Source organism: Ursus arctos, unplaced genomic scaffold (assembly GCF_023065955.2).
Source record: "Ursus arctos isolate Adak ecotype North America unplaced genomic scaffold, UrsArc2.0 scaffold_14, whole genome shotgun sequence".
NCBI lineage: Eukaryota > Metazoa > Chordata > Mammalia > Carnivora > Ursidae > Ursus > Ursus arctos.
Window position 1 is genome coordinate 12,295,343 of NW_026622808.1, and position 56,314 is coordinate 12,351,656.

General features: G+C 58.7%; 3 protein-coding genes across 5 annotated transcripts; all 3 read right to left on the bottom strand.

The window, feature by feature from the left end:
* Window positions 1-1,323: 1,323 nt before the first annotated feature.
* On the bottom strand, window positions 1,324-2,586 carry C2CD4C (C2 calcium dependent domain containing 4C). The gene has a single exon (XM_026480757.2). The coding sequence runs from the start codon at window positions 2,584-2,586 to the stop codon at window positions 1,324-1,326; it is 1,263 nt and encodes a 420-aa protein (XP_026336542.1).
* Window positions 2,587-8,448: 5,862 nt separating this feature from the next.
* Window positions 8,449-38,098, bottom strand: SHC2 (SHC adaptor protein 2). Of its 3 annotated transcripts, XR_006408002.3 has the most exons (14): window positions 37,585-38,098; window positions 23,667-23,737; window positions 21,855-21,915; window positions 21,560-21,679; window positions 20,321-20,374; window positions 20,114-20,165; window positions 19,894-20,020; window positions 18,458-18,620; window positions 17,771-17,834; window positions 14,763-14,906; window positions 12,670-12,980; window positions 10,342-10,475; window positions 8,843-8,962; window positions 8,449-8,761 (listed from the first exon to the last, which is right to left on the bottom strand). XR_006408002.3 is itself a non-coding variant. In XM_026480823.4 (13 exons), the coding sequence occupies exons 1-12, from the start codon at window positions 38,047-38,049 to the stop codon at window positions 10,347-10,349; spliced, it is 1,755 nt and encodes a 584-aa protein (XP_026336608.3). In that variant the 5' UTR covers window positions 38,050-38,098; the 3' UTR covers window positions 8,449-8,761; window positions 10,342-10,346. The 3 variants fall into 3 exon arrangements, 2 of the variants coding, with proteins under 2 accessions (XP_026336608.3, XP_026336607.2); XM_026480823.4 differs by lacking the exon at window positions 8,843-8,962 and having other exon boundaries at window positions 17,777-17,834; XM_026480822.4 differs by lacking the exon at window positions 8,843-8,962.
* Window positions 38,099-40,739: 2,641 nt separating this feature from the next.
* Window positions 40,740-46,472, bottom strand: CIMAP1D (CIMAP1 family member D). The gene is made up of 4 exons (XM_026480781.2): window positions 46,346-46,472; window positions 44,683-44,790; window positions 42,900-43,013; window positions 40,740-41,224 (listed from the first exon to the last, which is right to left on the bottom strand). Exons 1-4 carry the CDS (start codon window positions 46,470-46,472, stop codon window positions 40,740-40,742), a joined length of 834 nt encoding a protein of 277 aa, XP_026336566.2.
* Window positions 46,473-56,314: the final 9,842 nt, after the last annotated feature.

Here is a 56,314-nt window from a genome sequence, read left to right on the forward strand (position 1 = left end):
CATCTCTCCCCTGCTGGGATTTGGAAACCTAGTCAGGAGGGACAATGTTCAGTTGGGGAGGGCTGCCCCCGGGATCCCCAGGAACTGCCCCAGTCCAACCATGCCCACCAGGCAGCCTGGCCTGGCCCCTACTTCGAACTGTACCATTTCTGTTGTGTGAAGCTGGGAAACGTCCATGAACATCATTCAAGGACCCACATACTGACAAACAATTAAACCCATGCAGCATGAATGGGCACAAGCAGGGTCCACCCTGCCCACCAGCTTCGTCCCTCTGTCCATGCGAACCAAAAGCTATTTACTGCGTGGAGTGCAAGTCCAGCCGTCATTCCCTGGCTATCACTTCCTGGCGCCCAGCGGCCAAGGGTGCTGCGCAGGGGGGAGGCAGCCCCCAGCCTCGGAGGGATGGGGGGAGTGGGGGCTGGGGGCCGTGCTCTGGGCCTGCTCTGAGCAGCCCCTCCGGGGGAGGGAGTCTCCTGAGGGTGAGGCGGGCTGGCCGGGCAGGGAAGGGGCTGGAGGAGAACAGCAGACAGGAGAGCTGTCCGGCTCCCAGGGGCAGGAGAAGAGCCCTAGCCTCCACTGTCCTCTCCTGGGCCTTCCTCACTTCCAGCCCCACAGCAACACCTGCCTCCCTTCTCTGTCTTCTGCCAGCTGGTGGCACCTGCCTCCCTGACCCACTCTGCTCTGGAGCCTAACGCAAGTGGGGTGTCTCCTGCAGCCCTGTGGGTACTGTTGGTAGATCCTGGGCCTGGTCCTGCTCTCTGGTGGGGGCAGAGGGAGCAGGGGTGTCTGGTGGGCCAGGCAGGAGGACTCTCATGCAACCAAGGAAAATATTAGGCTCAGCCTCAGAACTGGCCACCTCTAGGTCTGTGATCCATTTCTACGGCCTCCAGGCCCTCTGGGCCCCTGCAGGGTCACTAGGGAACTGGGAAGCCTTCGGTAAAGGGTTCCACAGTTTCCTGGCTACCCCCCTCCCCCGCAGAACCCCTTTCCAGCACTCTGAAAGGGGTGAGGCGGCATGGAACTTAGGGCATGGGGGGGAGGGGGGACACTTAGCCCTGCAAAGTGTCCCCTTCTCTTCCCTGGCAGCCCCCCGTCTTCCTCCTCTGAAAAAACAAATCCATGAAAAGTAATGTTCTGGTCACTGGTGGCAACCCAGTAACCCCCCAGCACTGACTGTGGCCCAGCCTGAGTTTAAACACCTCCCCCCCACCACCACTGGCCTGGCCAACCGGCCTCCTGCCCGCTGAGATCTGAGTGGGAGGGAGGTGGGGTCTTCTCTCTGCACCCTGGGGAGGGAGGCAGGGAGGCAGGGAGGGGCCTTTACAAGAAAGGGAGCAGGGAGGTCAGGGGCAGCTCCTTCTCCCCGAGCAGCGTGTCCCGCTTGAGGCTGCTGCCCTTGTTGACCACCTTGATCCTGAGGGCCAGTTTCCGGACACTAGCCGGCCCCAGGCCATCGAAAAAGAAGTCCTCATTGAAGACGGGGTGGCGGCTGTTCTTGACGATGGTGCTGCGCTGCTTCTGGAGCTTCCCGGGGACCAGGCAGAGGCCCACACAGCAGTTGATGCTGCGGGCGTCACACAGGCGGTCATAGAGGCCCTCGGCGGCCAGCAGGCGCACCCGCAGGCGGGCCTGGGCGGCCTCATACTCCGCCAGCAGCCGCACGCTGCCCCGCAGGCCCATCCGGATGGCGTGCTCCGCGCGGGGCGCCTGGCCGGTCTCAGGGCCCAGCTCTGGGGTGGCCCTGCGGGTCCCGCGACGCCGCGCCCCGGGGCTGGTGTCGGGTGCGCCGTCCTCGGCAGACAGGGAGCCGTGGCGGCCCGCCGAGTGCTTGAGCTGGCTCACTTTGGCCTGGCTGTCCTGGGCGAACCCTTTCAGCAGCGACACAGAGCGTGAGAGCAGAGGGGACCCGAAAGGGGAAGACTCCGCGGAGGACCCTGTGTCACTCTCCCCACCACTGAAGTAGCGGCTGGGGCTCATGAGGGCCCCACCAGCCTCCCTGGGCACCCCATCGCCCCCATTGGCCTTGGCGCCCCCCCGACGGCGACCGGCACCTGGGGAGCCCACCTGTGCCAGGGCTCCATGCTCGCTGTGGAACAGGGACTCCTTACGCCGTGTGTGGGGGCTCTCTGCCAGCGTGGCGAAGCCATAGGACGTCTGCGCCTTGGGCACGGAGGGCAGGGACATGGCCCCCAGGGCCTGGGGGTCAGCGCTGGTGGCGGCCTCCTCCCCCGGCCAGTCCTCCGCACTCTCGATCTGGATCACGTGCCGCGTGGCTGCCTTCAGCAGGTTCCTGCTCTCGGCCGCCAACTTGGCAGGCAGCCGGGGGCTCCGGGGGACTCGGCGGGGTGTCCCGGAGGCCAGGTTCTGCTCCGACGAGGCGGGGCCCAGCTCAGCCTGCCCCTCAGGATCTGTGGGGCCGGCGGGCAGCTTGGGGGGTATGAAGAAGTCGGGGATCTTGTCGGGTGTGAGCACATTGCTGTACAGGGGCCCCTTGGAAGCCTTGTCCCCGGCCTCGCTCCCCGCAGTGACGTTTTCCCCAGACCCCCGAAGACGCTCCAAGAACCACAGGTTGGTTTTCTTCATGGGGGCAGGCAGGAAGGAGGTCAGGAGGAGCGCAGCAGTCTGGGAAGAGAAGCAGGGGTCAGGAGCTGCGGGCTCCCAGGCTCCGGGGGACTGGAAGAGGGGGCTCCTGGCGCCTGTGTAGGGGGGCCACAAGGAGAAGGCCCTGGCCAGCAGGGAGCCAGCAGGGTCACTCAGGGCGTGTCGCGCCTCCCCTCCCCTCCCAAGAGAGGTCGGGCTTAACTTCCCAGACCCGAGCCGGAGCGAGGGAGGTGGGGGCGGCGCTCCGACTCTTGGGAAGCTCCCAGGGGACAGCGGCCCCTCTCCCGCCCCCACCCCGTTTTAAGGATCTCAAAGCGCTTTCTAAAGGGTCTGCGCTCAGTCCAAAAGGAAGACACCCACGGTGTGTGTGCGGACCCCCCGGATGTCCCAGCCCCGCGCCCCCCCCCCCAAGCTCCCGCCCACCTGTGGCTTTGCCCAGCGCTGAGGGCCCAGGCACAGGGGTGGGGGCAGGGAGAGGAGGTGAGTCGGGGGCTGACAGCGCAGCGAGCTGACCCCTCCCGCCAGTTCTCCGCCCCCCACCCCAGCCAGACTCAGCTCGGGGTGGGGGCGGGGGTCCTAGCAGACCCTGCGGACCGTGGCGGGGTCCCCGCACTCACCTGCCCCGCGGTGGTGGCGGGAGGCGGGAGGCTGTCCCGAGGGCACGCCGGGGTCTTGGCGCGAAGGTTCGGGGCCCGCGCGGGGGACGCGGCCACAGCTTCAGCACGGGCGGCGGCGGCAGCGCAGCAGGGACTCATTCACCAGCGGCGGCGGGAAACCGCCCAGCCCGGCCGCCGCGCCGCCGTATTCCTCCTAGTACGGCCGCGCAGGCGGCCCGCGCCCCCGCCCCCGCCTCGCCCCGCCCCCAGGCTGCAGGGGGTTGCCCCTCGGCCGGACCCCGGCGGCTGCTGGGGACGGGCGGGTGGGAAGCAGATGGGGCGCCCTGTTGATGGCCACCCCGAGCGCTTGTGCCTGCGGCCCCGCGAAGTCGGGGTCCCCCGGAAGCCCCTGGCCCCTGCCTCAGTCCACCCGGGCGGGGCCCAGACCCACACTTGCTGAGGGCCGGTTCTCTGGAGAGCCGCTTTCCCGTCTCCCGGCGAAGAATCAAAGAATGGGAGTAAGGGGCGCAACTAAATTTATCATTTACCATTGTCTGGGCCAGGCCCCTAAGGACTCACAGCCTCCCGGTGGGTAGGCCCCACGGCTCTCCCCAGTCAGTGCAGGACGAAGGGAAGCTTTCCTTCTAGAAATAAGGACCCATCCGCTTAAGGCGCGCTCCTCCCCAGGGAAAAGGGTAACGGGTGTCCACTCTGCAGCCGCCCAAGGAGCGACCTGCGTTTCAAGATGTTTATTGAGCGGCTGGTGGACGCTGGGCAGCGGATCCGCGTCCGGCCTTCTGATGATGCCCAGTGCGAGGGACGCCAGTGGACAGGTGCACGGTAAATTATAAGTGTCGGTTTGGTGGCTCCTGTGATGAACGTGTGGCGGGCAAACGTGATCCGAGGGGAGAAGCGGGAGCACCCCACCCTGCTGTTCACAGTTCAGAGACTGACCAGGGGCGGGACCAGGATGCAGCCCCAGGCCTGGCAGTTCCTGAAACCACAGGGTCCCCTGGGTCCCACTGCTCTTGCCTTGTGCCCTGTCCACCCCAACCTCTGCTTCCTCACCCCTTGCCCTCCCTCCCAGCCTCGATGTCCCCTTCAGGACCCTACAGCCAACCAGTCCCGGGTCGGGTCTTGGTCTGTGAGAAGCCAGCAAGTTAATGGATTGCCAGGACTGACCCAAGGCCTGGACTTTATTAAATTATGATTGTCCAGGAGCCGCCTGTGTTCCTCATCGTGGCCCCAGCTAGGATGGGGGCTGGTCTGGGGTGACCGCTGGTTCAGCAGAAGGGGGTACAGAGGGCCAGCTGGCAGCGGGATAGAACTCTCTTGGAGTGAGGTCGGGTTTGGAGTTCCACTGTCCAGATGGGAAAAGCTAGGCTCAAAGAGGTCCATGCTTCCCCCAAAACCTCTGTCTCAGCTTTGCTCTCCTAGCAAACACTGAGCCCCTTTTTGTGCTGGGGGGAACACTGGCATGGCCACAAAGTCTGACAGGAGAGCCCCATGCCAATGAATGCTTCACCTCACCTCTACCTCCAGGAAGCCTGCCCTGCCTGCCAGCCTGAGCTGGCCGGGCATCACAGCCTGACAGAGCCCACTGAACCCCAACTTTAGCTATCGTGAAAAACGCCCTGGAGCACATATTTGGTTGATGTCACTGCCCCTGTTGGGCCTGGAGCTGCTGGGACGGAGGCAGGAAGGCAGCCTTCTCCCTGCTGTGACCCCAAGACACTGGGGTCGTTCATGAATACCTGCCTGGCACCACAGTAAGAAGGGTGGCCCTGAAGCCGCAGGAGGGAGGGCCTCAGGGGCCGCAAGCCACCTTCCTCCGTTGCACGGACAGGGACGGCAGTGGTCACAAACGGGAAGGGACTGAATCACGTGTCTGGGGGGAACAGTGCCAGGTTTTCCGATGACAAGCCAGCCCGGGTACTGAGGGCTTCACTCCCCACTCCCCCTTACCCAGTTGGGGCAGGGTCTCCTCCCAGTTTGGTTGAGGGAGGAGGCCTTGAGCTTCTTCTGTGCAGATTCCCATCTGAGCAGCTGGGGACTCTTATCCGGAGGTGCTCCGCTGGGGTTGGAAGCCTGACGCCAACACTTGCTGCTGTGTGACTGCTGGCAGGTGTCCAGCCCTCTCTGCCTCTCTCCCCTGGGCAGTTTGCCCGCATAGAGGCTGCCCCTGCACCGCAGCCTCGGGGTGAAGGACTGCAGAGGGCTTGCAGCGGGGCCTAGGACGCTGTGATGGATATGCTGGTCATCATTTCTTGGACGCTGCTACTGGTGGGAAAGGGGGCTGGCCCGGCCTCGAAGGAGACCCCAGAACCTGATCCCCACCACAGACGGCTCAGCTGTAGCCCCCCCCCATGCCCCCACCCCATCACCTTCAGGGGCTGGGGGACTGAGGCCCAGAGAGACAAGGAACCCAGGGATAGGTCCCCAACATCTGCCTTCAGAGGGGCGGGGTCCGGGAGGCTGGCCCTTCCAGCTGGTGAGTTACCCTTGTGGTCCGAAACAGGAGCCTCTCCCAGTCAACAAACCTACTCGTCTGCAGAGCCCTGAGGGGGCTGGTGTGGCGAGGCACATTTCCAGGACTCCCCCCAGAGCCCAAGCTGCAGCCTTCCTGGGATCAGACATCGGGAGGCTGGGGAGGGGGCCCAAGTGGTATTGACCAGCCACTCCCACCCTGAGTCGCACCACCTCATGCTGCACGGCCTTGGTCCTCAACTCCCACCCCCCAGGGACCTAAGCTCATGGGAGAGAAGAGGGACAGGGTGCTTCCCAGGAGCCAGGCTGCCCCCGGTCTCCGAGGAAGCGCAGAGAAAAAGCTCCACCTTAGAGAGAGAAGCCACCTTATACCCATGCAGCTCTGGCCAACAGCTTCTCCTCCGAGCTCTGTCTCCTCCCCTGAAGAGGGACCCGAAGGCCTGTCCGCAAGCTCCCAGGAGAGACCTCAGCCCAACAAGGCACAGGTTAGCCCACTGTGGAGGAGGGCCACCACCCCGTTTCCAGATAGGGAAACTGAGGCACAGGGGAGTTGCCAATTCCACAGGGCACCCAGTTCAGGGAAGGGAAGCAAGCAGTCCAAGGCTGCGTGGTGGCCTCCCACCCCCAGGCTCCCTGAGGATGAGGCTGGCCCAAGGAGCATTTTTCAACTGAGTAACTGAGGGTTGACTGGGGCAGGAGACAAGTGTGGGGGACCCAGCGGCAGTCAGGCTCACAGCCCGCATCACTGCGTGGGCACCCCAGACCTGGCTTTCCCGGCTCAGAGAGCAGGACGGGGGAGGTGATGGTGTGGGATCCCAGCTCTGCCACCTCACCCTCTGAGCCTCTGCTCCCCCATCTGTAAAGTAGCCGGTGTGGTTCTGAGCACACGCATGAGCAGGGGGCTAGATACATAGAGGCTTTGAAGGAGGACGCAGGGGAATGAACGAACGAACAAAGTGCGTTAGGACCCCTCTCTAGCCTACGAGTCTCTGGAATCCTACCTTGTGAGACTCCCCTAGTCCAGAGCCCAGTGAATTCTCCCTACTGCCCCCATTCCTCTCCTGCCCCAACAGTATACTCCCACTTAGGAATCCTATCCTTTCTATGCTTAAAAGCTCCCCAGCAGCTCTCCCTGGCACCAAGCTTCCCCCAGCCATGTCCTCCACTCCACCACCCCTCTGATCTCACCGCCAGTCACACAGGCATCCTTCTGTTCCCTGAATGTCCTGCGAGCTGCACACCACAGGGCCTTTGCACATGCTATTCCTTCTGCCTAGAACCCTGTCCTTCTCCCCTGGGGCTCTCAACCTCCAGACCATAGCCCCTGTGTCATTCCCACAGAGAAACCCTCCTGGATTTCCTGGGTTAAGTTCCAGGACTCGCTCCTTTCATTTGTCATTACACACTTAGTGATTTGCTGCTTCATGTCACTGGACTATCAACTCCATGGGGACAGCTTGGTCTTGGTCACTGCTGCATCCTCGTTACCCACCAGAGGTCCTGGTAGATAAGAGGAACCCAGTGCAGGCATCCTAAAGGATACCAGGATGGGGCAAGGGGTGGATGGACCAATGAATGGAATGAATAACGGATAGATGGGTGAGTAGGGAGTAGATGATGGGTGGATGGACAGACTGGCCCCTCTGTCTTCATGCCTCTAATAAGAAACAAGGCATCAGAGCCCCCTCTGGCTCTGCCTTTTGATAGCACCCCCCGCCCCAGTTACAGACTAGAGTGGCTGTTGCTCCCCACGCCCTCACCAGGCTCCCCCAGGGCATGGGGGTGGGGCCTGCTGATGGCTGGAGCCAGACCCCAGGCACAGGTGTGGCCCTGGCAGGATGTGGTGAGGCTGGGAAGGGTTCTTCAGGCTTGTCAGAGGAGGGGCCCAGGGGAGAGATGAGGTCTCTGGGAGGGAGAGCCCGGAAATCATGTGAGGGAAGGTCTGGAGAGGCATCAGGGAAAAGCAGGGGTCCTAGGGGAACAGGAGTGGGGACACCTGAGAAGTCAGGCCACATTCAGGGCTAAGTTAGGAGCAGTCAGGAGGAGAAAATGAAGAGCTGTTCGCCAGATATTCAGGGCATCTTGAAAGACAGAGAAAGCCTGCAGCATGTCGGCGAGGAACTACGGTGTTTCCCAGGAGAGGATGGGGCTGTGTCTAATAGAGGAGTGGGGTGCTTTATCTGGCGGTGGAAATAGAGGGTGAGGGCGGTGTTTGGGTTCTGGGACAGTGCCCCCCCACAGGGAGACACCCCCAGGCCCGCATCCTCCTCTCCATCCCCCACACCCTCCAGCCAAGGGAGGACACATCTATGTCTCAGCTTTCCACCTGGAATACTGGACCCCCGACCCGAAGGCCCCTCAGTGTCAGGTGGGCCGGCTTCCTCATGGTCATCCCCATGGGTAACTACAAACAGACCTCAAACATCCAGTCCAGGCGGACAGCTGGGAGGGCAGAGCCCTCATGACCACCCCCCACTGGGGCGGGTTGCCCTGGCGCTGCCTGGATGCCCCCCACCGTCCCAGCAGAGCCCTGAGGCTCCCCCCCCTTCAGCATTAACAGGTGTCCTGGCCTTGAGGACCCCAGAGCACCTCAATTCTGCCCCATAAAAAACAACTGTGCACTGAGTTTTCAGGTGGAGAAACTGAGCCAGCAAGGACAGGAATCCATCTTTCCAGGGAGGTGAGCTGAAGGCCCTCTGGGAAAGAGACAGTGCGTCCTGGACCCGGCGGGGACCCTGGCCAGGGCTCGGAGAGAGAGGACTGCATTTCTGTAGTATATTTTCTTTAAAGGTGAGAAAAGTTTCTGTCTTTGGTATGGACACCCTCACCCCAGGCAGAGGGTGGAGGCAGGCAGGGGTCAGTGGGGCACAGGAGTCTTGGGCCCCCCATCTCTTGGCCTTGCTGAGCCAGCCCAGGGCCAGCTGGAGAAGGGAGATCCAGAGGCCCAGCCGGAGGAGGGAGAGACAGCGGCAGCTCCAGCCCGACCAGGGTCCAGAGAGAGGCTGAGGAGCCCGTAAGGCCACGACAGGGAGCATCTGCGGAGCAGGACAGGAGCGGGACCTGAGAACCATCACCTGGGGAAGAAAGAGGAGGAGAGGTCAAGGGTCAGCTGTGACAACAACCAGATACCTGGGTTCAAGTGCGCCCCTCCGAACCTCAGTTATGGGGCCCAGTGAGGTCCTCAGGCTGAGGGGCCAGGGTGAGGTCTCAGCTCCCCCGTGTTCTTGCAGTGTGACCTAGGCTAGTGCCTTCACTTCTCAGGGCTGTTCCTTCTTCTGCAAAACGAAAATGCTCAGAACCACCTGGGACTCAGGAGGGTCTGGGAGGTGGCGAGCGAGCGTGGTGCCTGGACACAGCCACTGCCGCCTTGCCAGCTACGTGACTGCCATCGGCATTGCTGCTCAGGTCACCACCCCTTTGGGGACGGAAGGGAAGCAGGTCGTGCCCTGACCCGTGCAAACACACAGCCCCAAAGGCCCTACAGCTCATGTCAGTGTTCCACGCGCCCGCTCCCAGCCCCTAAGGCCCGCCCCCAGACTGGAAATCCCTTCTGTGCTTGCAGCCTCAGGCCTGGCTAGGGACAGGGAGGAGGCAGGAGGGGGCCCCTGGTCATGGGGACAGGAGAGCAGCCCAACCTGGAAGGAAACTCCTCTCTGCTGAGCCCTGGGGGAAATCCCACAACCCCCTTCCCTCGCAGCCCTCCCTCCCCAGCTGAGCCCCCAGCTCTGGGCTTCCCACATCCCAGGTCCTATCTCCCCCTCCTCCAAGTCAGTCCATGCAGCCCAGCTCGGCTGCATCATCTCCTGCCTAAACCAACCCCACCGCCCCCAGAGGCCCCAGTTTCTCACCAGAAAGGTCCCGGAATCACCTAGAACTGCCTGTCCCTCCGCAAATCAAAACCCTCCCGTGGCTCCCCAGCACCAAAAGCCAAAGGCCAAGAGCGTCCCTTTCTATCTCACCCACCTCTCTTTGAACGCCCACCAGACCCAGGCCACCCTAGTCCCTCCTCCAGCATAGAGCCACCTCCTCCCAGAGATGTTTTATCACCAGTTAAATCCAGAGTTACCATGACAACTCAGCAATTCCACTCCGAGGTACAGACCCAGGAGCCACGAAAATACACATCCACACAAGAACCTGGACACATGTTCTGAGTGGCATTATTTCTAACAGCCAAAAAGCGGAAACACCCAAATGCCATTGGCAGCGAATAGATAAACATGCGTCCATCCACCCACGGGCACGTGACTTGTCCACGAGCAGGGACGCGGCACCCAACACGCTGCCCGGGGACGGACCCGAGCCCACGACGCTCAGGGAGGGAACCAGACACAGACGGCCCCACGGCATGTGAGTCCACGTGTGTGACACGTCCAGAACAGGCTCGTCCACGGACGGGAAGGGGGCTGGTGGGGGCTGGGGGCTGGGGAGGGGATGGTGGTGATGGCTGATGGGGACGGGGTGCCTTCGGGGTGATGGAATATTTTGGAATTAGGTAGGGAATGACTGCACAGCTCTAAACACACTAAAAACCACTGAGTTGCACACTTTAAATGGGTAAATTGTGTGGTTTGTGAGTTCTTAATTTTTAAAATAAGAAAAAAAACTGGGTTGAATGGGTAAATGCTGGGAGCCCACAGGGCAGACTACACACCTGGCTCAGGGCTCACGTTTGACCACACCGCGCAGATGCAGCTCGCTTTCGGCGGCCACGATGGGCTGCCCGTTCTGCAGGTGGTAGTCGATCAGATGGCTGATACTCTCAAAGAGCACGTCCTTGGTCCGCACCTGCAGGGCCAGAGGCCTCAGCGTGAGCACCGCCAGGGGCTTGCTGGGGAGTCCTGCTGAATGGGAGTCTGCATGCCCAGAAGCCCTCCCTGTGGGTCTGATGCACGTCCAAGTCTGAGGACCGCTGGCTCAGAAGCTTCTAGAACTTCAACCATAGAATCAGACTCAGAATTCCAGAGTTAGGTAGGGACACGGGCTCCGAAACCACAGGATTCTGGCGCCACAACTATGACGGGTGGAAAGGTGGCCCCAAAAAAGATGTGTCCATGTCCCCACCCCTGGAACCTGTGGATGGCACTTTATTTGGAAAAAGTGTCTTTGCAGATGTGATTAAGTGAAGGGTCTTAGGATGAACTCGTTCTGGTGGCCCCAAAGCCAATGAATGGTGTCTTTACAAGAGTAAAATTTGGGCAAGGAGAGCAGACAAGGCCACGACCAGAGGGATGTGTCAACAAGCCAGGGACACCAAGGGCCCCTGGCACCTCCAGGACCTGGGGGAGCCTGGACGGGATCCTCCCTCAGCAGGAGCCCGCCCCGCGACACCGGCAGCTCAGACTTGCAGCCTCGAGAGCCGGGGAAGACGACTCTTCCCTGTTTAAACCACTGCCCTGGTAGGGCAGCCCTAGGAAACCTTGGGAACACCTAATGGAAAACAATCTGTTGCTTCTTAGAATGAGAAAATCTGAGCATCACCACGTGCCGGGCTGGATGCACCACAGACCGTAACCCTGCGACCCTGCTGTCAGGTATTCCTTTGGCAAAGCAGGCTCACAGGACACAAGCAGGCTCAGAAGGCACATTCCCGGGCCCTACGGCAAAACCTTCTATTTCTTTGGAACTGGGGTTGGGACCTGGGAGTCTGCACTTCATTCAAGTGTTTTGAGGAAGTTCTGAACTTTCTGGAGCTTTAAGAGTTGCTGATCCTATCCGGTTGATCCACTTAGCAGAGAGGGATTGGGGCCCAGGAGGTTCTGACATTATAACCAAGGCCAGACACAGGGGGAACTGAGAACGGGCACCAGAGCCTCGGCCGCACCACGGGAGTGTGACCCATACAGAGTGACAGAGAGCAGATGGAGCTGCCCGGGAGCCGCGGTTCTGGGGCTCCGGATGGATGCAGTAAGAGCACCTGGTAAGACTCTAACACCCCTAAGCTCCTTCCCCTGGGAAATAACCTGTAAGCCCCAAGACCCCTGGACACTGGAAAATGCTTCATCAACATCCCAGAACTCCTCATAAATTGAAAAATGCTTTGTAAACCCCAAAATGCTTTAGGAACTGTAGAATACCAAAGCTCAGACTGACTCCAAGCAATGTTAAGATGCATCACTATTTCATGTTCCACAAGGAGAGGGAGGGGAAAACCTCCCAGCAAAATAATCATGCAGTTCAGAGACAGAGTTAAAAAACATGCAGGCTTCAAAGGTGTCAAAATGAGAGAAAAGTGTGCATCCAGGAACTGGCAGACCCTAGAACTCCTTGTAAACTGAAACATGCTTTGCAAGCTTTTAAAATACACTAGAAAAGAAAAAAAGTCATATCTATCACTCAAAGACATCATTATTTGTAAGCTACACAGTGCTGATGGAACGTGGGAGAAAAGTGCATCAAATATCGTGCTTTGTAAACCCTGAAAGGCCTTGAAATTGGAAAAACTTTTGTAACCCCCAAAATACTGCATGGACTTTGGAACTTAGGATTTTACAGATCCTAAAATTCTTGTTAAAGTGGAAAATACTTTGTAATTCTAAATTACCTGGTACAGAATCTGTAAACATAAAGGACTTTGTAATCCAGAAAATACTTCATTAAACCTAAAGGCTGCTGGGGTGGGCGCCCAGGGCCCTGTCCTCCCCAACCGCTCCCGCCCAGCGCAGCCCAGCGCAGCCCAGCCCAGCCCAGCCCAGCCCGGCCTGCGGACCCTCCCCCTCCGGGACGCGCCCCACCCCACTCCCGACCCGCCTCCAGCCTGCGGACCCGCCCCCGCCCCACCCCAGACCCGCCCCCAACCTGCCGACCCGCCCCGGACCCACCTCCAGCCTGTAGACCCGCCCCCGCCCCACCCCGGACCCGCCTCCAACCTGCGGACCCGCCCCCGCCCCACCCCGGACCCGCCTCCAGCCTGCGGACTCTTTCCCCCGCCCCGCCCCCGCCCCACTCCGGCCCCGCCTCCAGCCCCTGGGCCCCACCTTACCACGCCCTCGGGGTCCACGAGCAGCAGGTGCTTGGGCTGCCCGGCGTGCATGCCCGTGAGGACGTACTGCCCGGGGTTGGTTACGCTGTCGCGCACCAGGAAGTCCCCATCGGCTCGAAGCAGCTTCTCCGCCGCCCTTCGGCTCATCTGGCCATGGTACCAGGGCTCCTGCCGCAGCTGCTCCTCTGTAGGGGCGATGGGGGCCCGGCGGGTTGGGGGACTGGGCCACTGGTCCTCCAAGGGAAGGGGCGCTACCGCCGTGTCTGCCCCCACAGAACATTCGTGCAGCTTGAGAGCATCCTCGAAGGGTCCTGCAAACGAGGACGAAGTGCAGGAGGCAGGGGCGGGCAGCTGCCTCCGCTGGAAAGGGAGGGGTCTGGGCTGGGAAGAGACAGCTCCAGGCGGTCGTTCCACCCTGGGGGACTGAGCCCACCGTTCGTCCCTGGCTGTGTGCTGAGTGTGCACCGTGTGTGGTGTGTTCACACCGTGGACGGGTGTGTTCACGTGCTCTGCGCTCTGTGTGGTGCCGGCGGCTGCGTTCTAGGGTTACGCAGTATATTCTCTTGGATTTTTATGTACATGCAAGCAAAGCCCTTCTTTCTCTCCAATTTGTGCACATATTCTTTTTCTTGTCTTGTCACTCTGGCTTCCTTCCCAACACTATGCCTCCTGTGTCACTGACGGCCTGACCACACTGGCCAGCCCCTGGTACAACACTGCATCTCGGTGGCGGGCAGCAGGCCTGCCTTTCTCCTGCAGACCCCCCTAGACGAGCTTCCGACAGTCTGCATTGGCTTTCTGAGGCTCCCGGCCAGCACCAGTGTGACGCTGGACAGGTCACTCGCCCTCTCTGACCCTGTCTCCTTGTTGGAAAATGGGACGTGGTGCAGCACAGATCAGAACCCAGCCCTGACGCCGACCCTGGCACACCTGTGTTCTGTGCCCCACGCTCCTTCCACTTTCTGCTCCTAGGAATCCCTCCTGCCTGCCTCCTTCAGGGGTCCAGGTGTGGCTGACCCAGCCTCCAGCTAGCAGGACCCGCGACCAGGCCTGGCCAGTCAACATCTTCATTTCACCCTCCCCCCACTGACCTAGGCTGGACGAATCAGACACAGACCCAGAATTTTCAATGGAAGCCTGGCTGGGGTCGCTGGGCCATTTGGTCACCCCAAGGGGACAGCCGGCCTCAGGAGCTCACACTAGGGCACCTCCTCTCCCATCCGAGGATTGCCGTGAGGAGCCGGCAGGGGCCATGCCTTTAGTCCGCTGACCGGTGCACAGTGGGTGCTCAATGGACATTAGCTCATGTCCTAACAGATTGTGGGGGAGGGGGCTTGGCAGACTTTGTGAAGGAAGAAATTTCCAGCTGGCTTGGTTGGTTCTTGGGGATCTCCCACTAGGGAGGTAACCCAAGTAAGAGAAATGACCCTGCCTGGGCCAGCACGGAGCCAAGAGCCTCATGGTGCTTGTGGAAGAGGGTGGCACTGGTGTTGTGCATAGGCGATAAGGAGGGTTTTGGGACACAAGCCTCCTCCATTCGACCAAGTCCTCCCTCAGGCCAGGGTCTCCCAGAGGGAGGGAAGGAAAGGGCTCCCCCATCAGCGGTTCACTCCATCAGTATGTGGTTAGGCCTGCCTCATCAGCCTCCCCAAGGGTGCCTCCCCCATCAGGCTAGGATTCCCAGTGGAAAGGGTTGGGGCCCACTTCCTCAGACCATGGGGAGGGAGCTAAAATTCCCTCATCGGGGGGAGACCCAGAGGGAAAGAGCTAAACCTCCCCCAAGAGACTGAGGAGTCTCATAGTGAAGAGGGGCCTAAGCCTCTCCCCTCATACTAGCCCCTCTTTCAAGGTGTGAGCTAGGCCCTTCCCCCAGACTAGGGACCCCTATAGAGAGGAAACTGGGTTACCCCCAAGAGACTGAAGAGTCCCAGGGAGGGGGGCCCCAGAGCCTCCCCTATCAGGCTAGGGAGTTCCCCCATCCCACCCTCACCAGCTTGCAAAGTCCCAAGGGGAAGAAGGCCGGGCTGCCCCCAGCAGACCACGGGCTGCTAGTGCCATGGCCTCCCCCCTCAGGCTGGGCGGCCCCCACATACGCATGTCAAACAGATCCTTCTTGGGGCTGTCCTCCAGCTGCAGGGCCTCCGGGGCGTCCAGACCCTGTGTGTTGACATACAGGTGGTCCTCGTAGTCTCTGGGGCCCTTGGCGTCAGCCTGCACGTAGCCATCCCCCGGTGGGCCTGGGGAGTGCAGGGGGAGCAGGGGGTCAGCAGGGGGAGCCCAGGAGAGGGGAGCAGCAGGGACCCCACCTGGGAGCCCCACCCACACCTGTCACCCTCCAGGAAGGAAGCTGTAGCCTGGCTTGTGCAGCAGCATCTGGAGTGACCCCATAAATGTCCACCCAGGGGCTGCAGGGCATAGAGCGCCAGCCCCGGGGAGGGGCCGTGCCACCAGGCAGGACGGTGGCAGAAAGCCTCATGCTTGTGTTAAATGCCCACATCCAAACACAATCTCGATGAAACTGTTCTCCCTGTAAGTATGTTATCCACACGACACGTGGGTCACTTGATTCTGTTTCTGTTCTGTTTTAGGGTTTCCTCTCTTCTCTTCTTAATTGTGAGTGTGTGAAGCACTGCCATGGTTCAAAAGCCACAAAGACGGCAAAAGTTATCCTCGGAGGAATTTCTCACTTGGGTCCCTGAGGCGCCCCACTTGGATTCTGCCAGATCCTGACCAGTCCCCTGGCCTCGCCCATGGTGTCCTACCAGGTGCCAGGGGTTTGCTGGGCTGAGAGGCAAGAAACGGCATCTGCAGGACGTTAGTTTCCATTTCTCGTCTTTTGAACAAGGTTGAGCTTCCCTTCCCAGGTTCAAAGGGCATTCATGTGCATTTTTCTCAGAACTGTCTATTCATATCTATTTTTTTTTAAAGATTTTATTTACTTATTTGACAGAGAGACAGAGAGAGAGGGAACACAAGCAGGAGGAGTGGGAGAGGGAGAAGCAGGCTCCCTGCTAAGGAGGGAGCCCAATGCAGGACTCGACCCCAGGACCCTGGGATCATGACTTGAGCAGAAGGCAGACGCTAATGACCAAGCCACCAGGGGCCCCTGTCTATTCATTTCCAAACATCACCATTTTTAATCCTTGGTAGAGAAATAATGATGTCAGTACACTGCATGGCCATATCCAGCCCAAGGGCCCTACAGTTATGCCAACTACATCTTTCCCCTCGTGGACATGTGAACTCACATGTCAGCTCCAGTGGCCCTCCGTGGACACGGCCAAGTCTGCTAACCTCTCTGTGCCCCAGCCTCTTCCTCTGTGAAATGGGGAGAGAGGAGTAGCTCCTTTACAAGTCAGGCTGAGGATTAAAACCTTAGAACAGTATCTGGCAAAAGTTATGATTCAGGGGCGCCTGGGTGGCTCGGTCAGTGAAGCGTCTGCCTTCGGCTCAGGTCATGATCTCAGGGTCCTGGGATCGAGTCCCGCATCGGGCTCCTGCTCAGCGGGGAGCCTGCTTCTCCCTCTGCCTGCCTCTCCCCCCACTTGTGCTCGCTCTCTCTCTCTCTCTCTCTCTCTGAAATAAATAAATAAATAAATAAATAAATAAATAAATAAATAAATAAATATCTTTTTCTTTAAAGTTATGATTCAATATGAGTGCTGACAATGTGCCGGCCCCCGGTGGCTGATGTGGGCACAGAGGTCTCAGCCCAGGCTTCCCGGGACGGGACGCATGGAGGAGGCACAGATTCCCCAGCCTCTCACCGTCAGGGCCAGGGAAGAGGGAAGAAGCCGGGTTATAGGAATCCAGACTGAGAGAGAATTCCTGGCCATCGGAGCATGAACGGCCTGGTAGGCGCTCTCCGCTGGAAACCAGGGAAGGCATAACAAGGAGCGCTGGCAGCTCGTGCAGAGGACTGGGCTGGGAGACGCTGGGGAGCCCTGGGAGTCGGGTGACACAGGGCAGTCGGCCCGGGTGCCAGGGCCAGATCTTAGCTGGGCACCTGTTGGGTGCCCAACGACAAAAGTGGTCTTTAACCATCGTGCTGGCAGTCACGAAAATGCCCAGATTATTTGGGAAGATCTAAAAAAACCCCAAACCCAGCACAGATGTTCACGAGGCTGTGGGGGACAGGCAGGTGCAGTGGGGCTGGTGGGCGAACAGCCTCACAGCCGCCGGTAGTGCGACTAACAGGCTCGGCTCGTGGCTGTGCCCCAGCTCGGCCTCCGCGGGACAGACACACGGCTGAAAGACCCTCCGTGCAGGGCAAGAGAGGGGGGGAGCTCGCAGCCCTTCAGAAGGAGCTCACTGCGAGCAGGACCAGCACGCCTCGAGGGCCATCATCTCTGCTGCTTACCGATTCTGAAAGGAGACACAAATGTGCCGGGGGCGGGGCGGGGGGGGGAGCTCCTGGACTGGGGGCGGGGGCAGGTCCCCCGTAATTACGCCTAACGGAGTAAGATGCTCATGGGCAGAAACTCAATCATTTTGTTAAACAAAAGCCCACGGTACCTTGATGGGAGGGCAACTGCTATGTCAGAGCAAACACCTGGAGGTCCGCCCACACGTCCAGGAGTCAGTAGAGGCGAAATAGAAAAGATCCGTCACAGGGTGACAGGGTCCAACGTGCAAACAAGAATGAGGACGTCTGCGCGCACGGACGCAGAACGAGCTCCAGGACGGAGGGCGACCTGGAGAAAGCGAGGTGGATGTGTGCACAGCACGCCACCAGCTGCAAAAACGTGCAAAATGACACACGCGTTTGAATTGGCTTGAAGATACGTGGAAAATTCCAGGAAAATAATGAAAACTGGTAACTACTGACAGTGGCGGCCTACTGGGGAGTGACAGGCAGACAGGGACAGGGGTGCCCCAGCGACTTCTCACTGGATGCCTTCTTATGCTCTGGCATTTTGAACCATGAGAATGCAGTATCTCTCCCCAAAACACAATGAAACTAGTCTGTGCAGAATAAAAAGAGAATGATGTGGTCAGATCTCCTGAGGGCATGGGAAGTGAGCCCGGTCCCACAGGCGAAAGCGAAAAGACAGACAGCGTGGGGAGGGGTGGGGCACCCCCGAGCCCCCAGGGCACCTACCAGTACCTGACGGGCCCAGGTCCCATGGCAGGCTGTGCGTGTCCCTTTGAGCAGGAGATGCCCCCTGAAAAAGAGAGTAAGGGGTTCCCCGGCCATGTGCAAGCCGCCCTTCCCAGCCCAGCACCCAGGCTTCCCCAGCACCCCACCCTCCTGCATGGCTGGAGACATCAGCCAGAGGCGAAGGGAAGCCCCAGCCCCTGGCTCCGAAACGGCCCTCGTTCCCCCACCCACCTGTGCTGCAGCCTTCACTGCCCTCTCCTCTCCTTTCCTGCCCCCTGCCACATGCTGTTCCCTCCGCCTGGATGCCCTTCCCTGCACTGCTCTCCCAGGCAGCAACTCTTCTCCGACAGGGCCCAGCCCCAACACTGCTTCCTCCTGAAAGTCCCCTGAGCACGGAGTCAGTCTCCCTGTCACATACTCCTGTCACTGCCCCGGGATGCCCATTTCATGGCCCTGATGAAACTGCTGATACAATGATTTACTCAGTGCCCAAGCTTGGAGTAGGGCCAGACGCTCTGTGCGGTTTGGAGAAGGAGGGAGGGAAAGGGCGAAGGAAGGCACAAGACCCTCCACCAGGATCAAGGAGAAGAGAAGCAGAAGGAAAGCTACAGGAAGGCCCAAAGACTCAGCTCCTGGGGACAGCCCTGCCGCCCCCCACCCCCGCCCGCAAGGTCCACAGAGGCTGACCTGGCCGAGGGCTCCGAGGGCCCCGAGGGCACAGGGCTGAGTTAGGGTGAGCCTGGAGTCCACCAGCCCACCCAGGGGCGGCTCCTTCCCCGGGATGCTGTTGTAGTAATTGTGTTCCATTTCTTCCTCGTCCCCCCAGGCCGACTCCTCTGGCCTGGCCAGCCTGGGGACAGAGAGCAAGCGGGAGCACAGGCAGGAACCCCAGTACTTGGAGGCAGAGAGAATGGGGGGCCCCCCAAGAGTGTGCCAAGGCCTTGTGGCTTGAGCTTTGCCAGGTGCATGGGACGAGCCAGGCCTAGGGGACTCTGACCCTGGCTCCTCTCAGGCAGAGGGCAGGTGCCAGGAAACGCTGGCCGCAGGGGGACGTGGTGCGCTTCCCAGTGCTTCTGCTAATACAGCAGGTCCTCAAGACAGCTGGTCCGCACCCCCAGGGAGACCAGGGAGAGAGCACACCGGCCGAGCTGCACCCAGAGTCTGGTGCCGCGGGGCTAGGGTGGGGTGCCCTCAGCATTGCACCGTCCTTGCCCTCTGGCCCCGCAATGGCACCTATGGCTCCTGAAAGCAAAACAGGGGAAGCGGCTGGCACCAGGGGCCCCCCCACAGCCCGTGCGAGGTAGAGGTGGCTGCAGATGCCCTCACAGGGGATGGACGCCGGTGTGTATGTGTGTGACACGGAGGCCTAAACCCGTGGGGGAGGGGGCCCAGGCACGCGGTGCGGGGCAGTGCGGCAGACTCACACGGCTGTCTGTCCCTGCGTACTCTGCCTCTTCCTTCTCGGGCACATACCTGCATTTCTAACGCATCCGTGTACTCATTACCTCATCTAGCGAATTCTACCTAGTGTATGAACAGCTGAGTGCAGGGCCCACAGATCTGGCCGCTGCCTGTGCGCGTGCGGCCCAGGAGCTAAGAATGGCTGCTTCTCTTTTAGACCACAAAACTCTCAAATGATTCAGAGAGCATCCAAAGAACAATACTTGGTGACATGGGAAAGTTACATGAAATTCAAAATTTAGCGTCTATAAATACAGATTTGCTGGCCGGCGGCCCATTGATCCTTTTAAACATCCCCCACGGCTGCTCTTGCCGCCGGCTGAGACAGGTGGTCTGGCGCAAAGCCGAAAACACTGACTGTCTGGCCCTCTGCAGAAGTTTGGGCCACCCCCGCCCAGATGGGATGACAGCAGCCGCGGACGCCCCCGCCCCCCCCCCCCCCCCCCGCAGGCCTCGCCTAGGCCAGGGCAGCGCAGGGCGTGTTCATCCCGGGTTTGCAGACGAGGGAACGGGAACGAGGGAACGGAGACCAGCGGCTACGCCGTGAGTGCACAGGGGCGCACAGAGGAACGACAGGGCAAAGCGGGGCCTGGCGCCCAGGGCGGAGGCGGTGAGCACGGGCCTGCGCTATCTCCGGAAGACGGGCAAGCCGGGCCTGGTACCTCTCTGGCGGCACGACCGCCCTGGGGGGGCTGTGCAGGTACTGTTTGAAGCGCAGCTCGAAGGCTTGGCCCACGGTGCTGATGATCCTCTGGGCGAGGCCCTCACAGCACTCCAGGATGTGGCAGGCTGGGGAGGGTTTTCGTTACGTGGCATCCGCGCGGCCTCGGCTGGCTGGCACAGCGGCGCAGGACCCCGCCCGCCCCACCCCCCGGACCTCACCTCTCTGGTTGATGGGATCCTTGGCTACATAGGCCACGTAATCCGTCATGTCCTGCAGAGAGACGGCGGGGGAGGGGTCAGCTGGACCCGCCTGGGCCAACCCGGCCGGGACGCCGGCCCCCAGCTCTAGCAGTGCAGGGGACAGGGGCTCTCAGGGCTGCAGGGGACAGAGGGGACCAGAAATCCACCCCCAGCCCCTGGCCTTACCGTGTCACCACCCGACGCGAAGGAGATGGACTGCATGTGGTGGTTGGCAATGATCTGGCCGGAGAGAGACACGTGGTCACCGGGGAAGGCTCGGCCTGGTCACTAGGCCAGGGCCACAGGGAGGGGACCCGAAGTGCAGCTGGACGGGCAGCCCCCCGGGCCACACGCAGCCTCACACGTGCACACTTGCGATGCCCAACACAGACAGCGCGGCCACAGATGCAGACACTACAGTTACGCACAGACCCACGCCTCTGCGCAGATGCTCACGCAGGGACGGGTCCAAGGACACAACCACTCCCACACACACCAGACACACTCAAGCCCTCTTCACACCCTGACACATCACACTCGGGCCCGCGCAGCCACTCACGCAGACACCTAGGGGTGGCACACTCATCTGGCACACCCAGTGCAGCCCTGCAGGCAGGGAGAGATACAGATGGGACCTGCCGCTCCAGCCTCCACACCATCGCCTGTGTGCGCATTTGCATGCTCATTTACATGTTGGCTCATCTGCACGCTCACTTATGCACGCACCCCTCATTTGCATGCTTGTCTTGTGTGCACATTTGCACACTCATTTCCACGTTCCTCTGTGTGCTCACTTGCCACCATCCCTTGCTGTCCTGAGTGCTCACGTTCCTCCATGACCCAGGGAGCAGCCGATGCCTCCCCAGGTCCTCCACAGATGCCCTGGCTTGGGCTCCCTCCTTTGTGCCCCCACAGCCACAGATCACAGCACTTCCTGGGGTCACGGTGCTCTCTGGACAAATCCTAGAGCTGTGACTTCTCCAGCTCTGTCCCCCCACAGGGGAACATCTGCCTGGGATGTCCTCTGCTCACCTCCCCCTCCGAGCTAGTATCACTGCCTCCAGGAAGCCCTCCATGATCCCCCTGCTAGGTCACAGTGTCTGCTGCACACCTACAACACCCCTTGCCTGGCCCCACGTCCTTTTTGGAATTTGTAATTATTCTCTTATTTTGCTGGTTTGTTTCCACCAGAAGATTCCAAGCCAGGGCTCTCCCTCCGGGCACTGCAGACACCGGGTCTGGGTCAGTCTCTGCAGGGCGTCGTGGGGTCCAGCAGCATCGCCGACCCAGCCCCTCACGCGGACTGTGGCTGCCACGAGGGCAGCTCGGCTCCTGGCTCGGGTGGGGTGTCGCACAGCTCCAGGTGAGCACGCCCACACACAGACCTGCCCTGCGTGGGGCTGGAGACGCGGTGGTGACACTCACCTGGCGTGTGGCAGGCACAGAGAGGTTGAGGCCGTCCGTGGAGATGCTCACAGCGATACTCATGCCCGCGAAACGCAGGTTGCTCTTGCCCAGGATGGAGGCCAGCGCTTTGTTGGGGGCCTGGGGACGGGGCAGAGGGCAGTGCCAGGCCCGCAGGCCTGGGAGCCCGGGCACTGGGGCAGGAGGGGCTGCAGAGGGGCTCCGGCCGGGCAGGGTCCAAGGGTGGCCGTGGCGGTCCCCACGGCTCCAACCACGCCCACCGGCACCACTCGGGGACCACAAGCCCCTCACCCACCTTCCTCTTCCAGGAGCCCCGGACGCCGGGCACTGCCTCATGGAGCCGGTTGATGGCTTCCCTGTGTGGGGGAGGGAGGAGGGGCTTCATGAGCTTCGAGGCGGGGGGGTGCGTGGGGAGGAGGCAGGAGCTCAGAGAGTGTGGGGCTCACAGGAGGGAGGGAAGCTGGGCTGTCTGGAAAGAGGAGGAAGGGACAGAGCCACGGACCAGGGGCTATCCGCCCCCACCCCATTCGTACCTGCAGATACCCCCCCACACCGCCCCTGGCTCTGGCCCTCTGCTCCTCCTTCTCAGTGACAACGCATCCCTGGGCCACAGCCCAACCGCAAACCACAGGAGTCAGATTCAGGGGCACCAGCATAGCCCCTGAGCCTGGACCCCAAGTTCCGTGTGGCCACAGGCCAGTCAAGATCCCCTTCTGTGGCCTGAGAGGGTGACCTCTGCTCTGGGCTCCCCCAGACAGTAAGGAACAGACCACTGTGAAACTGCTAATCCCCCGGGGGGAATAGAATGTCACGGGACCCTGAAGGTCAGACCACATTGGGCCCCCAAAGATGCCGGAGACACGAGAAGGAGCTAGACCCTCACATCCAGCTGGCGGGAAGGCAAAACAGTGCCACACCAGGGAAATGGCCCAGCAGCTCTTCAAACAGCGAGACGTGGGGTCAGCACACAGCCCAGCACCCCCTCCCACCTCCCAGGAACACGCCCAGGAGAAACGAAAACACGTCCACACAAGACCTGTTCACAGAAGCACAAGTCATAACAATCGCCAACAGGTGGAAGCCAGCCAAGGGTCCACTGACCCGTGAACAGACACACACACACACCGTCCCCCACGCACGGGCATGTGATCGGCCGCAAGCAGGAGCGTGGCGCCCACCCACGCTGCCCCGGGGATGGACCCGAGCCCCCAACACTCAGGGAGGGAACCAGACACAGAAGGCCCCGTGGCGTGTGAGTCCACGTGTGTGACACGTCCAGAACAGGCTCCTCCACGGACGGGAAGGGGGCTCGCGGGGGCCGGGGGCTGGGGGGAAGGTGGGGAGTGACGGCTGTTGGATATGGGGTTTCCTTTTGGGCTGATGGAATGTGCTGGAATTAGGGAGGGAGTGGCTGCACAACTCTGTGAAGAAACCAAACACATCGAATTGTGCACTTTAAGTGGGTGAACTGTTTGGTGTGTGAATTACATCTCAGTAGAGTGTCACTATGTCTACAGTGAATGGACTAACTCCGTTTTCAGGTGCTAAAAGGTGTCGCTTCCTTCTGTCTCAGCCCTGGTTGTACCATGCCTCTTCGTGAGGGCTCCTGGCAGCTCAGCGCATCACGAGATCAATGTGCTTCCTCTGCGCCAGCAAAAGCAGGGAGGACACCAGAGATGCCATCCCTGTCCTGGACGGGCTCCCAGCCCCTTCCAGCCCTGACCTGAGTCCTAACCGGGAGCCCACCAGCGCCCGCGGGTCCCACGGCCTGCTGAGGCGTCTCTCAGCACCCCTGCAGGGGACCAGGTGTCTTCTCCCCTTAACAGAGAGAACCCAGGGTCTGGGGAGCAGGGGCAGCTGAAGGGCAGGACAGAGCTGGGACTCAGACCCCTGTGCCCCCCCCAAGGCCATTCTAAGTCCATGCCACACTGTTCCCCACTGTACGACAGGAGGGAAGGTCACTGCACCTGTCATCCTGGATCCCCAGCACAAACTGTCTGAGCCTGCCAGCACCACCTCTCCAGAGCCTCACATCTGCCCTCCCCCAGCTGCCCCGAGTCCTGGCCCCCGGCCCCCAGCCCCACAGCAGCCGGTCTCAAAATCTCACCTGGTCACCTGGGTGCGGGTGTTAAAATCCAGAGAGCGCATGGAGCGGAGGACTTCAATGCAGCCCATGTACTAAGGGAAGAGAGAGCGAGCGGTTAGCAGGCAGGCCCCAAGCACCAGCCCAGAAGAGCCCGGGGCGGGGTACACGTGAACCCAAGCCCTTCCTCCAGCAAGTGATTCACTCTCTTCTCTTGCCCCCACTGGGCTGAAGCCCTGTCCTCTGTGCTTGGCAACATCCAGCCTTGCTGCCCCAGGGCCTTTGCACTTGCTGTCTCCCTGCTGCTCCCTTTCCCTATCAACCTGCAGACTGGTTCCTTTCCCATCTGGAGGCTCAGCGTCACCTCCTCAGAGCCACCTTCCCTGACGCTAAGCGAGTGGTTTCTTGGAAGCCGGTTGATCCCTGCAGGCTCTGTCTGCTGTTGGTTCTCGCTTTCTGTTCCACTAGAGCGTGAAGAGCGCCAGGAGGACCAGGACGGTGAGGCTCTTGCTCGCTGCTGCGGCCCCGAAGCCCAGCACAGGGCCTGCAGGCAGACGGGCAGGGAACCACCTGGCCCATGAAACCCAACGCACTGACTATCTGACCCTTTCCAGGAAAAGTGTGCCAGCTCCTGCCTAGGCCGCCATCCCCACAGAAAGGTGCTGTAGTGTCTCCGAGAGACGGTACTGAGGGACAGCAGAGGCGGCAACAGCGTCAGAGCTCCAGGCTGCTTCGACGGCTGCCAAGGGCAAGGAGCAGGGAGCAGCTCCGGGCCGGAAGCCTCGCTCCAGCTGGCGTCCGTGTGCGGGGGCTGGCTGGCGCCAACAGCCTCATGACAGCACCTCTCCTGCTTGGAACGTGCACGTGCAACGTCCAGAACAGGCAAACCCAGACACAGAGAGGCGGCTGGCAGGCGCCAGCAGCTGGGGGAGGAGAGGGGATGGCGGCTAACGGGAACGCGTTTTTCTGGGACAATGGAATGTTCTGGAACTAGATAGTGGCGATGGTCGCACGACCTTGTGAATGCACTAAATACCACTAAGTTCTATGGACACTTTAAAATACGTAATGGTTGGGGCGCCGGGCCGGCTCGGTCGGTGGAACATGCCACTCTTGATCTCAGGGTCACGAGCTCAAGCCCCATGTTGGGCGGAGACCTTACCTAAAACAAAACAGAATGGAGTAGACTAGGATAGGATAGGGTAGATAAGATAAATAAAGTAAAACGGCTCATGGTTAACTTTGTCGTAAATGTTACCTCACTTTTTGAAAAATCATAAACACACACACTTTGACCTTGAAAGTCCACTTTGAGGACTTTGCCCCACAGACGCACCAGCCCCGGGGCTGCTGGTGTGCACCCAAGTCGCCGTGCGGGGTGGCCCACGTCCCGCCCTCCCCACAAGGCTCTGAGCCTGCAGGACCAGAAGGGGAACAGTGGGCAGGTGTCTGCTGCCCCAAACAGCCCCAGCGGGTCAGCGCCCGCGCACCCCCTTTGCCCCCAAGCTCCCCCTTGTGCTGGCCCCAGGGGCTGGCTCCCTACACCGGGCCCTCCGCTGTGAGTCCTGCCCCCCGCCCCCGTCTCCCTTCAGGTACACCCTTTCGCACACACCCTCCCTTCCCGCCAGGACCTGCAGCACTGAACAAATTAGCAAGAAACTAGAGACACCCTAAAACTCAACACATCCAGTCGTGTGAGATTGAATACACGACCCAGTTCAATTCCAATTGCCCCTAAACAATGAATATTGTCTTAGTATAAGTATGTCCCAAATAGTGCACCAAAAATTATTGGTGTTCATTGGAACTTTTCATTTAACTGTGTACCCTGTCTTCTTGCTAAATACAAGCAAATCACAGTTCTTGGAATGGAAGAGTATGCATTCGTAAAAAAGACAAGAATTGTTTTTATGTATTTGTATGAGATTATCTCCAAGCTCTATCATTAAGTAGCAAAAACATGGTCGCAAGTCATTCCTCCCCCCATCCAAGCCCTTGAGTTGGCCACGGGACTTTGTTTGGGCCAATGGGATGTCACCAAAGGTGACACAGTTAAGGTCCAAAGGACACTGGTGCCCTGCAGCTTGTCCCCTCACTGGTCTCAGGTCCCTGCGACCCTGCCAGGCCAGCCTGCTCTATGAGGACAGAAACGTGGCCCATCCCCATTATCCCAGCTGACACTGGCCAATGGCCATGTGAATAAAGAGACCGTCAGCCCCAGCTGACCCATAGAGCCAAAAGAAATAATAAACATTTGTTGTCCTGCACCAGACTGTGGGATGATTTGTACATGGTGACTCCTAACTGAGATAGTGACCAAAGGGAGAATAGGAGCAAGCCAAGCAAAGACCCAGGCAAAGGGAATGGCAAGTACAAGGCCCAGCAGTGAGAACAAGCATGGAGAGGCCACAGACTAACTCCAGTATAGCCAGAGCAGAGAATCAAGGAGCAGAGAAAGATGACAGGGCACAAGCAAGGAGACTGCAGGGTCCTAGGGCTGTGATGAGGGGCTGGGTTTCATGCTGGGTAAACTGGGGAGCCTTGGGAGACTTTTAAGTAAGGGAGTGAACAGATCTGTCTCAGCTCTTGAACGGATGATGGATGGATGGATGGATGGATGGATGGATGGATAATGGACGGATGATGGATGGATAGGTGGATAGATAGATAGATAGATAGATAGATAGATAGATAGATAGAAGATAGATAGATGATAGATGGATGGATGGATGGATGGACCATGGATGGATGGACCATGGATGGCTAGATGATTAATGGATGGATAAGAGAGATGGACTGATAGAAGGATAGAAGGATGGACCATGAATGGATGGATGAACAGGTAGATGGATGGGTGGACAAATGGATGATGGATGGATGAACAGGTGACAGATGGACAGATTGATGGGTAGGTGGACAGATGGTGGATGGGTAGATGAATGGGTGGATGGACAGATAGATGGATGGGTGGACAAATGGATGATGGATGGATGAATGATGGATGAATGGAAGGATGATGGATGGACGGATGAACAGGTGATGGATGGACGGATGGGTGGACAGATGGGTGGACAAATGGATGATGGTGGACAGATGGACAGATGGATGGGTGGACAAATGGATGATGGACAGATGGATGATGGATGGATGAACAGGTGATGGATGGACAGATGGATGGATGGGTGGATAGATACAAAGATAGATGATAGATAGATGCATAGATGGATGGGTGGATGGACGAAAGGATAGGTGGATGGATGGACAGATGGAGAGATGGATGGGCATGGCCTCCATGCCAGGCATGCGTTAGACATGTGGGACCTCAAAGGGAATTTGCTGTAGTCCCTGCTCCCAGGAGTGGATTTTCTCACTGAAAGGACAGCTTTGGTGGGACGCTGGCTGCCCAACAGCTGTCTTCCGTCCAGCTGAGCATGTGTCTGTGGAGTGGGTGTCAGTGTTCTAGGCCCAGGGTGAGGGGTTCTGATTCCCATACCACCCCGGGGCTCACCCTACTCAATGTCCAGTCCTTTCTAACTGTGCAGCCGGAATCCTCAGTGAGCCCCCAGCCCCTGCTTGGACAAAGGGTGGGGTGCACAACTTAACTGTGTTGGAGAGATGGGAGCTCACACAAGAGGGGATGCAATGGGGCCACCCCAGAGGGCTGGGAGCAGGGACCGCAAACTCAGGTGCCAACGGGGCAAGGCAGGGGAGGCTAGCAGACGGCCAGGGTGAGCTCCCACACACTGAGAGCATACTGCACACATTACCTCCTCTTAATGCACTGACCCACGTCCCCACGCCAGACTGACAATTATCACCTCTCAGGAAACACAGGTCCAAGGAGGTTCAATAAGAGTCACAAGCTTGTAGGTGGCAGATGCAGGATTTGAACCCATGCCCTCAGGTTCTGGAGTCCAACCACTGCACGACCAGAAGCGGGGGCGGGGGCATACACTGCATATTCCAAGCCAGAGGGGCCCACTGCTGCCAGACACCTGATTTTTTTAAAAAAGACACCAGAAATCCAGGGCTTTTGTGTGAAACCTCCTAATTTGTAAATATTGACTAGAAATTGAATTTTTACTTTTAAATAGACGGCAGGGGAAAAAGCTCAGAGGTCAGATTCAGCATTGGGTCTGCCAGCGAGCATGACCTCTGCCCGGGATGCACAACCCACTGGACACCAGCCATGGTGGGTTGGATGCTGCCTCGCTGAAGGGTTTGTCCACCTGCTCACCCCCAGAGCCTGCAGATGGGCCCTAAATCCAAGACGGGGGTCCCAGTAGGACGCAGGTGGAGCTCAGAGTGACCGATCTGCCAGCCGAGGGCTGCCGGCACCTCCAGGACCTGGGGGAGCCTGGACACAACCCTCCCTCACCAGGAGCCCACCCCGAGACACCTGCATCTCGGACCTGCAGCCTCCGGGAGCCAGGGAAGACAACTCTGCCATTGACTTAAGCTGTCCAGTGTGGGGGGATTTGTTACAGCCGCCCCAGGACACTAATACAGAACGTCAGGAGGAGACCCCAAATGGCTCTGTATCCCACCTTTGCACACGCAGAAACAGAGGCAGCCCAGAGCCCACCCTAGAATGCTACAGGGAAGGAGCTGATTTACCCGTGGGGAAACTGAGGCCTGCAGAGGGGAAGAATGGAGCCAAGCTCCCACACAAGCCAGGCCGGAGATCCAATGAGTGCTCAGCTCTCTGCACTCCCAGCCCGGGAGACCCTCCACCACCCACCGACCTCCTTACCTTGTGCCCTGTGGCCCAGACTATTATCTGCTCAACATTTTATTTCAGGTAGTCCCCACCAATGAACATAACTGGGTTTATTTTTTAAGGAGATGGAAGGAAATGACTCAAGTCTTCATCAATAGATGATCAGACCACATAATGGGTCCCCCACGCACGGGAGCGTCCCTCGGCCGCGAGCAGGACCGCGGCGCCCACACGCGCTGCCCCGGGGACGGACCCGAGCCCCCAACTCTCACGGAGGGAACCAGACACAGACGGCCCCGCGGCGTGTGAGTCCACGGGTGTGACACGTCCAGAACAGGCTCGTCCACGGGCGGGAAGGGGGCTCGTGGGGGCGGGGGGGGGGGAGGGGGAGAGGGGAGGGGGCTGAGGCTGACGGGGACGGGGCTTCTTTTTGGGGGAGATGGAACGCTCTGGGATTAGATCACGGTGAGGGTTTCACAACATTGCAAATATACTAAAAACCCCTGAACTGTACAATTTAGATGGGAAAATTTTATGGTATTAAATTCTATCTTAATTTTTTTTGTTTGAAGAAAAGAGGAAGCTGCCTATGGCATCCATGAGCCTGTGGTTGGAGGCCTAATGGTTTTCCTGATGAGACTAAACGTGCAGCGATCATCATGGGAAGTGTCCATCCAATCTCTGCTAAGGCAAGTCAGTGGAAGTTTGCTGGGAACCCGGATGTTTGCGCAGCCTCTCAGTCTCCCTCCCCAGAGAGGTTCCAGAGCAGACACCAGTCTATGGGAAGCAGGGGGGAGGCGGGAACGCTGCGGGCGCCTGGCGGGGGGCACGCGCACAGCTAGGTCTGCAGTGGCCGCACTCCTGGTGAGCAAAACCGCGTCCTGCCATGAATGTGAGACGTCTGTACACGCTTTACGTTTGTTATCCCTCAATTCTGAAGGTCTGACCCAAAATTAAAAAGTACCTCCCACGGAGACTTGCTACCTATAAAGAAAACATACATCACCCTGGCCCGCCTGTGGGTCTCCTCAATCGGGACCGCTGACGGCAACAGGACTTTACGCCCTCTCGGTTCTAGAGACTAAAGGTCCAAAATCAGGGTGTGGGCGCGGGCGCTGAAGGCTCCAGGGCAAGGCCCTCCCTCGAGTCCTCCAGCAGGGCGGTGGTGGCCCGAAACCCTCACAGGCACACACTCGTCTCCACCTCTGTCGTCACGTGCCTTCTCCTGTGTCTGTGTGTCCACATTTCTCTCTCTCTCTCTTTTTTAAGATTTTATTTATTTGACGGAGAGAGAGACAGCCAGCAAGAGAGGGAACACAAGCAGGGGGAGTGGGAGAGGAAGCAGCAGGCTCCCAGCAGAGGAGCCCGATGTGGGGCTCGACCCCAGAACGCCGGCATAACGCCCTGAGCCGAAGGCAGACGCTTAACGACTGAGCCACCCAGGCGCCCCAACACATTTCTCTCTTTTTAGGAGGATACCAGTCCTGTTAGATTTGCACAATCTGGGGCGCCTGGAGGGCTCCGTTGGCAAAGCACCCGACTCTTGATTTCGGCTCAGGTCGTGATCTCAGGGTTATGGGGTGGAGTCCTGCTTCTGGCTCCGCGCTCAGCAGGGAATCTGCTGGAGACTCTCTCCCTCTCCCTCTGCGTATCCACCTGCTTTCTCTCTCTCTAAAAAAACAGATTTATGGGGGCACCTGGGTGGCTCGGTCGTTAAGCGTCTGCCTTCAGCTCAGGGCATGATTCCCTGCGTTCTGGGATCGAGCCCCACGTCGGACTCCTCTGCTGGAAGCCTGCTTCTTCCTCTCCCACTCCCCCTGCTTGTGTTCCCTCTCTCGCTGGCTGTCTCTATCTCTGTCGAATAAATAAATAAAATCTTAAAAAAAAAAAAACAGATTTACGGCCCATCCTAACCTAGGATGGCCTCATTGTCACCAGATTACATCTGCAAAGACCCTATTTCCAAATAAAGTCACATTCTGAGGTTCCAGTGGACATGAATTTGGGGGAACACCATTCTTACCAATACGGCAAGTGACCCAAGTTTCCAGAACCTGTAACAGGCCTGGCATCCATCCCCGCCTCTCGCTTTGCTGAACGGGGAAGACAGCCTGCCCAGAATGCACAACCTGAACCCAATCGTGAGCTAACACCAGTCACACACAAGCCAAGAGACAGTACAAGAGCACAGCACACGCTCTCCCGAGAGCGGGGCGCCCCACTCTTAGCACCAGGAGTCTCACATGGATGCCAATGGTCCCAGGTCCCCAGGGACTTCAGAGCAACCTGCCAGGCACTCGTGTATGTGGGAAACCCTGTATGATCACCATGCCCCCAGCCTAACTCATTTCCCCCATAACACGGGGCAGTGGGGCAATTTTTGTTTACTTTCTAACTGTGGTAGAGTACACGAGATTCACCATCATAACCCTCGCATGAAGCACACTCACCCTGTCCTGCAGCCACCCCACCCTCCATCTCCAGAACGTTCCATCTCCCCACACAGAGACTCTGTCCCCAGGAAGCACGGACTCCGCACCCCCTGCCCCAGCCCTGGCTCCCACCAGCTCCTCTCTGTGTGGACGGGACGCCTCTGGGGGCCTCTGGGAGTGGGGTCCTGCGGGATGTGTCCTTCTCGGTCTGGCTGCTCTCACCTAGCCCGGCGTCCTCGGGGTCCGTCCACGTCATGGCCGGTGTCGGGGTCCGTCCACGTCATGGCCGGTGTCAGGGTCCATCCACGTCATGGCCGGTGTCAGGCTCCCTTCCGTTCTAGGGCCGGGGCATGTCCAGCGCATGGACGGACCCTGCCGTGTGTCCCCATCTGCAGGTGGACACCTGGGGTGCCTCCCCCCCCCTTGGCCGCTGTGACTCCTGCTGCCGTGAGCATGGCCCTGCAGGTGCCTGTTGGACTCCCTGCTTTCCCTTCTCTGGAGTGTGCCCCCAGGCGTGGATGACTGGGTCACAAGGCGAGTCTGTCTAACTTTTCGGGACGATCTTCACACACACTGAGTTCATGACACTCTCGTGCGTACTGACAGGAGACGTTACCCCGTGAGCTCAGACGTTACGGGAGCTGTGCGCTAGGTCGGAATATCACGCTGCCTACGGCATGGAGCTGTGGAGCGATGTCCTGTGTCTACAGCCGCAGTTCCGCCCTCGTCCCTTGTATCTGCAGGATCATGTCTACGCATCTAGGTACTGAAACAGCCTAACTCACTACGGGCTGCTGTCGCTGTGTGTCCCTTACTGCTGCTGTAAGGCACGGTATCAATTCTCCGGGGAAATCCATGTGCAGGGAGGCGCCATAGATGCGAAGTTCATTTCACGGCGGACGGTCACAAAATACCAGGTTTACACAAGTAGCGGTTAGTCCCCCAGGACTGCACGCAGTTGTCCTAAACCAGTGGTGCCCAACATTAATGGGTGTTGGAATCACCTGGAAATGTTGACTGCTGCCCCCCCCCCAGTCTCTGACTCAGCAGCTCTGCGGTGGAGCCCAAGAATGTGCATTTATAACAAGTTCCCAGATGTCTGGGCACCACACACCGTTCATCATTGGCTTAAGCCAATTTGGTAATCCCATCTCCCTTGCTATGAATGGATTTTGCCATTTGGGGCCAATGAGGTGGGGGGGGGAATGTTGAACAATCTCTTACAAAGAGAACTAAGGAAGGGATGGTCTTCTTTTCTTCCAGTGCCATGGTTGGATCACCATGTGATGCCTGGTACTGTGGCTGCCATTTTGTGACCATGAGGGCAGCTAAGCAAGCATGCTGAAGATGGCAGCACAAAAGGATGGAAAGACCTAGGTCTTTAGGGATGTTGTCAAGCCCCTGAATTAAGTCATCCTGGAGACATCCTACCCCTTGCCTTTGAGGAATAAGCTGCATTTCAGCTAAAAACATCTCTACTCAGTTAACCTCCCACAGTTCCCTTGCATATCACCAGCGTATGAAAACCACACTTCAGGAAAAACTGAGTGGCATGGAGTCCCAGTCATTTCAAGGACATGTGTCCAGGCTTGAGCTCCACTCCCTCCCCAGCCAGAGCCAGTCCACCTGGCCAGGGTCACTGTCTTTCTGTACCCCACGGCACCATGAGCAGAGCTGGGCACACAGTTAAAAACCTTCATTCATGGAGAGCTTGTCAGAGGGCGTGAGTGAGTGCACCTTAAAAAGCAGAGAGGTCTTGGGGCGCCTGGGTGGCTCCGTCGGTGACACGTCTGGCTTCAGCTCAGGTCATGATCCCAGGCTTCTGGGATTGAGACCCACATCGGGCTCCCTGCTCAGTGGGGAGCCTGCTTCTCCATCTGCCTCTGCCTGCTCCCTCTCTCTCACTCAACCTCTCAAATAGATAAATAAAATCTTTTTTAAAAATTTAAAAAGCAGAAAGTTCCTATCAGTGGAATTTTTGTAAAAGGAGAAGTCCAATGAGTCAAAATGGTATGAGTGGGAGGAAGATAGGATTGGTGTCCACAGAGCTTGATGCCAATTCTGTCTTGTCCACAGTGCGGGCTCCCTTCGTTAATAGCAAAATTTTGCTCAGACATCAACCCTTCAGAAAGGTCGGAAGATCAAGGACAGCTAGTGCTGAGCTGTCCCTAGGGCGAGCACGTGCCTCGGATGACCACCTGAATTTAATTCAAAATTAAGTAAAGTTGGGGCGCCTGGGTGGCTCACTCGTTAAGCGTCTGCCTTCAGCTCAGGTCATGATCCGGGTCATGATCCCAGGGTCCTGGGATCGAGTCCCACATTGGGCTCCCTGCTCAGTGGGGAGCCTGCTTCTCCCTCTCCCACTCCCCCCTGCTTGTGTTCCTCTCTCACCATCTCTCTCTCTCTGAAATCAATAAATAAAATCTTTAAAAAAAAGATTTCAAAAATTAAATTAAATTAACTAAAATTAAAATTTAGTTTTTTCATTGCACTAGCCACATTTCAAGGGCTCAGTGGCCCCATGGGGCTACCATAGTGGACAGCAGAGATCTAGAACATTCCACTGCCTCCGGAAGTTCTTCGGGCAGTGACGATCCTGGTTCACCACATAGCTGGTTTAGACAAAGTTCACGGGACACAAGTCTGGCCAGTGAGACATGAGAGGAAGCTGGCTGGGCATTTCTGGGAAAGATTCGCTTACTCAAGAAAGGACCACATGGGAACAAGGTTCTTTTCTGTAGGATGACGGGGCAGCCAGGAGAGGACCTGGTCTGAGAGGGAACTCACATCAAGGGTGGCATACTTGCCTCCTGGGGCAGCTGTCACCCCACAGACAGGGCAGCTTGGAACAACAGAAGCTTATTCTCTCACAGTCTAGAGATCGGAGGCCTGAGATCCAGGTGTTCAGGGTTTGACCACCCAGGGAAGGTCCTTCCTGCCTCCTCCAGCGCCTGGGGAAGCCCGCTGGCGGTCCTTGGTGTCCCTGGACGGGCAGCCAGGTCACTCCGTTCTCTGCCCCCCTCTTCACACAGCCCCCTTCTCCAGGCGTCCTCACGCAGCTTACAAGGACACGTTGGGTTTAGGGCCCACCCTACTCCCGCGTGACCTCGTCTCAATTAACTACATCCACAAAGACCCTGTTTCCAAACAAGATCACATTCACATCCAGGCGGATGTGAATTTGGGGGGACACTAGTCACCCCAACACAGATGAACAGAGCCCGGGTCCATGATGAGGTCACCGAGCTGCTGAGGTAAGCAGCCACAGAGCTGCCGTCCGGGGTCTCTTCTCATGTGAGACAATGGACATCCTTTACCTCAAAGCTCTGAGTTGGGTTTGGGGTGATGCAGCCAGAGGCACCCCGACCGCCACCAGCCTTACCAGGAGAGGTTCCGTGGGTTCCTGACTTGGCCGTGCCTCAGTGTCCTCATCTATACAATGGGTGGGCAACCTATTGTGAGGAGAATCCACACTGATCCACGCACAGTGCTGGACTGTGTGCCTAGAACTCAGACGCCACGTTCCCATCTCCGCTCGCCAGGGCTCTGTCTTCTCACCTCAAGCAGGGATCGTTCCGTGATGTCAGGAGGGAAGCCGGCCGACGTACCAGCTTCCTCTTGCTACTACAACTACCACAAATTGAACATAAATGTATTCCCCTATCGTTCGGGAGTCAGGAGCCTGACATGGGCCTCCCAGGGCTAAACCCAGGCGCGGGCAGGGCCGGTACCCCAGGGCCCAGGGAGACCCGGCTCCTGCCTCTTCCTGCCCCGTGGTGCCCCCTCCATCCTCACCGCCAGCAGCGCGGGGTCTGCCGTCTCTGGGACTCCCGCCCTCTGCCTCCCTCTCCTGAGGACCTCGTGAGGACGCTGGGCCCCCCGGGAGCCCAGGGTCACCCCCACCTCAGAGCCTTGACGAGGTCCCCTCTGCCGCGTGAGGGGACACGTCCCAGGTCCCGGGACCGGGACGGGGACGTCTCTGGGGTTGTCGGTCTGCCAGTCACCCTGGTATCTGGCAGATGGTGGTGAATTCTGGCTCTCTCTCGTGGGGGGAACTTTAGTTCCAGGCCTGGTGCTGGATTTCGACTCCGCATCTGTGGACACACTCTGCCTCTCTGTGCCACGGTTTCCCTAGCTTACAGAAATGGGGACAGTACAGCCCCTTTTGTAGTCCCAGGGTCCTAGTGTGAAAAGAGTCCTGCTCCGACCAGCTAATCCCGGTGTGACTGGGGTGTATCTGCCCCCTGCCCAACTTCATGCTGCCCTGCAAACCAGAGGGAGCTACCTGGCTCTCCCTATACCTGCCGCGACGTAGATGAGAGAGAGGCTTCCAGGCAGACACCGCAGAGGACTGAGACTGGTTCAGACCCGCAGGGCTCAGGTCAGGGCCCTTCATCTGTCAGAGACGCCCATGGGCTCCATCCCCACGGAAGTGTCCCTACTTCTCTCCACCCCCATGTTGCCCTGGTCCAGGTCATCTCTCCTTGCCCCCTCCTGGGTCTCTGTGTTGCCTTTCTGGCCCCACCCCCACCCCAGAAAGACCCTTTCAAAAACCCAAACTCCCCCCTTTGACCCCTGCTTAAAACCCTCTACACCCAAACTTGCCCACAAGTCTCTTATTTCTCTCCTTCTTCTCTCCATAAGCTCCAGGCACATGGCTCCCCTGCTGTTACCCAAACATGCCAAGCTCGTTCCCTGCCACTGGGCCTTTGCACCTGCTGCACCCCTGCCTGGAACTCTCTTTCCCCAGTTGTTTCGTGTCTGGGGCCTCAAGGCTTCAGGTCTCGGTCTAAATGTCACCTCCGGAGAGATGCCTTCCCCTACGACCCCTGCTGAAGTACCACCCAGTCTTACTCTGCCAACACTTTGTTGTGACCTGCCAAGATCTGCCATTTAGTTGTTCTCTTATTTACTGGCAGTGTCTCCCTCTAGAATCTAAGCCCTGGAGAAGCAGGGACCAGATCTTTCTCATTTCCCACCAGGTCGTCAGCGCCTGGCAGGATGGACGTGCATTCAGTATTGCCGCATTGACAAAAACGTCATGATCACGGGAATAACCCAACAGCCTGCACCCCACGGCGCAAGCATCTGAATTCTGAACAGTCTAACCCCCACCCCGCACCCACAGCCAAGGGGCAGACACGGCTTCCCCTGTGCTATGAAGTCCGTGGCACCATCCATGAAACACCCTTGCTACAAGGCCAATCCTGAACCCAGTCAACCCTGCAGACCCACTGCCAGGATTCAGGAAAAGAAAGGGCAAAGATCTAAGTTCAAAGACCCCACAAGAAAAGGGACAGATCCAGGATGTGGGGCAGCGTATGGCCCCGGCAAGTCCATGGTGGGGCCTGAGGCTCTAAACATCTCACAGGCTCCCCTGTGATCTGATGCTCAGACAGGTCTGAGGAACAGGGACACTCAAGGTGTGGACACTATTAGGGACACAGTACTTTCCTGGGGTCACCGTAAGAAAATACCACCAGCCAGACAGCTTACAAACACTGAAACGTATGCTCTCCCAGCTCTGGAGACCCAGGTGTAGGAAATCCAGCTGGAGGCAGGGCCACGTGCCCTCTGGAGGCTGTGGGGGAGGGTCCTTCCTGCCTCCTCCAGCTCCCGGGGCTGCAGAGCAGCAACCCTTGGGCCCCCAAGCCTGGGCCAGCATCCCTGCACCCTCTGCCTCTGTCCTCACATGGCTTCTCCCTGTGTGTCTGTGTCATTTCCCTCTTCTGACAGCCACACCAGCCTACTCCAGGACCACCTCATTTTAACTTGATTACGTCTACAAAGATCCTATTTCTAAAGACGACTGCATTTGTAGGTGCCCATGGACATGAATTTAGCAGGTGACACGACTCAACCCAGCCTGGGACAGGGGGGACAGGAGGTGTGGGGGACAGTGTAAAGGGAACAGACATGGAACCAAATGCAAACACATTAACTTGCAGGGTCCCGGTCCCAAAAAACCAGTTGAGGGGCGTGAATCCTGCCAGAGTTCGATGACATTTTGGAATCTCTGGTAATTTCTCCCAGGGAACAATGAGTTGCGGGTAAGAGCACGGCTATCCCGGAGCCGGGGCGGAAGCACTTAGCAGCGAGAGCGTCAGTCCGGAGAAACACCTTACTCCACTGCTTTACAGAGAACCCCACACAGGGACGGACATTCGAGCAGAGAAGGTAAAATGTTTACAGTCGTAGGTACAAGTACCCGGGTGCTCTATTCGTCCGACTCTTGCGTCTGTTTGAAAGGTTCACAATAAAGCACCAGGATAAAAGAAGGCCCCTCGCTTTACACCACATCCCCAGTCCCGCAGTCTCCCGTCCAATCCTGCGGTCTGGCTGGGCCCGTTTCCAGATACCCCTTCCCCGTGCCCCCCACCTTGGCCAAGGCCTCTGCAGGTTCCGACTCGGCGGTGCGCGAAGAAGCTTTAATGCGGGTCTGGGAAGTAGGATAGGCCCACCCACGTCCTCCCCCCACCGACGGCTCTCCCAACTCCAAAGGAGCCAGAGACTGTTTCACCTGCGCATGCGTGTCTCCCACCCACCTGCCGCCCTCTCCCCGCCCCTCCCCACGTGACGCCGTGAGAACCCTGACCCCAGCGCCTCCCGGTTGGGGGCCGCCAGCGCAGCGCAGGCTGAAGATGGGGGTCCGGGGTGGTGGGGAGAGAAGTAAGGATGGAGAAGAGACCCGGCTCTCAGAGTCCAGGCGGCTAAGAGAAGGGGGGAGGGGAGCCCCAAGCTGGGAGTCCGGGGAAGACGTGATCCCAGGGATCCCGGCCGGCGCACTCACCCGCACGATGTAGGAGACCCCGGGCCCCAGGACCCTGGCATCTGGGTGTAGCCAGCCGTGCGCCGGCTTGTGGATGAAGCTGCCTTTGCGGATCCACTCGTCGGCGGCGGCGTCCGGGGGCCCGGCCACCCCCCGCGCGCCCCGCGGTCCCCGGGCCCCGGCAGCCCGGCAGCGGCTGAGCGCGGGCAGCGGGCAAGGCACGGCGCAGCGCGGCTCGCAGGCGCCCAGCACCGCCGCCGCCAGCGCTGGGACGCCAGCCGGGCCGGCCGGCTCGGGCTGGGAGTCCGCGGCCCCCGCGCCCCCGGCTGTGCGCGCTGCCGCCGGGCCCCGGCCCAGGAAGCCCGCGGGGGCAGCGAACTTCCACTGCGGCATGCGCGGCAGCAGCGCGCAGAAGGTGGTGGGCGCCTCGGGCTCCGGGGGCGCAGGGGGTGCGGGGGGCGTGCGCCCGCCCGGACCCTGCGTCATGGCCGCGGTCGCCCGACCGAGCCCGACAGGGCGCTGCGCCTGGCGCGGAGGAGGCCCTCCCCTCGGTCCCTCTCCCTCCCGCTCCCTCCCCGCCCCCGGCCCGGTGATGTCATCCGCCCGGCCCAGCGCGCAGCCGCGGGGGGCTGCGCCCCTGGGACCCGGGCCCTGGGCGTACCGGCGCCTGCGGGGAGATTGGGGAAACTGAGGCCCACCGAGGGCATGCACGCTGCCTCGGATCCAGCAGCCAGGGAGGGAGCGACGTTTCCAACCCAAGATCGGGCAGCTACCCCAGCATCGCCCCCCAACAGTTGCCCAAATTCCTAGAAGGACAGAGGTGGGAGAGACAGAAATCACCTGCCTTCTCCCGTTTTTGACTGATGGGAAAACTGACGCCTGGAAAGGGGTGGGGACATGGTCAGGGAAGGAGAGAGCCCCAAACACTAAGGTCAGGCCCCTCCCTTCCCACTGTTAACAGCTGCAAGGTACTTGAAAATTATGTCCCGCTCGGTTTCCTAAGGAGGAAAGAGACCCAGAGAGAGGCTCTCTGCGGAGACTCGTGCCCAGGGGTGTGGGTTGGGCTGGCTGGGTCTGGGAGGGAGGAGCGAAGCCCAGTCCCCGTTCTGCTGTATTTTTTTTCCCCTGGGCTTCAGTTTCCCAGGCTGTAAGCCAGGGGCGCGAGCTGGAGGGTCTCGGGCTCCTCTTCCATTTCTGGGGAGCTCTGTCCGGCATCAACCCAACTGAACTCTTGAGCCTCGCCCTCCCCCAGCCTCTTTGTCCCCCACCCAGACCTCACAGGTTGATTCGTTCGGCACCGGGGGTCGAGAGGCCACGGTCACCCCAGGACCCAGGCTCCTGGCCTCAGTCTTGACCGAGCCTCCTTCCCCTCCCCCACCTGGGGTGGGGCTGACTGCCGGGAAACAAAAGGAGGGGGCCGGGGCGCGCGAGCAGGTGGGGAAGGAGGGGTGAGGCTGCCTGGAGCCGGATCGATAAATCAGAGAAATGAGATCACAGCCTGGCGGTCGCCCGCGAAGCCTGTGGAGGAGGCGGCGAAGCGGGGGAGGGACTCGCGGCGGATTGGCCGGCGTTGGGGTGGGGCGGGGGTCTGTGATGCTGCCGCAAGCCTGTCGCGCTGGGACGGCTCTGGCGCAACCGCAGGGTCGGGATGAGAGGGTATACAGCGGGCGTTGTCCTTTGGGTCTGCGGGGCGGGGGGCGGTGACGTTGTCGGGGTCTAGAGCCCCATCTGGATTTGTGTGTGTTGGGTGTCTCTACATACATGTGGACCGTATGAGAGTTGGCCTGTTTGCATATTGTGTGCAGATTCGAACATGGGTATGCATGTGAGGGGGGCATCTGGGTTCCCCTGAGGGGTGGGTGTGTGTATGTGTAGGGGCTCTGGTGTCTGTCCACCTAGTTGGGTAAAGGGGTGCGTGTTCGAGTTTGGCATTTCCAGGCTGGGGGAAAGGGATAGAGTAAGGGTCCTACACCTCAGGACCCCTCTGGGTCATGCCTGAGGCACCAGCCCTGGGCCATCTCTTGGTGGCAGTCGGTCCCTCCCAAGCTCCTGGGTTAGTGTCCTTCTGGGTCAGGGATTTATGAGGCCTGGGTTCATCACACGGGAGGCTCGGTCACATGACATCATCCATGCATTTCCCTCCTGTCCCTAGGAAAGAACGGCAGGAACAGAGCCAGAGCCCAATGGCCAAAATTCAAATCCTGGCATCAGAGGGACACAGGGGCGCATAGTGTGCCTTCAGGCAAGGGTCCAATCTCTCCAAAGCCCCATTTCCTCTCAGTACACATCAACTGCCCCCTGAGTTGCTGTGATGCTTGGATGGTCTTTACCAATACCTGAAACATGGTGGGCACCTACTAATGACGGAAAGTAGGACACATTAAACAAGGAATACATAATGCATCCCTCAAAACAGTTTCAACATTCCCTCTTCCAAGAAGCTTACCAGGCTTCTCCCATTCAAAGCCCTGGCTCTACCTCTGGCCTTACCCAGCCCTGGATCCCTCCTCTGGTCCCAGCCAGTCCCCCAGGGGCTGCAGAGTTGGGGGGTCTGGATCCTAAGAGCAGCATGTAAGTCTCCTTCCTTTGATGTGGACAGTGGATTAAATGAGCTCACGTGTGTGACGCTGACCGCTCTTGTGCCACAGGGAGATTTATTGGCAGGCAGCTAGGGGGAGGGCAGTCAGGTTCCTTCCAGCCTGATTTGTGGCTGGGACCAGGGCAGGTAGCTGTGCTTCCATGAGAAGCAGGGAAGAGCCCAAGTTTAGCAGAAACCCAAGCTGTGTTGGGGACCCAGGCCCTAGCACAGTGGACGCTGAGTTCTAGGACACAGGAAGCTCATCTCCAGCCAGCCGCTGGGGAGGGGTGGGGTTGTCCCTTTCTCTGCTTGGCCTGACTTGGCCTGGTGTGACCAGGAGGAAGAAACTGGGGCACTGGAAGGAAGCTCACCCTGCACAGGGCCACGGGGTCACAGCCTCCAGGGACCAAAGGAAGCAGGTGGCCTGGAAGGACCTCAGAGTTCAGAAAAAAGGAATGAAAGAGGCACCTGCCCCTTCTCCAAGCCCCCCCCCCCAGCCAAAGCCAGGCCCAGGAGGGGCCTGCTCACACCCCACTTGACAACATAGGTAAACTGAAGCTTGGTCCAGGGGCAGCTGGGGGTGCTGACCCCAAAGGTGTCAGGGCGCGGTGTCCACAGCCATGGTGGTAACCCGTTTGGAGTGGCGGATGCCCATGGTGAATGCCGGGGCCCTGGCTTTGGTCATGGTGACCTGCTCAGGTCTGTGGGTGCCAGGCCCAGGAGTCTCTTCCGGGGGGCGGGGGGCACGGGGCCGGCCCAGCATAGTGAAGGCAGGCCGGCGCTGACGGTAGGTGTTGGGGTCTGGGCTATCATACTGGCCAGGGCCTGGTATCTCAGCAGGGTCCTGAGGAGGGCGGGCGGGGGGTGTGCGGCCTGCCACCGTGTAGCTGGGGCTCCTCGGCTTAGTGAATATCTGGGAGCCCCAGAGGGAGGGCAGGGTATAGGTGTTAGGGGCAGGGGCTGAGGTGTCCTGGAGCTGTGGGCGCAGGCGGGAGCCCAGCGTGAAAGCCGGGGGCGTCCGCTGACGCACAGGGGCCACCTTCTCTGGGCTGTAGGCCCCGGGGCCTGGTGTCACCTCCAGACCTGTGAGAATGGGACAGGAGTGTTGGCAGGAGTCCTCACCAGCTCAAGGACCTTGCATGGCTCCCCATTGCCCCTATGTGTCCTGGAGCTCACAGCACTTCTCAAGCAGCCCTGAGTTATCTCTCCTGTTTCCCAGACCTCCCTATACAGTAGTCTCTTCCCTTTCTCTTTGTGGTTTTAGAGAGAGTGGGGCAGAGGGAGAGAGAGAATCTTAAGGAGTCTCCACACCCAGTTTGTGAGCCCGACGTAGGGCTCGATCTCAGGACCCTGAGATCATGGCCCGCGCCAAAATCAAGCGTCGGACCCTAACTGACTGCGCCACCCAGGCACCCCCACTCTGTTCTCTTTTAAGCCTCCGGGTCTTTGCCCACACTCGACCCTCTGCCACGTATACCTCCCATTTTCCCAACCCCACCTCCCAGGAGCTGCTTCTCATCCTTCCAGACAGTCCCAAAGCCCTCTCATTCCTGCTGCCTTTCCCACCCCCTCCTCCTAGGCAGAGCCCTCGCAGCCCTTCCAAGGACCTCCCCCCAGGCTTGGGTCTTCCCCTCCAGACATGGGCACAGTGAGGTGGGATGGTCTCCATCTGGACCTAACTCCACCACCAGACTGAGGTCTTATAAGAAGCAAGGGCATGTCAAATCTACTTCATCTCCTCAGCTTAATACGTGTTTGAATGAGTGAGTGAGTGGAAGGATGGGTGGTGAGTGGTTGGGTAAGGAGTGAATGAGTAGATGAATGGATCCATGGTTATGTAGATAGTTGGATCAATAGCTGAATTGTGGATGGATGGATAGATGGATGGATGGATGGATGGATGGATGGATGGAAGGATGGATCATGGAAGGATGGATAGATGGATCATTGAAGGATGGATAGATGGATCATGGAAGGATGGATGGATGGATGGGTGGCTGGATAGATGATGGGTGGCTGGATAAAATGGGTTGGTGGATTGTGGATGGATGAATGGATGGATGTGGATGGATGAATGTGGATGGATGGATCATGGGTGGGTGGAGGGATAGATGGATGGATAAATGGATTGATGGATGAATCAGTGGATTGATAAATGGATTGGATGATGAACAGGTGGATGGTTGAGTAGGTTGGTGAGTAGATAGGTGGGTGAATGGGTGGATAGATGAACTGATGGATCAGTGAGGGGATAAGCAAATGGGTGATATAGGTCAAAGATGAAAAGGTGGGTGGATAGGAGATGGAATCAGGTCATTAAATCAGGCACGTCAGGTGGAAGTGAGTTGTTTGGAGCCTGTGAAAGGGATTGCTGCATTTGCCACAGTCCCCACCGTGCCCTGTTGTCCCTGATGCCAAAGATGAGCCCCAGCTGCCTTCACAGCACCACATATGCACAGGGTCACTGTCGCCATGGCCCACTTCACACGGGTTCTCTCGGGCCCTCAGCCCTTCCTTGGAGCCCCTTGATTTTGTCATCCAAAGTCACTGAAGTTCCAGGAACTGGGTGATGGAAGGGGAAGGAGAGAGAGGACAGAGGCAGGACTCTGAAAGGGTAGGGTCCGTGAATCATGGAACATAACATCAAAAACTAAGGATATACTGTATGGTGACTAACATAATAAAATATTATTATTTAAAAAAATAAAATAAATGAAAGGGTAGGGTCCTTGTGGGGCAGCACTGATCAGATACTCACCCCGAGACTTGCCCCGACCCTGCATGGAGTAGGCAGGGGTGCAGCTTCGGCCAAACCGGGTGACTTTTGGGTCCAGGAAGTAGACAGGCCCAGGGCTGGTGTCCTGTGGAGATGCTGGGGGGAGCAGCCCAGGGTCCTAAGGGCCCCTCCAACGGCCCCCTCGACCCTGCTCAGTGCCCCTGGTCAATCCCAAGGCACTCCCACCCTCCAGACAGCCCCAGCCCCACCTGGGAGCACTGAGGTATGGCTGCCCTGACCGGGGAGCCCTGGGTCTCTGCCTCGACTTGGTCCTGACGAGCATTTCTGTGTCTTTGTGGTCACAGCTGTCCCACCCCTCAACCTCTCCTCTGCTGCAGACCAGGGAACCAGCTCGTGGGCTGGTTGGCACGGCAGTACGGCAAGACTAGCTAGACCCTGAGGAGGGCCCTCTGCGTGCTGCGCTCGTCCCTGGGTGGGACCTCGGGGGTCCCGGCACGGCCTCCGTGACCTGTCCTCAGCGGCGGGGCGAGAGGATGGAATGGCGCGGAGGTCCGTGGAGGGAGGCCCGGTGCGGGCACCTCACGGCTGGGACCAGTCGCTGTGACTGACGTCATCGCCAGGGCTGAGCCATAAACGCACAGGCCTCTGTGTGTTGCGGGTGGGACACGTGTTCACGGGGTGGTGTGCTGTGCGTTCCGCCGGCAGCCAAGCTGACGCACAAGCACGTCCCAGCTCAAGGGGTGTCCACCTCCAACAAGTCTTCCCCACTGGCCCCCCCATCCCTGGCTCCCCAGCCTGTCAGTCCCTCCACCCCAGGGCGTGTCCTGTGAGAACCCAGGTCGCCTGGGCCAGAGGCCAGAGGCGAAGCTCTTAACCCTGCTGGGGACAGACATGCTAATTCCCTCCTTTGCCTTCTGGGACCCCTTGGGGATTCTGGAGTTCTGTTTCAGCCTGGGCTGGGATTTTTGCTGATTCTGAAGGCTGAGGAGAAGCTGGGGCCTTGTGTGTCCGTCAGCCACCCCCCACCCCAGGGTATCATCCCTGTAAATCAAAGTCCTGGTGCGGGACCGCCCCAACCCTGGCGCAGTGGGGACCTCCACTGTAGAAAATGGGGCAATGGAGTCTGTGGGCGACCCTATGAATGGCACGGTGTTGCCAGAACAACAGCACTAACAGGGATGGGCCGCGAGCTGGGGCCATGGCCACCCACGTTAGCCACACTGACGGCACGGACCCTCGCTCACATCTTGACACAGCCGTTCAGGCCAGGGGAACGGTGAGTGACACTGAAGCGAGGACCCCGCTGACCGGGCCAGCCCCACCACCCGCTGCCTGTCCTCCGCATGGCAGAGATCATCACCCTGCCCTCTCCACAGCTGTCTGTGAGGAGCCCCGTCCTGCTGACAGAGAAACTGAAGCTAGGACCCCCGAGAAGCCCACTTCCGCTGAGCTGTCTAGACACCAGGCGCTAATCCTGGCTGGCTGACGTCTGCGGGCACCTGCCGGCTTCCCGCTGAGGACAGCTCTGTAAGGAGTAGCCATCACTGTTTGCAGAGGAGGACACGGCACGGAGCCGCGGAACTGCCCGTCCAGTGAGGCAGCAAGGAAGCCGTGAGGCCCAGAAGACACAGAAGACAGGCTCAGCAGCACGCTGCGTTCTGCCCTCCCTTCTCCTCCAAGGACACAGAGGAGACCGCCGCCTCCCCAGGGTCACTCCGCAAGCCAGGGGCGGGGCCACGGGGACACAGGAGGCTCCGAGGACCCCTCCACCACCCGCCCAGCCCCCACCCGCGCCAGATCTTACCAGGGCTGGGCCTCCAGAAGAGGGAGTAGGCCGGGCTGACGGCCCTGGTGCAGTCGTGGTTGAGGTAACCCACAGTGGACGGCAGGACGTACAAGCCTGGCCCCGAGCCTGCGACCAAAGCCCTCAGGTCACGGCCTGAGGCTCCGGATGCTGACACACTGGGGGAAACCCAGGGCCCAGCCCCTGAGCCCCCGCCTGGGCTGCCGGCCACCCTCCATGGCAGGAGCTGGGGGTGGGAGCCGCCCGCCCACAGGAGGCAAGTGAGTGAGGGGCATTGTGAGTCAAACCTGAGTCAAACGTAGGAGGGGCCACAGGGCCAGCAGTCTCTCCCTGCTTTAGGGCACACTGGGAGAACCGAGGCCCAGACACAGAGATGTGCTGTCACAGGTGGAGAAACCGAGGCCCAGACACAGAGATGTGCTGTCACAGGTGGGGAAACCGAGGCCCAGACACAGAGATGTGCTGTCACAGGTGGGGAAACCGAGGCCCAGACACAGAGATGCGCTGTCACAGGTGGGGAAATCGAGGCCCAGACACAGAGATGTGCTGTCGCAGGGGAAACCGAGGCCCAGACACAGAGATGTGTTGTCAGAGGTTGGGAAACCGAGGCCCAGACACAGAGATGTGCTGTCACAGGTGGGGAAACTGAGGCCCAGACACAGAGATGTGATGTCACAGGGGAAACCGAGGCCCAGACACAGAGATGCGCTGTCACAGGTGGGGAAACCGAGACTCAGACACAGAGATGTGCTGTCACAGGTGGGGAAACCGAGGCCCAGACACAGAGATGTGCTGTCACAGGTGGGGAAACCGAGGCCCAGACACAGAGATGCGCTGTCACAGGTGGGGAAACCGAGGCCCAGACACAGAGATGTGCTGTCACAGGTGGGGAAACCAAGGCCCAGACACAGAGACGCGCTGTCACAGGTGGGGAAACTGAGGCCCAGACACAGAGATTAGCTGTCACAGGTGGGGAAACCGAGGCTCAGACACAGAGATGTGCTGTCACAGGTGGGGAAACCGAGGCTCAGACACAGAGATGTGCTGTCACAGGTGGGGAAACCGAGGCCCAGACACAGAGATGTGCTGTCACTATTGCAGTGTTTGGTGGCCTCAGCAGGAAAGCTGGGGCCCCGGAGCCCAACTCCTGCTGTTTTGTTGCACACAGAGGGATGAGGCCGGGGCCCGGGGGCCCTCACCGAGAATGCACAGTCAGCGTCAGGGGTGGTGGGAACGGTCAGGCCCCTGAAGAACGTCCAGACTTTCAAGCTGCACACCCATCCCTTCTCTCCTTGCTGCTTTATGTTGTTCAAGGCACTCATCACTGACAGAGACACTACGGACTTATTTGTTTTGCCTCGCATCTGCCCCCCGCGAGCCTCTGCCACTGTCACCGCTGTAGCAGCAGCCCCTGCCAAGGCACCTGCCCATAAAATGCTCCGTTCTGTTGGGAGGAAGCACACACAAGGGCCGATGGAAATGCAACATTCACACCCATCCTACTGGGAGGAAAACTGAGGTTTGGGGAAGGGCAGGGACTTGTCAGAGCCTCCTACCTCCAGCTGGGCTCCCAGAACATTCCAGAAGCCACAGCGGAGCAAGGGAGAATAGAGCAGGACAAGCTCCCACCGCCACAGCCTCCCTCCTCCACAGGGAAGCCTACCATTCTCCAGGGTGGCCATCCCGCAGGACTTCCTCAAGCTGGTCTCCAGAACGTGGCACTCAGGGGCCCGCCAGCCCTGTGGTGCTGTGGTCAGCCGTGGGTCAGGGTTGCAGCTGAGGGTCCCCATGGTGAGCAGGTGAGGAGCTGCAAGGAGCACAGGGGCCAGGCAGCACCCGCGGCAGCTGCTCTGGGCCACAGGTCCTGGCACTGTCCTCAGTCCTTGCGGCTTGTGCTGGTGTTGGCAGAGGCCTGGCCTCACCACACCCACCCAGGGACCGCACAGACAATCCCTTGTCCCTCGGCAGAGAGTCTTGGGGCCCTGGCCCTAGCGGGCTGATCAGCGGACGCTGGCCTGGAAGTGGGGCCAGGATCAAGTGTCGGCCTGGTGGCTGGATGGTCCAGGAAAGAATCCGGTGTCAGCAGAGTGGGTCCCCAGGGAGCAGCCAACCTGGGCAGCCGGGGCGAGAGAAGGCTCCAGGGAGCCAAAGCCATAAACACGATATCTGCAGCCTTGTAGCAGAAGGGACTGGTGAAGTCTTGGGCAGTGTGGCCCCATTTCTACAGCTGGGGAAACTGAGGTGCAGCCCCAGGTCATACAGTGAGTTTGCCACTATACGGGAATTGCAAGTTCAGGCCAAGAAACTTGCCTATCTGCCTGCTTGCGTTCCTTCCCTCCTTCTTTCCTTCATCCAATAAGCACGTATTGAACACCTACTGCATACTAGGTTCTGTTTGGGTTGGCGGGGACACAAAGGAATAGACAGATAAAGATCTGATATTCTCAGGAGGGGACAAAGGAGGTAAATAGTGAATTAATAAATGAGCACATAAGGTGTTTAATGTGCTAGAAAACACAGAGCCAGGCCGGAAGCCCACAGTGGCAGTGCAGGTGCAGGCCAAGTGTTGGGGCAGGAGCACAGGTCATTGAATTGAGAAGGTGAAAGAAGAGCATGTCTTAGGGAATGGCTGTGCAAATGCCCTGGGGCAGAAGCAAGGATGGCAAGGAGGCAATAGTAGTCCTCCAGGATAACCCACTGCCTCCCAGAAGCCAACAGAGATTTACTCCCCAAATAGAGTTTATTTCTCTGCCTGCACTAAAGGCAACTGCTGTGTCAAGGGGCTCAGGGAAACCTGGCAGAGCAGAATTCAAACCCCTGTGTCTTCCACGTGTGGTGCTCTGTTTTCAGGCCGTTTTGCACTGCTATTTTTAACAGCTTTATTGAGTTAAAATTTACATACGATGCAATTCACTCCTCAATGTAATTTTAATACATTCTATAATTTTTTAACTTTTTAATCAAAATATTCATAAAATGAGTCTGAAATGTTTATATTTAAAAAGAAGGGGGGGAGAAGAAAGATCGTAAAACCAGTGACCTCAGTTTCCACCTTAAGAAACTAGAAAAAGAGGAGTAAGTGGAAGGAAGGAAATCAAAGACTTAACAGAATTGCATGAAATGGGAAACTGTATAAAGAATCAACAAAGCTTCACCCCTCAAAAGCTGGTTCTTTAAAACGATCAACAAATTTGATAACACTCAAGCTAGAATGACCAAAAAACAATGAGAAAGAACATAAATGACCAATATCAAGAATGGAAAAGAGACATCACTACAAACCCGCACACCTTAAAGGGACAGTACAGTCTATGTGAAGCTACCAACAGAAAAACCATCCTTTTTGAGCTCAGGCACTTTGTGCGCCTCACATCAGTTGATTATCTCAGCATCCCATTGAGGGAAATGCTGTTGCTAAACCTCATCTGTGGTCACAGATGGGGAAACTGAGGCTCAGAGAGGGGAGGTGACATGGGCAGGTCCCTGAGTAACTTAGCGGCAGAGCTACAAGTTGAATCCAGGACATTCCGACTCAGATCTTAGTTCAAAGCTTAGGGTCAAGGCTTCTCCCAGACTCTAATCCCAGCTCGCAGTCTGGGAGTGCTGAAAACCCACTGTGGACTCCTGCAGCCCCAAGGATAACATCCAAGCCCTCGCTGGCACACAAGGTCCTGCCAGGCACAGTCTTGTCCCTTTTTCCCTCTGCCCTCGGCTCCAGCCCTTCAATCCTCGTCACTCTACTCTAGTCACAGTAGCACTCCTACTCCTTGAAGCCACTCCGGCCGGTTCCCTCCTCAGGGTGCCTACCTCAGCTCCCTCCACCTGGGGTGCCTTGGCCAACAAACCAGCCCACAGTCAGCTCCATTGCCAGCCACCTGTGGGCCCCCCAAATTCTCTCCAAAAGCAGCACAAACTCCAGCACTGTGAACAGAACTGGGCATTGACAAGGGAGACAGGAGATAAATCCCCCCACGTCCTTCTCCTCCTGCCAATCAGTCTGTCCCACTGACCAAAACTGGCTGGAAGTGCAGGAGTCCATGGATACCACCACTGAGATCAGACTCCAGGACCCAGGACCAAGCAGAGAAAGGACCAGGGTCCTGGCTGGGGGGTGATCCTTCATCCAGGTTCTGGCCGGGACTCAGCCCTGACTGCCTCAGTTTCCCCACTGTGACATGAGAAGGAGCCAAGGGCTAATGCAGGGTGGGGAACAGACTGGAATGACTCCCTGAGCCTGAAGGGGAGGTCTTGGGGACCTCAAGATCCAGCAATATCGCCGGACCGAGCTTAGCCGCAGAGACCACCCCCCAGCCGGTCCTCCAACAGATCACACCAGCTTCTCTCTGTCAACTCCCTTTTGGCTCAGAGCTCCTCACCACTGCCAACTAACAGCATGTAAATGAGAAGCAATGAGCAAATGAGCCATGTTTTTAATCCAATCTGATTCATTGACAGAAGAGAGCAAATCAGCAAAATAGAACAAGGAAGCCTGGACTGGGATAGGGCACAAGGCTCCTGCCTCGGCAGTATGACACAGCCTGGGGCGGGGGGGGGGGGGGGCTTGTGAAGGACGGCAGGCTCTGGGCCTCAGTACCCCTGAAAGAGGCTGCGGGGACTGAGCTGATAGCATCCAATGCTCAGAATTATCAATCTGACCATCACTCATTTGTGTGCCCACTGTGTGCCCGGCACTGTTCAGGCACTGGGAACACAGGTGTGAACAAAGCACATTGACTCCCTTCTCACCCTTTTGTTGAGAGAGGCAAATGAGCGAGTGTGTTTTACATTACTTTAGAAGGCAAAGTAGTGTCATGGAGAAAAACCGAGGGCAAGGAGGGCTTGGACATGTGGGGAGTTTGCAGTGTGAAATGGAGTGGTCAGGGGAAGCCTCACTGAGAGGTGACATTCAAGAGAGACCTGAAGGAGGTGAGGAGGGAGCCAGGGGATGGTCTGGAGAGAAGGCACAGCAGGTGCAAAGGTCCTGAGCCTCAAGCACGCTTAGCATTCCAGAGGAACAGCGAGGACGCCCGTATTGGCTGGAGCGGAATGAGTGTTGGGGAGACAGAGGGAGCAAGTCCCACAGGGTCCCGGGAGAGGATTGGGGCCTTTACCCGGAGGGACTGGGAAGCCCTGAAGGGCTGCAGGCAGAGCACGGACCTGCCCGAATCGGTGCTCACCGGCGCCCTCTGGCGGCAGCGGGGGGGGGAACAGACGGTGGGTGGGAACAGACGGTGGGTAGAGGCGGGAGATGAGGAGGTAGGGGACTGCACTGGTCCTGGAGGGGTGGAGGGCGGTGAGGAGATGGAGGAGGTGGGGGGAGGTGATGGGGGAGATTGGGGGGAGATGGGGAGGAGGTGAGGGGAGTGGGGGGAGATGGGGAGGAAGTGAGGGGAGGGGAGGGGAGGTGGGGGGAGATGGGGGATGGAGGTGGGGGTGGAGGGGGTGGAGGGGGGTGGAGGGGGGAAGGAGGTGGGGGAGATTGGGGGAGATGGGGAGGAAGTGAGGGGAGGTGAGGGGAGGTGGGGGTAGATGGGGGATGGAGGTGGGGGAGGAGGTGGGGCAAGAGATGGGAGGAGATGGGGGAGTTAGGGGGACAGGGAGGGAGGCGGGGATGGGAAATGGTGGGGGAGAAGGGGGAGATTGGTGGGCTCCACCAGTTGGTGTTGGAGGAGGAGGTAACAAGCAGGTGGGTCCTGGATCTATTTTAAAACTAAAACCAGCAGGTTTTGTGGGCACATCTGATGTGGTGCCTCCAGAGAACAGGAAGGGAAACGCAGGTGTGGGGAGGAGATCGAGTTCAGTTTGGGAGCGGTGGGATGTGGCCTCTCCAGCGGATGGCTAGCCGTGCGGTCCGGGTTGTCGGCTGTCTGTGCCACATCACAAATCCCCCACACACGGTGGCTTAACAAACACCCATGTACGTGTCCCAGATTCTGAGGCCAGCAGTTAGGTCCTCTGCCCAGGCTGCATCGCTGGTGCCGGGCCGGGCTCCAGGCTGACTCGGGAGGCTCCAGTGGGGAGCAGTCCGCTTCCCAGCCCCCTCGGGCTGCTGCGGGATTTATTCCCTCGTGGTTGTAGGACTGGGAACCCCTTCCAACTGGCTTCTGGCCAGGTGGCCTCCTCACGCGGCTGCTTAGTTTGTCCAAGCTGGCAAAGGGAAAAGTCTCAGCGATACACGGATGGAGCTGGTATTATTCATAACAGTAAGAGTGAGCAGGGGTCCCTACCAAGGGCCCTGGCTCTTCCCTGTTCCACTCCCTCCGTTTCCTCCTGAATCCATTAGTTCCTTCTTCAGTCACTGCCCCCAGAGTCACTCATCTCCCTTCTTCCCCTGCAACCCATTTTCTGCACAAGGACCAAATGATCTTTTGATATCAAAAGTCACTCCTAGGGGCGCCTGGGTGGCTCAGTCGTTAAGCGTCTGCCTTCGGCTCAGGGCGTGATCCCAGCGTTCTGGGATCGAGCCCCACATGAGGCTCCTCCACTGGGAGCCTGCTTCTTCCTCTCCCACCCACCCCCTGCTGTGTTCCCTCTCTTGCTGGCTGTCTCTGTCAAATAAATAAATAAGATCTTAAAAAAAAAGTCACCCCTATATCCATGTTCTGCTTACACAACATTCCCCTGGCTCTCCCTGCGCCATGAACAAATCCAAACTTCTAACCTCGTCTATGTCTGCCTATGAGGGCAGGAACTGCACGTATTAGGCACCTACCATGTACCAGCCTCTGTGTAGGGAAACTCACACAGCCCACAAGAAACAGAAGGCAAAAGGCGTGTGCAATCTTGAATTTTCTAGCAGACATGTCAAAAAACAGACAAATTAATTTTAACGATATATTTTATTTAACTCAACAGAACCAAAATAGTATCATTTCAGTATACGAAAACTGTGGTTGAGACATTTTACATTCTTTTCTTCACGCTAAGCCTTCAAAATCGAAGGTGCATCTCGCACTCGTGGCACACCTCTGTTCAGAGCAGCCACCGTTCAAGTACTGAGCAGAGGACTCGACTGCTTTAGACAGAAGAGTTCCCTTCGTCTGCTGGTTCTCAGCCTAAGGCAATTTGGCCTCCCCGGGGACCCTGGACAATATCTGGGGATACTTTCAGTTGCCAAGACTGCGTGGGAAGGGTGCTCCTGACACCGTACGGGGGGGGGGGGGCAGGGATGCGGAGGGTAGTCGATGCAGAGGGCTGCGACCAGCATTCCTCCTCACAGATCAAGCACGCCATGTAGCCAGCACTGAGATCCCGGGACAGGATGCTTCCAGCCCCCAGAAGCCCCATCATGCCCCCGTCATCTCCCTGCTACCTTGTAACCACTGTCCTGACTTCACAAGTGAGGCTGTTCCCCCCCTTCTTTTCTGCTTTACATAAACGGAACCGTCCACTGCATTCTTACGAGGCCTCTTTCCCTGGACCTAGTGTCCACGATCCGCCCACTTGCTGGGTATGGCTGCAGACCACTCGTTTTCGTTGCTGAGTGTAATATTCCATCGCATGAAGAGAGCACACTATGGATGAGCTTCTAGGGAGTTTCCCTTCGAGGCTACTGCAAATAATGGCACAGCCTGTGCAAAGGTCCTGGGGAAGCACTGGGCTTGTGTGCTGAACAGTGAGGAGGCCCTTGTGGTTGAAGCAGTGTGAGGGGGAGCGAAAGAGGAGGAAAGGGTAGGGAGGGGATGAGGGCAGGGTGAAGAGGCAGGTGGTGGACTTGGGCTTTTACCCTGAGGGGGTGGGCGCCCTGAAGGGCTCTGGACAGAGGAGGAGTGAGGTCAGCTGTAAGAGAAAAGGAGTCAAGAGTGGCTACAAGGCTTTGACCTGAATCTCCTGAAGAATAGGTCTGAGGCTGAACCCAGAGAGGGGCCTGTTGGTTCCTTTAGATTATCGCCCATCCCTGCCACCCCCCTGCACGCAACATGCCAGCACACGCACATGCAGACCCATGCACAGGGAGGTACACAGAAGCAGCTGAGCCTGTTGTGTCCTGGAAGTCCAGAGTTAAGGGCACAACGAACGCCTACTGACTTGTGGGTGAAGGGGACCCTCACTGGCATTACTGCTGTCGGTCCAAGTTCCCACCATTCCTTTCTAAAATCATCTGGGGGCTGAAAGGGAGGATGTGCCCCCAGAAGGCTGGGGGGCTGGGGTTTGTTTGTTGGTGGTTTTTTTTTTTTTTTTAGACTTTATTTATTTGAGAGAGAGAGAGCACAAGCAGGAGGCAGACGCAGATGGACGTGGGGCCCGATCCCAGGACCCCGAGACCATGACCCGAGCGGAAGGCAGAAGCTTCACCGACTGAGCCACCAGGTGCCCCTGAAGGCTGGATGTATTGAGGGACCTGCTGTTTTCTGTCCCTGGCACACGGTCACAGCAGAGCAGTGTTCATAGGCTGCCCCCATCCAGTGTCAGCTGCAGCTCTGACCTCCCATCTGCCACAGTCTGTCACTTCCCATTTACTCCTGGGGTATCTGCAATCATCCTTTGTCCCTCTGCCAGGGACCAGCCCCCTGACTCAGACTCACGCGCCTCTGTGGCCGCCTGCCCCTTCGTTCCAAGGGGACTCTAACAAAGAAGACTTGTTCTCCACAAGACAAGAACACAGTGAACCTGCCAGGCTCCCCTCCTGTCTCCATCCGGGAAAGTGGCAGCTTTCCACACGGGACAGAGCAGGGGTGGGATCAGCTCTCGTGTTCTGCTGGGGACCCGACTACATGCCTGCCGAGTCCCCGTTTTGCAGATGCAAACACTGAGGTTCAGAGGAAGGCACGCTTGTATTCAGAGGACTGGAGGGCTGGGTAGACATCTGGGCGGGCTTTCCTGGAGCCTACAGAGTCCTACCCAACCAGGTCCTTTCTGTCCTCTCCGGCTTCATCCATCCCTCTGGAGCAGCCCTTCTGGCCTCTTTGCTTTCCTGGAGCACACCAGACAGCTCTAGGCTCAGGGCCTTTGCAGTCACTGTACCTTCTCCTCCCTGGTACGCCCTTTCCCACATAGATGCTTGCTAATTCTCTTCCGTTCCTCCAAGGCTTTGCTCAGGCCTCTCCATCTAAACAAATCTTCCTCGGCACACTTCCTCTACAACGTGGCATCTCCATGCTACCAGACCCTCTTCCATCTTACTTTTTCTTTCTCTCCCAGCATGTATCACCAGCAAGCGGAGTATACCGTTTACCCAGTGCACGGTGGTGGGCTGGAGTCTGTGAGAGCTGAGTGTTCATCTTGCTACGGTTTTGCGAGCTGACTGATGTCGTGTTGGTGGCTTGAAATCGGCCATGGTGGGTCTACACCACCGGGAGCAGCGCGCACCGCAGGTAGGCTTTTTACCCTGCGGAAGCCAGGATTCAACATTTATCACACACAGTGCTTACGGCCTCTGGTTCCTCCTGCCTCCGTTAGACTGTAAGCTCATTGGGGCAGGGGTCTGCCCATCTTGCTCTCTGCTGTCACCCTGGCATCCAGTAGGCACTCAATAAATACTTGTTAATCGAGTGATCCTCATCCCTGGCAACCGCTCTCGGACTTTGACATGGGGCCCCCGTGACGCACCATCCCTCGGCGTGACCCTGGCCCCTAGCACCACTTCGCCAGACCCCCAGAAACACCCTCCAGCCTTCAGATACATCCCTCCAGCTGCCTCGCAGCCGGATCCGACGCCGGGCAATAGGCCCCCGGCCCCTCGCAACTCCCGCCGTCGCGGGTAACGGGCAGACCTGGCTCTGCCTCCAGTCATTCCGCACGGATTCCCTGCCCGCCGGCTGCTCTCTGGGCTCCGGCACGCACGGCCCACCTCGCCGCCTCCCCGAGGCCGGTCCCAGGGCCGCACGACCCACACATCCGACCGCAGGGCCTCCCTTCTCCGGACCGTGCCCACCCCGGGGGTCGGGGGCCAGCACGGCGTCCTAGTCATTGGCTGTAAGAGTCGCACGGACGGCAGGCGCCCGGGGCGCGTAGCTGCTCCCGGCCCCTCGCGAGCTGCCGGGCCAGGATCCGCAAGGATGTGGGCCTCCGCCTGCGGGTCTGCGGCTCCGCGGGTCCGCAGCTCCGGGCCCGGGAGGTGCTGAGCCGCGCGCGGCCTTGTGGGAAACACCGCCCCGGGTCCGCGGCATGCCGGGAGTTGTAGTCCAGCGGCGCGGGGCGAGCGCGGGGGCCGCCGGGACTTGTGGGCCGCCGCGCGAGGATCTGCAGAGCCCGGCGGGAGGAGCAGACCTGGGCCGGGGCCCCAGCCGGCGCGGGGCTGCAGGATAGCGAGCGCGCTGCAGGGCCAGGGCCCCACTAGCGGCGAGAAGACGCGGCTGAATCGCAGCTAGGAAGATGGTCACCAAGGACGGCGGCGCCGAGAGCGCCCGAGCCCCTGCCCGCCCCTGACCCCCGGCACCAGCCCGATTCGGGACCCCACCTCCAACTCTAACCATACTGAGCACCCACAGCCCATCTGGACCTGCTGGGACTCCCAGCCTCAGCCTTGGACGCTGAACCCTGACGCCATTCCCTCCCCAGAACCCCAAACGCAGCGTGGTCCACCCAGGCCCCTGCCCCAGACACCCAGGATCAGCCCTGCAACCTCAGCGCCCCCCCCCCCCCCACACACACACGCTTCAGAGCTGCCCCGGGGACCTCGTTCAGAGCCGCTGCAGACCCTGCTCCGGGAAGAAGCTCCTTGGACAGAGAGCTTCCCTGAGGGGGTCCGTGCCCCCAGCCTCGGCGCCTCCTCCCTCCGCTGTCAGGCCTACTGGACCTCCAGCCTAGCCCCCATTCTTCCGGCAGCCTTACCCACGAGCGTTTCCCAACTCTGAAGTTTCCAGCGCCGCTGGCATTGGGGCTTGATTGTTCCCTGGGCATTGAGGGGGGGGGGGGTTGCGAAGCAGCGGCACCCATCCAGTCCCGGCCAGGAGCACCCCAGCTCTGACAACCACGTGTGTCCCCCAGACATCACCCAGTGTCTCCTAAGGCCAGGATGGCCCGGGTGAGAACCACTGTCCTAACCATTAAAACACCAGGGGTTCCCATATCTCAGCCTGGGACTAGGTGGAGGAGAGGGGAGCTCCCCACCTCAGGAAAGTACATTTTCATCCTGTGCTCAGGACAGGCAGCAAACCCAGCCCGAAGTCAAAGCTTCCCTAAATTAAAGCCTCGCTAAAATTCCCCAGAAACCACGTTGAAAAACGGGGGGGGGGGGGGGGAGTGGCATAAATAGGGGCTCCGGGCAGGCTCAGAGGGTGGAGAGTGTGACTGTGGTTCTTGGGGTTGTGAGTTCGAGCCCCATGCTGGTGGAGAGATTACTTAAAAATAAATGAAATCCGGATGCCTGGGTGGCTCAGTGGGTGAAGCGTCTGCCTTCGGCTCAGGTCATGATCCCAGGGTCCTGGGATTGAGTCCCACATCGGGCTCCCTACTTGGTGGGGAGCCTGCTTCTCCCTCTCCCTCTGCTGCTCCCCCTGCTTGTGGTCTCTCTCTCTATCAAATATGTAAATAAAATCTTTTTAAAATAAAAAAAAATTTAAATCTTTAAAAAGTGGCATAAATAAAATGAATTTTGTAAAACTTAAAATAAAACATATTTTAGTGTATCCAAAATGCAGTTGTTTCAATATGTAACCAATATTTAGTAACTATTGGGATGTGTGACATT

Bases quoted from the DNA above. Each gene is read 5' to 3' on its own strand.
- SHC2 (XM_026480822.4), bottom strand. From the start codon at position 38,049: ATGACGCAGGGTCCGGGCGGGCGCACGCCCCCCGCACCCCCTGCGCCC. The intron at 23,738-37,584 runs GTGAGTGCGCCG...CTCTTCCCTTAG, and splicing joins GGGTCTCCTACATCGTGCGG to TACATGGGCTGCATTGAAGT. The intron at 12,981-14,762 runs GTATGTGGGGGC...CCTCGTTTGCAG, and splicing joins GAAGGATCTGTTTGACATGC to GACCCTTCGAGGATGCTCTC.
- C2CD4C (XM_026480757.2), bottom strand. From the start codon at position 2,586: ATGAAGAAAACCAACCTGTGGTTCTTGGAGCGTCTTCGGGGGTCTGGG.
- CIMAP1D (XM_026480781.2), bottom strand. From the start codon at position 46,472: ATGGGGACCCTCAGCTGCAACCCTGACCCACGGCTGACCACAGCACCA. The intron at 44,791-46,345 runs GTAGGCTTCCCT...CTTTGGTCGCAG, and splicing joins GATGGCCACCCTGGAGAATG to GCTCGGGGCCAGGCTTGTAC. The intron at 43,014-44,682 runs GTAAGATCTGGC...TGCTCCCCCCAG, and splicing joins CTTCTGGAGGCCCAGCCCTG to CATCTCCACAGGACACCAGC.